Source organism: Apodemus sylvaticus, chromosome X, assembly GCF_947179515.1.
Source record: "Apodemus sylvaticus chromosome X, mApoSyl1.1, whole genome shotgun sequence".
Classification (NCBI taxonomy): Eukaryota; Metazoa; Chordata; class Mammalia; order Rodentia; family Muridae; genus Apodemus; species Apodemus sylvaticus.
The window spans coordinates 56384816-56456904 of NC_067495.1; the positions used below are offsets into that span (position 1 = coordinate 56384816).

At 37.6% G+C, this 72089-nt stretch overlaps 3 pseudogenes; all 3 read right to left on the reverse strand.

Moving 5' to 3' along the window:
* Positions 1–7854: 7854 nt before the first annotated feature.
* LOC127674491 (protein transport protein Sec61 subunit gamma-like) lies at positions 7855–8949 on the reverse strand (annotated as a pseudogene).
* An 8992-nt stretch (positions 8950–17941) lies between these two features.
* On the reverse strand, positions 17942–20469 carry LOC127674492 (adenylosuccinate lyase-like; annotated as a pseudogene).
* Positions 20470–24303: 3834 nt separating this feature from the next.
* Positions 24304–24631, reverse strand: LOC127674493 (barrier-to-autointegration factor-like; annotated as a pseudogene).
* Positions 24632–72089: the final 47458 nt, after the last annotated feature.

Genomic DNA, 72089 nt, shown 5'->3' on the forward strand with positions numbered 1-72089 from the left:
TTGCATTTCCCTAATGACTAATGATGCTGAGCATTTTTTAAGATGCTTCTCAGCCATTTGAAGTTCTTCAGGTGAAAAGTCTTTGCTTAGCTCTGTACCCCATTTTTAAATAGGGTTATTTGGTTTATAGGGTCTAACTTCTTGAGTTCTTTGTATATATTGGATATTAGCCCTCTATCTGATGTAGGGTTGGTGAACATCTTTTCCCAATTTGTTGGTTGCCGATTAGTCCTTTCGATGGTGTCCTTTGCCTTACAGAAACTTTGTAATTTTATGAGGTCCCATTTGTCAATTTTGATCTTAGAGCATACACTATTGGTGATCTGTTCAGGAACTTTCCCCCTGTACCGATGTCCTCAGGGGTCTTCCCAAGTTTCTTTTCTATTAGCTTCAGACTGTCTGGCTTTATGTGTAGGTCCTTGATCCATTTGGAGTTGAGCTTAGTACAAGGAGATAAGGATAGATCAATTTGCATTCTTCTGCATGCTGACCTCCATTTGAACCAGCACCATTTATTGAAAAGGTTATCTTTTTACCATTGGATGTTTTCAGCTCCTATGTCAAGGATCAAGTGGTCATACGTGTGTGGGTTCATTTCTGGATCTTCAATCCTGTTCCATTGATCCGCCTGCCTGTCCCTGTACCAATACCATGCAGTTTTTAACACTATTGCTCTGTAGTATTGCTTGAGGTCAGGGATACTGATTCCCCCAGAATTTCTTTTGTTGTTGAGAATAGTTTTAGCTATCCTGGGTTTTTTGTTCTTCCAGATGAATTTGAGAATTGCTCTTTCTAACTCTATGAAGAACTGAGTTGGGATTTTGATGAATATTGCGTTGAATCTGTATATTGCTTTTGGCAAAATGGCCATTTTAACTATATTAATCCTGCCAATCCAGGACCATGGGAGATTTCTCCTATTTTCTGAGGTCTTCTTACATTTCCTTCTTCAGAGACTTGAAGATCTTGTCATACAGATCTTTCACTTGTTTGGTCAGAATCACACCAAGGTACTTTAAATTGTTTGTGACTATTGTGAAGGGTGTCATTTCCCTAATTTCTTTATCACCCTGCTTATCCTTTGAGTATAGGAAGGCTACTGATTTGCTTGAGTTGATTTTATAACCTGTCACTTTGCTGAAGTTGTTTGTCAGCTGTAGGAGTTCTCTAGTGGAGTTTTTTGGGTCACTTAGGAAGACTATCATATCATCTGCAAATAGTGATAGTTTGACTTCTTCCTCTCCAATTTGTATCCCTTTGACCTCCTTATGTTGTCTAATTGCCCGAGCTAGTACCTCAAGTACAATATTGAAAAGATAAGGAGAAAGGGGGCAGCCCTGTCTAGTCCCTGATTTTAGTGGGATTGCTTCAAGTTTCTCTCCATTTAGTTTGATGCTGGTTACTCCTTTGCTGTATATTGCTTTTACTATGTTTACGTATGGGCTTTGAATTCCTGTTCTTTCCGAGACTTTAAGCATGAAAGGATGCTGAATTTTGTCAAATGCTTTTTCAGCATCCAATGAAATGACCATGTGGTTTTTTTTCCTTTGAGTTTGTTTATGTAGTGAATTGCATTGATGGATTTCCGTATATTGAATCATCCCTGCATCCCTGGGATAAAGCCTACTTGATCATTGTGGATGATTGTTTTTATGTGTTCTTGGATTCGGTTGGCAAAAATTTTATTGAGTATTTTTGCATCGATGTTCATAAGGGAAATTGGTCTGAAGTTCTCTTTCTTTGTTGGATCTTCGTGTGGTTTTGGCATCAGCATAATTGTGGCTTTGTAGAAGGAGTTGGGTAGTTTTCCTTCTGTTTCAATTTTGTGGAATAGTTTGAAGAGTATTGGTGTTAGGTCTTCTTTGAAGGTCTGATAGAATTCTGCACTGAAACCATTTCTGGTCCTGTGCTTTTTTTGGTTGGAAGACTTTCTATGACCCCTTCTATTACTTTAGGGGTTATGGGACTGTTTAGATGATCTATTTGGTCCTGATTTAATTTTGGTATTTGATATCTGTCAATGAAACTGTCCATTTCCTCCAGATTCTCCAGTTGTGTTGAGTATAGGCTTTTGTAGTAGGATCTAATGATTTTTTTGAATTTCCTCAGTTTCTGTTGTTATATCTCCCTTTTCATTTCTAATTTTGTTAATTTGGATACTATCTCTGTGCTCTTTGGTTAGTCTGGCTAAGGGTTTATCTATCTTGTTGATTTTCTCAAAGAACCAGCTTCTGGTTTTGTTGATTCTTTGTATGGTTCTCTTTGTTTCCACTTGTTTGATTTCAGCCCTGAGTTTGATGATTTCCTGCCTTCTTCTCCTCCTGGTTGTATTAGCTTCTTTTTGTTCCAGAGCTTTCACATGTGCCATTAAGCTGTTAGTGTATGCTCTCTCCCGTTTCTTTTTGGAGGCACTCAGGGCTATGAGTTTTCCTCTTAGCACTGCTTTCATTGTGTCCCATAGATTTTGGTATGATGTGTCTTTATTTTCATTAAATTCTAAAAAGTCTCTGATTTCTTTCTTTATTTCTTCTTTGGCCAAGGTATCATTGAGAAGAGTATTGTTCAGCCTCCATGTGTATGTAGGCTTTCTGTTGTTTTTGTTGCTATTGAAGACCACTCTTACTCCATAATGATCTGATAGGAGGCATGGGATTAGTTCGATCTTCTTATATTTGTTGAGGCCTGTCTTGTGACCAGTTATATGGTCGATTTTGGAGAAGGTTCCATGAGGTGCTGAGAAAAAGGTATATTCTTTTGTTTTAGGGTGAAATGTTCTATAAATATCAGTCAAGTCCAATTGGTCCAAAGCTTCAATTAGTTTTATTGTGTCCCTCTTTGGTTTCTGTTTTCCTGATCGGTCCAATGAGGAGAGTGGAGTGTGGAAGTCACCTACAATTATTGTGTTAGGTGCAATGTGTGCTTTGAGCTTTAGTAAAGTTTCTTTTATGAATGAGGGTGCCCTTGCATTTGGCGCATAGATGTTCAGAATTGAAAGTTCTTCTTGGTGGATTTTTCCTTTGACTAGCAAGAAGTGACCTTCTGTATCTCTTTTGATTACGTTAGGTTGAAAGTTAATTTTATCTGATATTAGAATGGCTACATTTCCTGAGAACATTGGCTTGTAAAATTGTCTTCCAGCCTTTTACTCTAAGGTAGTTTTTGTCTTTGACATTGAGGTGTGTTTCCTGTATGCAGCAAAATGTAAGGTCCTGTTTCCTTATCCAGTCTGTTAGTCTATGTCTATTTATTGGGGAGTTGAGTCCATTGACTTTAAGAGATATTAAGGAATAGTGATTATTACTTCCTGTCATTTTTCATGTTATTTTTATATTTGAGTGGTTATCTTCTTTCTGGTTTGATGAAAGAAGGTAACTATCTTGCTTTTTCCAGGGTATAGTTTCCCTCCTTGTATTGGGGTTTTCCTCCTATTATTGTTTGTAGAGCTGGGTTTGTAGAAAGATATTGTGTAAATTTGGTTTTGTCATGGAATGTCTTGGTTTCTCCATCTATTGTGATTGAGAGTTTTGCTGGGTATAGTAGTCTAGGCTGACATTTGTGTTCTCTTAGAGTCTGCATGAGATCTGCCCAGGATCTTCTAGCTTTCATGGTCTCTGGTGAGAAGTCTGGTGTGATTCTGATAGGTCTTCCTTTATATGTTACTTGGCCTTTTTCTCTTTCTGCCTTTAATATTCTTTCTTTGTTTAGTACATTTGGGGTTTAGTACATTTGAGGTATTTCTGCTCAGGTCCTGTCTGTTTGGAATTCTGTAGGCTTCTCCTATATTCATGGGCATCTCTCTCTTTTAAGTTGGGAAAGTTTTCTTCCATAATTTTGTTGAAGATATTTGCTGGTCCTTTCAGTTGTAAATCTTCACTCTCATCTATACCTATAATCCTTAGGTTTGGTCTTCTCATTGTGTCCTGGATTTCCTGGATGTTCTGGGATACAAGCTTTTTGCATTTTGCATTTTCTTTGACTGTTGGTCAATGGTTTCTATGGTATCTTCAGCATCTGAGATTCTTTCTTCCATCTCTTGTATTCTGTTGTTGATATTTGCATCTATGGCCTCTGATTTCTTCTCAAGGTTTTCTATCTCCAAAGTTGTCTCCCTTTGTGATTTCTTAGTTGTTTCTACTTTTGATTTTAGATCCTGGATTGTTTTGCTTAGCTCCTTCACTTGCTTGTTTGTATTTTCCTGTAATTCTTTAAGAAATTTTTTTGTGTTTCCTCTTTCATGACTTCTGCTTTTGACTCACTTTCTCCTGCATTTCTTTGAGGGTTTTTTTGTTGTTGTTGTTTTGTTTTGTTTTGTTTTGTTTTTGTTTTTGTTTTTGTTTTTGTTTTTGTTTTTGTTTTTGTTTTTTTTTGCATTTCTTCTTCACTGGCTTCTATCTCTTGAGCTTTATTCTCCTGAATTTCTTTAAGTGATTGTTGTGTTTCCATTTTACAGGTTCTAGCTTATTCATGTTCCCCTGTATTTCTTTAAGAGATTCATTTATGTCCTTTTTGTGTTCTTCTAGCAGCATCATGAATAGTGATTTTAAATCCAATTCTTGTTTTTCTGGTGTGTTTGTGTAATCAGGACTTGCTGATGTTCCAGAGTTTGGTTCAGACACTGCCATATTACCTAGATTTCTGTTAGTAGCGTTCCTGTGTTTGCCCTTTGCCATCTTGTTATTTCTGGCGTTAGTTGGTCTTGTCTCTGGCTGGTATTTGTGCCTCCAGTGAGGCTATAGGGCTATTTCTGTAACACTGGATGGCTGGGTTTCCCCTGTTACAGATTGCTAATGCACTGCCCTCCTCTAGGGTGCCCTTGCAGCACTAGTGTGCCTTGCCCCAGGTTGTCTGTGTGAACCAGTAGGTGCCCGTTTGCTCCTTCAATGAGTGCTGATGGTCTATGCTGCCGGACCTTTTCCGAGTGCTGGTCACTCTGCTGGGCAGCCTATCTCCCAACCAGGTTGGTGCACACAAGGCTAGCCTAGCTGCTGAGGCCCCGAGTCTAGGTAAAAGCCTGGCAGGCTAAGGCCTAAGCAAAGTTCCCCTTGGCTATGAGTGTTAATTGGTTCAGTCAGGTGGCCAGGATGGCGGAGTGCGTGCGCTCCCTGAAAGTGCCGGGAGAGTATGCTGGGCTAACAACTTCCTGGCTGGGTTGGCACACAGATGGCCCACCAAGCAGCCCAGGGCCTGGGGTCAGTCCAAAGCCTGTCCAGCTTAGGACCACCCCCCCCCATGTTAGCCTCGGGCTATGACTCTTAGCTGACTTTGCCTGCTAGAACTCTCTGGCATCCCGTAGTCAAAATGGCAGTGCGCGTCCTGGGATGGGCAAACAACCTCCTGGCCTGGTTTGCACACCGATAGCCCCCCGAACAGCCCTGGGCCTGGGTACAGGTCAATGCCCGTCGGGCTTAGACCCCCGCGATGTTGGCCTTGGGTTATATTTGCGTACCTCAGTCTGTCTGATTTCTCTGGCACCCGAGAGCCAAGATGGCGGAGAGTCTCTCGTTACTGACTGGAGGGAGGCAGATTTCTGATGTAGCTTCTGTGGGGTGAAAGGTGCTGTAAATCTGCCACCGCTTGCAGCCCGGCTGACCAGCGATGGTCAGTGGTAGCGGGCGCAAGGTCTGCCTGGACCCTCTCACCTTGGTTCTACTGCTGATAGCCCTTCTGCTGGACCAGCTGCCACTGCCGCTGCAGCCGCCGCCGCTGCTGCCCTTTATTTTATTTTTATTTTATTTTATTTTATTTTTATTTTATTGAGACAGGGTTTCTCTGTGTAGCCCTGGCTATCCTAGAACTCACTCTGTAGACCAGGCTGGCCTCGAACTCAGAAATCCACCAATGTTAAGAAGTTTTAAAAGTACTTGATATTAGAATGTTGTATAGATTTACTAGGTTGTAAAATATATAGGTAAATCCAATATATTTACAAATTAATATGTTTTTGTTTTAAGTTTTTGTTGTATTGCTATTTGATAAACATTCAGTTATAAGTGAGATAAAGTACTTATGTAACCAAATATTCTTTGGTCATAAATTCTATAGTAAACTGTTAAGCTCCTATGTTTTAGCTATGTACATCCTTTAAAACAAGAAAAGAGGAAACAACAGAAGAGGCAATAGTTTTTCTTAATTTTCTTAATTTCTTAATGTAGTCAAAAATTATTACAGAAGTACTCACACATATGCTCACAGACATATTTTCAGTGAGAAATGCTACAATAGTAATTATGGTGCACAAAGAATAAAAATGTTAAACTTAAAGTGGTCACAGGTTTTTGTTTTATCCCATGTTGGTTTGTATATAAAGTGATGCTTGGCAACAATAATTATGAATACATGTGCCCCAATTACATTAAATTACATTAAATCAGAGCGTGTAGTCTTAGTTAAAACGCAATGTGGAAAGTTTATATCTTTGAGATGTAAGAAAGCTAGCAAAAGAAAAAAGATCAAAAGCTAAAACTAGTTATCTACATTTAAGATAATATCCTTTCCAATTTTAAGAGCTAAATAGCAGTGGGGAGATACACTTAGAAATGAAATTTTTTTTTCCTCAATGTCATTCTAGGGCAACATTTTTACGTTTATATGTAAATTATAGAGACAGGCTAAACAATAGTTCTTTTGTTTGCTTATATATTTAAAAAAAGAAAAGAATTAAAAGAGTTAGAGTAGAGCCGGGCATGGTAGTGCACGCCTGTAATCCCAGCACTTGGGAGGCAGAGGCAGGCAGATTTCTGTGTTCGAGGCCAGCCTGGTCTACAGAGTGAGTTCCAGGACAGCCAGGGCTACACAAAGAAACCCTGTCTCAAAAAAAACAAACAAACAAAAAAAAGAGTTAGAGTATAGACTTTGAATAGTCATTGCAGTTTTCAGTTTCCAACATGGAAAAGGTAGACATCACTACATGCTACATGTTTTCTAGACTAAACATCAAATGGCTTGTCATGTATTTAAAGCTGAGATATTCTACCATTCATGTATAATCCATAGCCAATGCATGCACCTTATAATAAATACTGCTACAGCTCAAGAAAAAGTATGAACTTCCTTAAAACTTTATGAGATTAGCTGGACAGTGGTGGTGCAGGCCTTAAGTCCTAGCACTCAAGAGGCAGAGGCAGGTAGATCTCTATGAATCTGATAACAAATACCAAACCAACCAAACAAACAAAATGCCAAAAAAAGAAAGCCATTGTGAAATTTTAAAAAAAAAATACTGGGGGAGGTCTGGTAGGGAATCAAGAGATCAGGCACTATAGTGCTGTCTTCCACAGACATCTGACCCAGAATTGGTATATGGAAAAATCTATCAAGTAGACTACTTTTGGTGCCAATTAAGTGAGTCATAATTTTCAGGTAAGAAAACAAAAGTTTAGAGATATGAAAAAAGTATAAGGCAAAATTGTGAGACTGAGCATTTAATAAGGCAGTCAAGAAAATTACCAAGAATGCTTCTCAGGGTTTTTGAATGAATCACCCTAAAGATGTCAGAAGCAATATAGCAGAAGACGCAATTCAGCTGTGTTATCAGCAGCTTGAGAAATTCCCTATCCTTTAGGAATTGCCACTCAAGATTTTAAAGTGCAATTAATAAAAAGAGAGACAACTAGGGAAAGAGTAAAGCACATTTGAGAGCATCACTGAGGACTTTGTAAAGAAAATCAGACTTAAGTGTCTTCCCACATATGAGTTTTTGATAACTATCAAATTACAGGTCAAAACATTCTTGCTTTTTTTTTTTAATTTTGAAACTATTTTAATTTAGAAATAGAAAACCTCATAGGAAGGAGGAAAGAAACAATAACCACAAAGCATCCCGGCAACGTTTTACTTCATGAGCTCGTCACCCCCTCATGGGTTCATTCCTCCCAGGATGAGAAAGGACTCAGCACCCACAATAAATGTATTAATAGGGATGTGGATCAGTTCCATGAAGAAACCAATGAATCCTATGATAACACATCCTATCGCTGTGGCCATGGTGATCTTCTGGAATTCTTTTCTGTCGGGTTTGGTTCATCTTTTAACCAGCTGAATTGAGTCCTTCACAAACTGCCGACTTGGCTCGACCAACTGCAATATCCGATCCGTGTTTATGGGATGGCAGTTTGAGAGGAGAGAGACATATTCTTTCTTTTTGATGAGTAAGGTTATAGAGTAGACTCCAGAGATGCCTTGAGTGGGATTTGTGCTGGCCAATTTTATGCTAATTTGACACAAGTTGGATTTATTTTTGAAGAGGGAACCTCAGTTGAGAAAATGCTCTCAATAGATCAGCCTGTGAAGAAGCCTGTAGTGCATTTTCTTGATTAAGATTGATGTGTGTTGGACCACAGGCGGTGGTACTATCCATAAGAAGGTGATCTTGGATGATATAAGAAAACAGGCTGAGCAGCCATGAGGAACAAGTCAGTAAGATGCACTTCTTCATGGCCTCTACTATAGTTTCTTGGTTTCCTTCCCTGACTTCTTGACTACAAGTTGTTAAGATGAAATAAATCTTTTCTTCTCCAAATTGTTTTTAGCAATGGTATTTTATTTAAAAATAGACATTGTAACTAAAATAAGAATATAATCTTACAAGAAAAATTATGGGCCTCAAGAGTTTCACAAGAAACTGCACATGTCTTTTACTGTAAAGGGGGTTTTGGTACATTTCTAGAAATTTTCATTATTGCAGATAAGAAATGAAAATGGCTATATCCACTTAAGCTTTAAATACTGCAATTTTAACATTCCCACTTGACATATTTATTCCTTTTATAAAAGGAATTTTCCTTTTATAAAAAAATTATTCCTTTTATAAAAGGAATTTTTCTCTGTTGGCAACCTTTACAACAAATATTAATTATGTGTGAATTCTTGACATTTTGCTATGAGAGGCTTTACAATAGAGAGCTCTTATCCGTACCTTTGACACCATAATTGTCCCTGTCTTTCTATCATGCCTAAAGAACCAGGCTAGCAATGAAAGGAAGAAAGAAGAAAGGAAAAAATGAATACCCCTTTGCTCTTTCTGAAGCAATAAGTAAGTCACCTGCAGCCAATTTAATATATTTCTACACAGTGTATGTTCAGTTGTTAAATTATCATAAGTATGTAGTGAATGAAACAATGTTTAGAAATATGCTATCAATGAATTCTACCATATGTTGTAAGTACTGATTAATTTGAGGCCTTATAAATAGAAAAATCTTACCTCTATAAGGGACAATATTATCGTAATTGAAATGTGTAAGGAAGACGGTGTGCTAGAATAAATACAATTAAAATATAAGAAATTAATGAGAGAGAAGCCAATCTATGGTTGATTTATGTATGCTTTCATGGAATGAATCATAAGTACAAACCAGGATCTTTGAATGCACAGTTCTGCTCTATACTTGAACAGTGACCAAAAAAAAAAAAAAAAAAAAAAAGGCAGTAGAGAAGAAATAATAGCCCTGACTCTGAATTAGCATTAGCATTTGAAAAGCGGTGTGACTCCCTAGAATTCTAAGAGATTTCATGTTTTTTAATCTGCATTTGTAAAAGAAAAATGAGACAAAAGCCTTCAGTATACACAGTCAAAATATTTATTGTATGAATATTGTGCATTAAGAACCATCATTGGCAGTGAATCTCCCATAGTATATACAACAAACATAAAACTCTGCTTTCACAAAGCTTTGACTTAATGTCAGAAACCAAGCACTATGAAGACAACACATTACCATGGTGGTGCAGTATTGAGCAAATACAACTTGGAAGCAGAAATAAAAGTTTCTAAGAACTCCTCCACTGCTGGTGGGGTTGCAAATTGGTACAACCACTCTGGAAATCAGTCTGGCGGTTCCTCCGAAAACTGGGCACCTCACTTCCAGAAGATCCTGCTATACCACTCCTGGGCATATACCCAGAGGATTCCCCACCATGTAATAAGGATACATGCTCTACTATGTTCATAGCAGCCCTATTTATAATTGCCAGATGCTGGAAAGAACCCAGGTATCCCTCAACAGAAGAGTGGATGCAAAAAATGTGGTATATCTACACAATGGAGTACTATTCAGCCATTAGAAACAATGAATTCATGAAATTCTTAGGCAAATGGATGGAGCTAGAGAACATCATACTAAGTGAGGTAACCCAGACTCAAAAGGTGAATCATGGTATGCACTCACTAATAAGTGGATATTAACCTAGAAAACTGGAATACCCAAAACATAATCCACACATCAGATGAGGTACAAGAAGAAAGGAGGAGTGGCCCCTCGTTCTGAAAAGACTCAGTGAAGCAGTATTTGGCAAAACCAGAATGGGGAAGTGGGAGGGGGTGGGTGGGAGGACAGGGGAAGAGAAGGGGGCTTATGGGACTTTCGGGGAGTGGGGGGCTAGAAAAGGGGAAATCATTTGAAATGTAAATAAAAAATTATATCGAATAAAAAAGTTTCTAAGAACATTTATTAGAGAAAATCAACTTAGTTCAGAGAAGTAAGCAAATAGTAATAATAATAATCAGGGAAAGTCTTACTAAAAGAAGAGAAAAATAGAAAATTATAATAATGGGAGGAAAGGAGCAGGATACATTAAGGATTTACTAATACATTCAGCCAACAAACACTACTGGGAAATTATAATGTGATAGACACTCTCCTAGGTTTGAGAATATAGTACATTGCTAGTTTAATCCTAACTTTATTACTCTAGTACTGTCTTAGCCAGGGTTACTATTGCTGTGATGAAACACCATGACCAAAATGCAAGCTGGGGAGGAAAGGACTTTCTTACCTTCTGCTTCCATATCACTGTTTATCATTGAAGGAAGCCAAGGCAAGAACTCAAACAGGGCAAGAAGCTGGAGTCAGGAAATGATGCAGAGGACATAAAGGGGTGCTATTCATTGGCTTCCTACCCATGGCTTGCTCAGCTTGCTTTTTTAAAGAACCTAGGACCACCAACCCAAGACTGGCATCATTCACAATGGATTGAGCCGTCCTTCATCATTCACTAATTTAGAAATTCTCTGTATCTGGATCTTATAGAGGTATTTTCTCAATTGAGGCTTGATCCTCTCTAATGAGTCTAGCTTCTGTCAAGTTAACATAAAACTAGCCAGTGCAATGACATGAACACTGCTATTATGTTCAGGAAAAGAAAACTGAGCAACAGAAAAGCTAATCAGCACCCAAGTTTCACATAGCTATTCAATGGTAGAAAATGAATTTGAATTTAGAATCTGGCTCCAAAAGCCAGTGTGTTTTTAGCAACTATATTTTCTCACTGCTATATGATCACTAATCTCATGAAATTTATATTTTGGTAGAGGGAGTAGTCAGACAACAATCACAGAAAAGATTTTTTTTAAACCCACAAAAATATAGTAGTACCTCTGTGGCAGTAAGACATAAGAGCTGTCCCAAACTGTATACTAGAAATCTGTAACAACTGCACAGAGATGAGACCAACTGTGTTAGTTAGGATTTTATTGCTGTGAAGAGAGACCATGAACAAAGCAACCCTTATAAAGGAAAATATTTAATTGGGCCTGACTTAGAGTTCAGAGATTTAGTCCATTATTGTCAGGATAGGAAGCATGGTGGCATGCAAGCAGACATGGTGCAGGAGAGGTAGCTGAGAATGCTACATCTGAATCAGCGAGGAGCAGAGACAGTGAGCCACTAGGCCTGGCTTGAGCTTCTGAAACATCAAAGCCCACCCCCTCAGTGTCATACTTCCTCTGACAAGGCATACCTATTTCAATAAGGCCACACCTCCAATAATGCCACTCCCTATGAGTCTATGGTGGCCATTTCCATTTAGGCCACCACATTCTACTCCCTCAGCCCATAGGCTTGTTTGTATTCATATCATATTGCAAAATACATTCAGTCCAATTTCACAAGTCCCAATAGTCTATAACAGTCTCAACACTTTAAAAGTCCAAAGTTAGATGTCTCTTCTGAGATTCATGGACTCTCTTAAATGTAATCCCCTGTAAAATCAAACTGAAAAGTAAATCACATAAACATCCAACATATGATGGCACATGATATACATTACCATTCCAAACTGGAGGAAAGGGAGCACAATGAGGAAATACTAGACCAAAACAAGACTGAAAACCAGTTGGGCAAACTCCAAACTCTGCATCTCCATGTCTGATGCCAAAGTACTTTTCAGATCTCCAACTCCTTTCAGCTTTGTTGACTGCAACACGCTTTCTCTTGGGCTGGTTCTATTCTTTGTTAGGAGGTTTTGTTGGCAGGTATCCCACAGCTCTGGCATCTCCAACATCTTGGGGTCTCTAAGGCAATCCAGGCTTTGCCTTCACAGCTTCACACAATGGCCTCTCTCAGCCTCCATGCAGGGACACCCCTGAGACACACTTCGTCTCAGTAGCTTTCTATAACTCTGTATAATTAGACATAACTATCATATTAGCACTACTGAATTACATACAAATTACTATACACTCTCCTAGGTTTTTATGTATTTATTATATTTATAAATTTTGGGAAATGATTGTATTTATTAGGCATTTGGAATATGATCTTGGAAGGATTGCAGTGCAATCCCAGAGACCATCCCCAATGTTCCAACTTTTGTATTATTTCATTGTGCAGTAGCTTGACTCTATCAAAGTTCACAGCCTGGGGTTGGTTCACCATCATATTAATACTACCTTGGGGTTTGTTCATTAGCATATCAAGGCCTGTCCTAAACTAGGTTCCTATCTGAGCTGCCAGGGACTTGCTTCTGAGCTCTTAATCACAGCTAAATTTAGGAATTATATTATTTCAAGTCACATAAAATGACTTTTGAGTTACACAAAATGATTTTCTACTTTTAAATCTGAACTGTATCTCAAATTAGACATACTTATTACACTAGTTCTACTGAATTCTATACAAATATTTATTAAAACAGCTTTGCCATCTTATAATTCAGATTTGTTTTCTGGGAAATGATTTGAATGATTTGGTTTTCTTGTATGTAGAATAAATACAAGAAATTATGTCAGTTTACCTAATATTTGACATAAGTATGTTCCTTGTTTTGAATGCTATTCTGGAAGATAGAGACCTGGAGAAATAAGAACAGTTGCTCTTTTCATAATATTCATGGGCTAGTTGGAGTTGGGCCAGTAAATAAACAATGAAAATACAATGTGAGCTGTGTTACAATGGAGACATGACTAGCATGCTCTGGGATATATAGTAGCTCTACTTTTCAAGGGTTTTGTTCTGTGTACCCAGAAACCAAAGGAATGGCAACAGACATTTACAAAATTACATTTGAATGATGTTGACATGCAAGGAATTAATGGGTCAAATTTGCCTCCCAAATCAGTTGATTGTAGGTGAATGTAGGTTCATTTTCTAGAAGGTCATCCCAGTGTCTGTGGTCTCCACAGTGTGGTTTTCCAGGCAGAGGTACCAGGGCAGCATCAGTCTTTGGCCACTAGGCCCAGAAGATGAGAGTCCTTTTTTCTATGGAGGAGGAACATTGGGAACTGACCTTACTTTTTTTAGGCAAAGTAAAACAATCAACTCTCTAGTGTCCTGCTTGTCCACAGTTTCAGCTGGGTCCTCATGGCAGTAAAGGCTTTAGGGCAGTCAGAGTTTTCCAGTGGGTTAGTTTTACCACAATTCAGGTGGAATCATCTTCTTGCCCAAACCATCTTCTTGGAGACCTTGGGAGGTCACTGCTAGGATCTGGAGCCTCTTTCATACTAAGTGTTTTGTTTCAGACCTAGGACAAGGGACTAAGGTGCATATTTTACATATCAAAGCAGACCTGGCCTCCAGGTTCTCCCAGCATTCCTCAGTTCCTACTTGGCATACCCTGCCACTAACCCTGAATTTTCTGGCCCAGGATCCTAATCTGCATTTCATAAACCTTGTTTTGAGGACAGGACAGGAATTATCATACAAAACCCTGTCTTAATCCAAAGTATCTCTGAGATGTGTTGTTGTCTCTTTTGTTGTCCCACACCTTGTGGTTCCTTTTAATCAAGATGGCAGTGAAGTCACATGACACTCTTCTTTTTCAACCCTAACAAAGATGGCTGATATCCACCTGGTTGCCTATATCCCAAAATGGAATCATGCCACATGGTTCCTTTAAGATTACCTATGTATAGATTTGCAATCGTCAACTCTGTGTTATAAATTTTAACTCTTCTGTTACAGATTTTTAACCATATCCAATAAACTTACAAATCTTGAGATACAGAAAGTTCATATAATAGTCTTATGCAATTAAATGAAGCTAATAATCTCTTGAGCTGTTCTGCTTTGCTCTTTTTTTCCTGATATAGTCCCTCATCTGAACATATTAGGGAGAGTCATAATCCTATTCCAGAGCCAGCTTTTCAATAAAGTAGAACGGCATAGAACAACTTTAATATTATCCACACCCAAAAGACATTTGAGTCCCTCTAACATTAGATCCAGAGGCCAGAAAGCTTCAAGATACATTCTGAGCTCAAGCAGTTTATGACATGAGAAAGAGTAAACTTAGAAACAAGAAACAGAGAACATGGTAAGCTCACTCTTTCAAAGAAGACTCATTCAAAAAAGATCAGAACATGGGGGCTGGCCACCATACATTCATACATTCAACTGAGACTGACACAATTCTATCTTGGCTCCTTGTTTGCAACAAAACTTACAGACACATCAGAAAACACAGACCCATGCATACATACAAGACAGACAAAACTTTCCCTACATTCTTCAGGGTTATATTTGCGGTTTGGGGGGTCTTGGTAGCTGCAGTTGATGAATCCGATACCCAGCAGTCTACATCCTAGGAGAAAGGGAACCTTTTTGTGTCAGGAGGTTGTCCTGACATGGAAACTCCAGCCCCATGGTAGTACTGCAGTGGGACCAGCCAAAAAGGGTCACCAACAGCTTCTGCACTAAAACCCTAAGCTTCTGCACTAAGACCCCGGGCTTCTGCACAGGGGACTTGCTCCTGCTATGCACAGAATGGCTACCCACTACTACTGAATCCTATGATCCAAAAGTTTGGCTGTTTCAGAGTGACCTTTGGAGCTGTACTCCAGCTTATCTGTCTTGTGTATCCAGTATCCCTGAGTCAGAAAGACAGGCATAGGAACAAGATAAGACACAGAGCCAAAATGACAACAGAAAATATAAGATAATGACATCAACCAATAAAAGTCCTTTAGAGGTCTGACAGTCTGAACAAGAGAAATCCTCTTAACAAATAGAAAACTGCTTTAGTAAAAAAATTTTTTTTTACTCTTTTATTACATGTGTAAATATAGCCAGAACAGAACAAGACCTGTTATATTTCATAATCTACCATTATTTTTATTAGATATATTCTTTATTTACATTTCAAATGTTGTCCCCTTTCCTTGTTCCTCCTTCCAAAATCCCTAACCCATTCCCCCTCCCCAGGCTCACCAACCCACCCACTCCTGCTTCCCTGTCCTGGTATTCCCCTCTATTGGGGCATTCAGCCTTCTCAGGACCAAGGGCCTCTCCTCCCTTTGATGTCCAACAAGGCCATCCTCTGCTGCCTATGTAGCTGGAGCCATGGGTCCCTCCATGTGTACTCTTTGGTTGGTGGTTTAGTCCCTGGGAGCTCTGGGGGTACTGGTTCCTTCATACTGTTGTTCTTCCTACAGGGCTGCAAACCTCTTCAGATCCTTGGGTCCTTTCTTTAGAGCCTCCATTGGGGACCCTCTGCTCAGTCCAATGATTGGCTGCGAGTATCCACCTCTGTATTTGTCAGGCACTCGCAGAGCCTCTCAGGAGACAGCCGTATCAGGCTCCTGTCAGCAAGTACTTGTTGGCATCCACAATAGTGTCTGAGTTTTGTAACTGTATATGGGATGGATCCCCACGTGGGGCAGTCTCTGGATGGTCTTTTCTTTTCAATAGCCTCCCTGCAAACCCAAACATAGGGAACCAAACTCTTGGATTGGTCCCCAGTATCTTGAGATGACTGTATGACTCCTCAGCTCTGTTGTGTAGCCTAGGCATTGCAACCTAATAATGGATGCCAAGATGCTGGGCCTCTTCAAGTTTTTTTTTCTTCAGCTTCAAGTGTCACAGAGTGTCCTCAAGACCCTAAAGGAGGTCAGAAAAAATTGGTGGCTCTGGCTAAACCCCCAGTTTACCAGAAATAATCAGTAGGCCATCGGATGTCTCCTTTTGCCCTTGATGAAGGATTGGTGAGCCTTGTCAGGCCTCCCATATCACCAGATCAGGATCCCTCAGAGAATTATACTACAGAAACTTCTGTGAAAAAAAAAAAGAGAAAAAAAAATTAAAAAGTTTGCTGTTTTCCTTTCAAACACAGCTGTTTACTCCAGAAGATTGCATGGCATGTCCTGTGTGAACAAACTTGTTTAGGGGAGTGAAAACATGTGACTTGTTATTTCCTATGAACCACAGCACTCAATATTCCCAGAAGTTATCTGTGTTTGGGCAAGAGGGATTTACAGGTTAACTGGTTTTTATAACATGGCCTGGAATGGATGGCCTCTAAGTCATAGAGAACCAGGTCAGACTGAAAGGATCAACAAACTGGGGACTGGTACTGTCTAAGTTAAGGTTTCTATTGCTGTGGTGAAACACCATGACCAAAGCAAGTTGGGGTGGGAGGTTGGTATTTGAATTACATTTCCACAACATAGCCTATTGAAGGTAGTGAATATAGGAACTCAAACATGGCAGGAATCTGGGGGCAGGAGCTGATACAGAGGCCATAGAGGGAGTGCTGCTTGCTGGCTTGCTTTTTTATAGAATCCAGGACTATCACCCACAATGAACTGGGCACTGGCACATCAATCACCAATTTAAAAAATGCCCTACAGCAGTGGTTCTCAACCTGTAGGTCCAACCCCTTTGGGGTTGCATTTCAGATATTCTGCATACCAAGTATTTACATTAAGATTTATAACAACAGATTTATAATTATGAAATAGCAATGAAATAATTTTATGATTGGGGATTATCACAACATGAGAAACTACATTAAAGGGTCACAGCATTAGGAAGGTTGAGGACCACTGCCATATAGGCTTGCCTACAGCTATGTTTTATGGAGGCACTTTACTCAATTCTGACTTCCTCTGCTTTGTAACTCTGAATTATGTCAAGTAGACATAAAATTAGCCAGCACAGGTACTCTCCAATACCTCTTCTACTGGACACTCACAGTGGTGTTAAGTAAATGCTGAGGGAAAACTCAGGGCTCAGTAATACAGCTATATTTCTTTTATTGAATGTAATCTTCATTTACATTTCAAATACTAAAACCTTTCCCAGTTTTCCCCTCCCCCAAAATCCCCAACCCCTCCTCCCACCCCCTACCTCCAAGTATATGCCCCTCCACCCGACCCACTGCCACCTCCCCCCTCGATTTCCCCACGCTGGGGCATCTATTGAGCCTTCACCTGACCAAGGACCACTCCTCCCACTGATGCCTAACAAGGCCTTCCTCTGCCACATTTTTGGCTGGAACCATGTGTACTCCTTGGTTGATGGTTCAGTCCCTGGGAGTCTTGGGGCTTCTGGATGGCCGACAACATTGTTCTTCCCATGGGGCTGTAAACCCCTTCAGCTCCTTTAGACCATCCTCCCATCCTCCAACTCCTCCATTGGAGACCCCACACTCAGTCTCCAATCACCAATTTAAAAAATGCCCTACAGCAGTGGTTCTCAACCTGTAGGTCCAACCCCTCAGACTGCCTCTGTATGTGTAAGGCTCTGGCAAGGACCCTCCAAAGACAACCATAACAGGCTCCTTTCAGTGTGCATTTACTCCACAAGTGAAAGAAGAGGGGTCTGACAAATGCTCTGACTGAGTGAATGAAGTTGAAGAAGGCATCTGCCTAAATGTGCTCTGTGAGGCTCCGTACTGCTTAACCATAGTAGCTGTCTGCTGGGAAAGTACTCTTCTTATGACAGTCCAGTCAGCTGCCCTCAGCTTTGACCATAGCTGTGATATTGTTCTTTGTGGCCAAAAAGGCAGTTCTTGCTGATTGCACCTTTTACTTACTTTTTTGAAGTATATTGTTAATCCATCAGAAATATACTGTATGGTATTTAGTATAGCATCTTCAGTGAGAAATGCTTCCTCCAAACAGAACTGTGGGTTGTGCTATTACCCAGTGTGTGTTCAAACCATCACACAGAAGCTGTAGTGGGTCCAAGATAGGAGCCATCAGGTGAACAGTCAAGATGCAGAAAAGATCAGAGCACATGGGGTATGACATTGCAGTCCAGCAACTCTACTGTTTCACAAATGGCTTCTCTATCTCCTTCAGGTTCGCCAGGAGGCTTATGTCAATGCAAATCTTGTGTACTGATGCCACTAAGATAACCAGCACAGACAGCACTTCCATGTTCACTTTTATGTATAGATCTGTCCTATGATGATGAAAGCACTCTTACATCTTGCCTTTTCTGTCACCAATTTGTCCAGCTGCTCCACCTTCTGGTGATCTCCCTCAAATAACTACTAGACGTGGGTCTGAGTGCCAGTGGTGTCTTTCATTCCCCTGAAGTGCAGCTCATCACAGATACACCTCAAGTTCTGGAGATCCACACAGAGATCTTGAATCCAAAGGCAACATTGTTTCCTAATGGTGGTCAGCTGAGTAGGGTGAAAATATGTGAAACCTACGGTGGACAGATTAGTGCATTCCTTAACAAAGTATGCAAGCCTCAAGATCGCTCTTGCAAGCTGGCCAAATTCATTTCTCAGAATAATCAGACAGTATTGTCTCCGAAATAACAGAAAGTGGCACCAACTGAATAATGCCCACAGATTTTAGACAGCGGTGGCTGGTCGTGTCCACATGAGCCTTCACATAGTGTAACAGAAGTGTCTCTTCTTCAGCTGCCATCTACAAGTCAGTATTGTTCAGGTTTGATGTCATCTCCTAGATTAATTTATTTGTGATAGGTAAAACAGTGTCTCCTAGGCCTCCACCAGCCGCATCAATAGCTGCCACAACATCTGTAACTTGTACCTGTCATTGAACATGAAACACATCTTGAGGCTAGTGTAGCAGAGCCCATTGGGGAGTGGTAGCTTTCAGGACTGCAGCCATTTTGAACATGAACCCAGTCACAGCCTATGATTCTGTTTTGTAATGGTTCTTTCTGTTTTTGTTAAGACAAGCTAGCCTCCTCAAAAAACACAATCCTCATTCTTCACCCACCCCCCCAAATCTTGGATTACAGGACATAACATGACTTCTTATTAATCCTTTGCTTATTTATCAAGAGTGTGAATAGATAATCATGGCTAGTCCAGAATAGATTCTATATGATACAGTTACAGTGGAAATCACTATATGGATTTGTCAAGAAATCTAGAAATAGAAATACATTATAATCCAACCATAATACTCCTGGGTATATATTTAAAGGAATCTAAGTCAGCACACCACTGAGATGCTTGCTTATACATGTATATGAAATCAGTCCATATGTACATCAATATAATAGACTGAAAATAAGGTATATACACTCAATGGAGTTTTATTCAGCCATAAATAAGAATGAAATTATGTCATTTGACAGAAAATAGATCATCATGTTAAGTGAAATGGCCCAGAATCAGGAAGATAATATGTTTTACATATATACATATGTGTGTGTTCGTGTGTAATATTAAAGTAGAAGGAAAACTAAGTGGGAGTATAAAGAAGGTTAAAGAGAGAAAGGAACAAGAGGAATAACAGCTATGGACAGGAAAGATAAACTACATGCAGGTTTTCTCTCAGTTATGAATCTATATATGAATGTATGTATGTTTATATATGACATGAAAGTAGAAAGAGGACTATTTAGAGGATGGAAAGGTCATAATGAAACTCATTATTTTATATATCACACAAAGATATTAATAAAAATAAAATAAAATGGAAGACCTATCTGCTTGTGTCAAAGACTACCTAGCAGCCATATTTTCAGCAGCAACACCCAAGAAAGCCAACTATATGGAGTCTTCTCATTTTGCTGTTGCTAAAATAAGTCATAGAATAAGTCATAGTAGGGTCAGATGCAGTAACATTACCCACATGTTTAAAGTAGGGCTGTTTCAACTCTAACCATAAAAGCCACAATTATGGCAGAAAAGTAAAGCATTCTCAGAAATGCCTATCATTTTTGTTTACATTTAATGAGAAGAACTGGTCACATGGTCATCCCGAGCATCAGAGAGAGCAAAGACACTCAGCTAGATGTATTGCTGCCTTGAATAAAATCAAATACATGCTAATAAAAAAATAAGAGGACGGATTCTATGTTAGAAGCTAAAAATGTCTGCCACGTGTCATCTCAGGCTACCACATGTAACTTAGTATTTGTACAGTTGAATACAAGGCATTGAAAACCTATCCCTTTGAGGATGTGCCAGGTATAACTTCAAGAAGTATTAAAGGTTAGTAGGTAGACTAACCTGCTTTCTGTATTCACTTTGTGTAATCATATCCGATTGGATTTGGATTAGACTTAATGACATGCTTCTACAAATGTGGTGAAAGTAATAGGGAACCATAACTAAGATTAGGCTACCAAAGATCACAACTTCCTTTTTCAACTAGACTCTCTTAGATCACTTTCTAGTTCTCAGGCTTAGGTGAAATTTATTTCAATTTGGATTTATTTGGCAAAGAGCAGAGGACGCCCTTTGCTGAACAACATGCCGAGATCTAAGGCTGTCTATCCAAACAGTGTGTGAGTGCTTGAATCATGATAACAACAATATGGACTTGGAAGCAGAATTTTGCAAAAATTGAGCCCTAAAATGTGTGTAGCCCAACAAATACAAAAAGACAGGTAAATGTCTCTGCCTGGGAGAGTTACAGTAACAGAGGCCCTAAGCTGTATCGAGATTTCTGACCTAGATAAATTGTAAGATAACAAATACGAGCTGTTTTCAGTTGTGAGACTTCAAGGATAATTTGTTATACACTAAAAATAACATTCCTGGAGTAAATGATGGACATGCTTAAAAAAATCATGTAAACTTTCTGCAATTTGAACTGACAAGCTGTAATTTAGGTATTTTTGCTTCTATGCTCCATTCCTCCAACTCTAGAGGAAGAGTTTTCTAATATTCAGGTTAAAGCAGTCTAAAAATAGCCTCAATCCTTCACAGGTGAATGAGCTCCCCATCTCTGGAGGTATAAAAGCAGAAACAATGTAAACATCTGTTAGATAGTTTTTTGTGGTAAAGTTCAGACATCAAATGACCAGATTAAATGATCTTTGCTCTTCATTCATATGGAATAACACTTGTATAATAGAATGGAAGTAAATAACAAGGTTATTACAAAGCAAAATGACCAGTTTATATAGATTCTTCCCAACCATTCTTAGGCCACTGGTATCTATAATTCATCTTCGGCACAACAATGAGCATTGTTCCCATATTTAGAATGCTCAACGTGAAGTGGCTTAAGATTTTTTTCATACTTAGATTTCAGGAAGCAATGGTTTTGGCAGTATGCCTGCCAGAGCAGACATGTCAGCATACTCTAACACTGGTAAAATACAAACTCTATATTGTATTAGAAACTGAAATAATGTGGAAATTTTCTTTTTTATTAGATATTTGCTTTATTTACATTTCAAATGTTGTCCCCTTTCCTGGTTCCTCCTCCCAGAATCCCTAACCCATATACCCTCCCCCTGGTCACCAACCCACCCACTCCTACTTTCCTGTCCTGGCATTCCCCTATCCTGGGGCAGCAAGCCTTCACAGGACTTAGGGCCTCTCCTCCCTTTGATGTCTGAAAAGGCCATCCTCTGCTGCATATGTAGCTGGAGCCATGGGTACTCTTTGGTTGGTGGTTTAGATCCTGGGAGCTCTGGGGGTACTGGTTGGTTCATATTGTTGAGAACTGATTTTATAATAAAGAAATCACAGCTTTCAAGTTGAATAAAATTATAGAGTAAATCCTATAACTTCACCTCATAAAGATTCTCAATGTATCAAATTGTTTGTGATTTTAGTCTGTTTTTATACTTGATAAAATAATGAATAAACTTAAACAGCTTCTAATTGTGAATAATGGTTGTATACTGCCAACTTGTGATTATATGCTTGAGAATCTACTTTGTGGATAATTGTCAGCAAATTAAAACCTCCATATAGTTTCTCACTGTCACATGTGTCTGTTCTGCCTTCCCCTGCTATCAATTAATATGTTAGTGGGAATGATAATTCATTTTCATATTGTCCAAATGAAAAAAAATCCAAGAATTCAGTTCTTATATTCTAGAAAACACTAGAAATAGGACTCAGATTACCTATGGGTTTATCCCTTTTCATTAAGACAGGACTTATAAAATGAACCTGTATTTAATTGCATGATTTAAGAAAAAGGTGAATCACATGCACCTTTACAAAGAAGTTCAATTTACAAAGGGATTATATCTTATATATATATATATATATATATATATATATATATATATATATATATATATATATAAGATTACAGAACAGGTCAGGTCAGTTTGACTCATTTTAACAAGTTCTATATAGTATATACTAAATTCAAGTCATTTGAAAATGTTGAAATGCAGTAATTGATAAGATGCTGGCCTAATATACAGTTTGTTTTTACTTGGTAAGAAAAAGCAAAGCATAATAAAGGCATTGGCACAACTAGTCTTACATTTCAAACATCTTGAACTTCTGAATAAGATGGCAGACTATAACTGGTAAAGAATAACCAGTTCAAAAAATTATATACTATGTCCCAAAAGAGAGAAATAGCAAAATAGCTTCAGCTCTCCATGAAGGAAATGAAGAATTATTGCAAATAAGTAGGAAAAAAAGATGAAAGCTGCAGAGAAGTAAAGTGAACACAGGTGTAGCTGAACAGTTCACTGCCATAGGGAGGGGAAGCAGAAGGCCCTTCCAAGAGATAAGCCAGGAAAAAGATGGGCAGTCCTACATCGAGACAGGCACACAATCCTATCAATCCTCAAATTCAGCTGTGGGTTTTCATGGAGTAGTGATTCCTCCAGAATCCTCAGGTCACCATTGGTGAGGTGCATCATTCTGCCATATTATATGACTTCGAGGGCAGCAGCTGGGCATTGTCTGGAGAGAGAACCTACTGTTCAAAATCGAGGTAATTCGGGAAGCCTGAAATCAGGAAATATCCACAGTTGAAGAAGCCACAGCCCTTGGGTGACCAATGGTCCAGAGAGGAAGCCTCAATTGGGCATGCCACACTCTTCAGGGGAAGAATGTCTCAGAGATATAGCTGTGCATAGCAAAAGCAACAAATGCAGATTAGCCAAAGGGTATAGATGACTAGTTGTATTCACCTAAGAAGTCTTAGGCAGAGGTAGGCCAGCTTTTCGTTTATATGAACAGATCAATTGGAGTTTGATGGCTCTGAGCCTGAAGCCAACAAATGGATCAAACTCTAGAACTATCTATCTTCTTTCACTGCTATAGAGCTCAAAGACTCTGAAGCTCCAGAAATGTACATGGCACGCACAGCTGCATCCCTCTAAATGGATAATTTATACTCAGGATTTGTTAAAAGTATGAAGACAGGTTCTTTGCCTGTACCCATCTGATTGCTATGGTTCCTTACTTCATGTTCAATGTATGTAGACATCATTCAGCTAAAACAGGAGTACCATCTGTAGTCATGGAATTTGGAGGAAGAATTGCTCCAATAGGAAGAATTACTATACACATTGCAAATATTAACTGTGGCCAGTAGAGGCCCCTGGTACACTAAGGAAAACAACTACAGTGAAAACAATTGACAGATAGGAGATACGTGTCTAATGTAGACTGTAATGCAAGAGTTTATAAATTCAATTGATCCCACCCTCACAAACAGAATGGCCCATCATCATTGTTTTTATAATTGTTAAGTGTATGAGTGTTTTGCCTGCGTTTATATTTGTTCACCATGGGATAATAGAGTAACAATGACTGTAAGGAGGCATATGGGGGCTGAGAATTGGCCCTGAGTCTTTTGGAAAGCATGGCCTGTGCTCTTAACTGTCAAATCATCTCTCCAGGCCCCATCTTTAATTCTGAAGAAATTGTTCCAATACATTATCTGTTTAAAGTTCTTGTAATTCACCACTCCTTTACATGTTAAGCAGGATTTTTCCTGCTTTACAATGAAAATAAATTTCATTGTAATTTATTTCTTTTGACAGTCACTGACTTTATTAATCTAAAAGTATTTATAAGGACAGTGACTGCCCCACCCCCAAAATGGAGCCAAAGGGCATCCAACAGATCTTGAAATTAGGGGAAAGGGGGCCAAGAATCCATTCATGAAAGCTGATAACTATTGCCATGGAGCTGCAGGGGGCTGCAGAAGGAGTCCTCAGTGAACAAGAAGGCATCACACCATTCATAAAGGCATCTAAAGCAGTCCTGGGACTGCTTGGCATTGGCACCTCATGGGTCTTTTAGCCATTCTCAGTTGAAGTCTTTCATCTTTCTTAGCACCAGAAACTGACCAAGGACCACAGAAGTTGTTGAAGTTCCTTTCATCCAGCTTCTTGCCCAGGGATTCACCAGTCCCAGCTAGGTCCCCCACTGACTTTCTTCCCATCAGCTCTGCCATGAAGTCTTAGTGCTTTGGGGAGGCTGTCATCTTGGTAAGGCTTAACCAGCAGTTGTGGCTCTGGTTACACTTCCAGAGCTACTTGACTTCTCCTACTCATACCTCAAGCTACTAGAACAGTCTTCGACTTCCTTTCCTTTTTTTTCTGAAACAGATGCAGAGATAATGAGACAAACATTGGACAAAGCTTGGGGTCTCTTAGAGAAGAGTTGGGGGAATGATTTGGGGCCCTAAAGGGGATAGGAACTCCACAGGAAGACCAACAGAGTCAATTAACCTGGATCCTTAGAGGCTCTCAGAGACTGAACCGCCGCCCAAAGAGCATACATGGCTGGACTGAGGCTCTGAACGCATATGTAGAAGATGTACAGCTCATTCTCCATGCGGGTCCCAAACAACTGGGGCAATATCTGTCCCTAAGGCTGTTGCCTGTCTGTGGAATCAGTTCCCCAACTGGACTGCCTTGTCTGATCTCAGTGGGAGAGGATGCAGCTAATCCTGAAGAGACTTGATGCATCAGTGTAGGGGGGATACCTAGGGGTGACCCATCCTTTCAAAGGAGAAGAGGAGGGGGATGAAGGGAGGGATTCTGTTAGGGGAATACCAGGAGGGTGACAGTGATTGGGATGCAAAATGAATAAATATATAGTGGAGAAAATGTTATTTACTTATTATTACATAATTCTTTCATTATTGGGCAATATTTTTTTTTACAATTGGTTGGTTGTGTATTAGCCATTTTGTACTATTTGCAACCCTCTCTTTCCATTTTATCTTTTGACCCTAATGTCTCACTGTTTTCTCCTCTTTACTCTTACTTTTCCTTTTGTTTATTTAATTGTGTATATCCTCTATTCTTTCCCCTTTTCTCATCTCCTTCCATTATTATCACATTCATTTGCTATTTCTATACTCTAACTAATTTTAACTTTATACAGTACCTTGTCATTTTCAGTTTTATAATCACTAGAGAGGAAAAGGTAAAAAAAGAAACATAAAAAATAAAAAGGATAAACTAGGCATCAGCACTGATGAAAAGTATCAACACAAAAACTGAAGTGCTGAATTTAAAAATTAGGGAAAAGCTGTAATTGAAAACCTTGATGAATCAAATAAAAACCAGAGTAATAAATGTCAGTAGAAGAATAGAGCAAAGAGATGAAAGGATATCACTGATGGAGGATGAAACTGATGAAACATTACATTCTAATATAAATATGGGAGATATATGAGATGACCACAATGTTCATGAACTGTGGGAAATAATTAAGATATTAGAGATGTTGAAATAAAAGATTTAAACCTTTACCATTCCATGGTATTTGAATTCTTTTATCTACATATTGTCTGCATTTTATTCGAAGGAATCTATTTGCAACAATCCATGCACACATTCTAAATTTTATATTTAAGAATTTGAAGTAACAGAGAAAGCTCTGCATGAACCATATTATTTCTCATCATTTTCCTTCTGCTCCTGTGTCTTTTCCTACTTCTCTTCTACCTAGATTGCTCCTGTGATTAGAAGCATTATTCCTGTGAAATATGCAGGAGAATTTTGACTCTTCTGCCTTGTTTATTCCTAATGTCTCAAGGTATTTAGATAAGTATAGGTCTTACACTTTTTAATGTTTTTAATTAATTATTTTATTTATTTACATCCCGAATATTGCCCCCCTTCTGGTCTCTCCTTCCACAGTTCTTCACCCCTCCCCCTCCTCTTAAACTTTGAGAGGGTGCACCCAATGACCAGTCCAACTTAGGATCCATTCCATGAGTGCACACCAAACCCTGGCTACTATTACTAATGCTATGTTGTGCTTGCAGACAGGAGCCTGATATGGCTGTCTTCTGAGAGTGTCTACCAGAAGCCAACTGAGACAGATGCAGATACTTAGAACTAAACATTGGATTGAGTTCGGGGATCCCTATGGCAGGACTGAAGGAGCTGAGGTAGATTGCAACCCCACAAGAAGAACGCCATTGTCAACTAACCAGAACCCCTCAGAGCTCCCAGAGACTGAGCCATCAAGCAAGGATCATACATGGGCTGGTCCAAGGCCCCTGGCACATATGTAGCAGAGGACTGCTTTGTCTGGCCTCAGTGGGAGAGGATGTACTGTTTAATCCTGTAGAGACTTGATACCCCACGGAAGAGATATGTTGGTGAGGTAAGGAGGGGCTGGGTGGACATGTGAGGGAGCACCCTCTCTGAGGAGGGCCTGGGGATGTGGTGAAGAACTAGGGGAGGGAGGACTAGGAAGGGGTAGGCATTTGCAATGTAAATAAATAATTCAATTAAAAAATAAGCAAAGAAGAAAATTCCTGCTAGTTTCATTGTTTTTTAAAGCTAAAGAATTGAATTTGGTAGTGGGTTTGAAAGGAAGCTAATAAAGTCACACAATTACAGTGAAGAATGGTTAAGCTTTAGAATGATAGCTAAGGAAAATTTCTTGGCCAGGGACTTCCGAGGAAAATGTAAAAGGATTAGAAAGTGACACTGAAAAGGAAACTAAATATTTGGGGACATAGATTTGGATCCAAAGGTCAGAGTGAGTTTTCTCAGAAGAGTGGGGATAAAAACAATCAACAAATATGATGAACTATTACAAACACAAGGCTTAATTGATTGGGATTGCAGGAACTACCCCAGTTTTGGAGACCCTTCACCTCACCCATCAGAATTAAATCATGTACATAATTAGATTGACCCTGAATATCTGGTAAGATTTGCCTTTGATATTTTATCATTCTGGTCTTCTTCAAAAGCTCTGTTGAGCACCCATAACAAGAATCCTCATAGTCTTGATGTTTATCTTAGTCATTTTTCATCCACTCACCTCCATCTTGCTTCTTGGTTATATATCCTCATTTGGTCATGTCAGAATTGGGCCCATATCTCCGCCCTACTGTAATCTTCTACGGCAGTAGTCTTTCTTGAATAATTTCTCTTTTGTTGTTGCATTTTACCATTTTTAAATGAGTAGCATGATTTTTTTCTTTAAAACTATAATTATCCCTCAGATAGAGAATTTTTTTCCAAAATCTTTAATATGGCACACAGACATTGCACAATCTGTTTCAAATCTAGCTTGTCTGTACTCAACTCTATTACACAATTATTCTGTTCTGATCATAATATAGACAAAATATATCTAAGTCAAAACCTCTATTGCAGTTTTCCTGTATATGATGATGCTGTTTGTGGAAATTTAGGAGGTGTAGTCTTTATGGAGGAAGTATGTCACTGGAGGTGGGCATTGAGATATTAAAAGACTCTATGGCACTTACTCTTTCTCTTCTTCATGACTGTGGTCCAATATGTGACCTATCAGATTGCTCCTCCAGCATCAATGCCCAAAGTAAACCCCTCCCCCATAAATTGTCTTGGTTATGGTGTTTTATCACACCAATAGAAAAGTCATTAAAACACTCTTCTACTTTTCACCGTCCACATCCTTTAGTTTCACTTTCACAAACCTTTTAGTTTGCATGGAATTATCTGTATGGCAATCACCTAGTCATCTGTTACCATGTAAAATAATGTTACCTCTAACATAAATTTATGATTATGAAGAATTTCTTCTTAGTCTACTTTGTACATCTACTATGTCAACACGGGATTTGTATATGGAAAAGGGGTTATTGATTTGCAATTGTAAAGGTGAATAAAAGAGAAAGATGACTATTACTGCTTAGCTTTGTAGAATACCTAATTAATGGACATAATTAGACTTTATACTTAATTTCTACCTTTTAAATTGTGCATAAATATCTGCAGGTATTACAAACTCCCGGTCTCTAGCATATTTACTCTTAAAATGTGAATAAGTATCTTCAAAGTTTCTACAGAACCTCATATTAAGTTGTACCCATTCAGGAATATGTGTGGTATGATTCTGGAGATGTTTTACTATTCTTTTAGAAGAAGTCAATTAATTAAGCAAACATTTACTTCTAATCTCATCTTAAGCATCTTCTTAAATTTGTAGTGCCTTGAAAACCACCTATCCGAATGTACTTTTTTGTGTTTGTTCAGTAAATCAGTTTTCTTTACAAATTTGTTAGACACTTCTGTTTGTTGATGGGAATTACTTCTTTATTAATAATAGAGGCAGCTATATCATGTGACCAAAGGGATGCAATTTAGTGTTTAAACACCACTGAAAATACAGTTTCTTTAATATTTACTGGCTATCTGGTTGCAATAAGGTTTCATTTTAAATTTATAGTTCATTTGAAATTTATATTTTATTAACCCTTTTAGGGCTTTGCAAAGGTTTTACATGACATGGGTTTTTAAATAGTATCTAAAATGTATCTTTCATTAGATTATCATGCAGTAGAATGCATTCTGTAAATATGCACATATTATTTATACATTGTATCGTGTTCAGAATTAATTACATGCTTTTTTGTCTTAAAATTACATGTTACAGAAAAGTTGTCTGATTTTAATAAGATCAATAGCCAGCAGAAAAATGACATAAAATGTTTAATGTATAACCACTGTTTACACATCAGGTTTTAGTACTAATATTTTAACACTATGGAGTAGTTTGGGAAAGATCACTGGATGTTCGTTAGTTCCTGGGTTCACACAGATTTCTTTTCTAGATGAAAACAGAATATTTATGTAGGCATTTTATACACTTCAATCTGAGAAAGTGTAAAACCTATCTACAGCTAGGTAACTAAGGGTTGGAATTAGAATGAAATCAGACTACTCTTGGAGGACTTTATTAAGCTAGAATGTTCAACTAGAGAGCATGTACTTCGTCTTGGAATGTACACAGTGATGAGCCATTTAATATTTACTGGCTATCTGGCTGCCCTAAAGTTTCATTTGAAATTTATAGTTCATTTGAAATTTATATTTTAGTAACACTTTTAGGGCTCTGCAAAGGTTTTACATGGCATAGGTTTTTAAATAGTATCTAAAACACAAATAGATCCTTTTTATTGAGTGCTTACTCTGTGTCACAATAGGTTATGTATATTAAGTGCTTCAGGTACTTTCTCTCTTCATCCTTTTAAGTATTCAGAGTACCGCGTTTCTTCTTTATAGTCGAAGAAACAAATTTAGAGAGGTTAGAAAAAGAACAGAAATACAAATTTGGCTGTAATTCCATTCTCCTGATCAGAGGCAAGTGAGAGTTGGGAGTTTTATGAAGATTACTCTGATAAACTACAAGAAAAGACTGCAGGAAAACAAATCAAAAAGCATCCATAGTTCACATGCCTATCCAGTAGTGGATTTCATCCTAAGTCTCCAGGCCTCTCCATTTCAGAACATCTTGGACCTCTCCTCACGATTCTTTTACCCTGACGTTAGGGCCTGCCTAGGAAAAGGAATTTTGTTCACTTTTTCTAGGTCGCAAACCAAACTGGTCCGAGATCAGACCGCAGCTCCAGTGGTCCCAGGCGGGGGTGGGGCGCATGCGCGCGGTTGCTAAGAAACGGCGATCCAGGCGCCGCGGTGGTAACTGCGCCGGGGCTGTGTGTGTAGGCAGCAGCGCCAGAGGAAGAGGAGCACGAGGATGCAGCTGCTACCGTGGCCCCAAGAGGGAGCAGCCTCTGTTCTGTGGTCGTGGGGCCAAAGAAATTGGAATTAAGCCTGGGGGGTCCTGTTGCTGAGCTGACCGGGGCAGAGGGTCCTGCCAGAAGCTCGGGCCTAGTATCCGGGGAGAGTTCGGTCTGCTGAGCGAAGGCCTGCCGCCTTTGCTTCCTCCTGGCCCTCCAAGTCGATGGTGGTGAAGTTGGTGGCCGCCAGGGGCACAAGCACCAGGCTGGCTCTCTTGCACCCAGCATCTTTCTGGCCCTGCTTGAACAGCTGCGACGCCGCCTCCTCTCGTCCGCGGATCCCACCCTCAGCGGCGGGGGAGGGGGAAAGTTTTCCCCTCCGCAGGGGCTGCACGGTGCGAGGCGACAACAAGACCTTAGGAGAGTAGGGGTAAGTAGTGGCACCGCAGTCTCCTGGTGCTCAAGCTGTATTCTGGTCTCAGGGTTTCTGTGGCCCCAGCAGGCCAATGAAGCTCTGCGCTCTCATTCAGAAGCTTCTGACACCCTTCCTGCATCTGCTCGCGGGTAATTTCTTCCAGTTAGTTTTCCTTCTGAAAGCCATCACTTTGCGATCTCAGCCCTGGCTTCCAGAAGCATACTGTCAGTGTTTAAGGCCTGGGGTTGCTTCTTAGATGCTGAGGATTCTAAGTACAGTCATGCACCTTAGTCTCTGGTCTGGAAACAGATTCTCCTAGTGCCCTGTTCACATATTTCTCCTTGCTCTAACTGTGGCTCTGACTCTTGATCTCAGGAGACAGCCTAACCTGACCCTCAGGCTTGTCAAGAGCCCATCCTCCGCATTGCCGTTGCTTCATGATGGGAGAATTGACCAGACAGCTTGAGATGGGAGAACTGACCAGACAGCTTGAGTGGTGCCTTACTTTGCAGTATTGTTTATACTCATGTGCAGTAGGCTTCTGCAAACCATATGCCTAGCCCCTGATTCTTAGTATGTAAAACTAGGCAGATACTAGTTATGTTAAATAATAGTGATAACAAGACAAAACTAGTGACATGTTCTATTTGACAACCAAAGTACTACCAAACTTGAGAAGTGGACAAAGTAAAATATTGACAATAGGAGAAACATTTTACAAAGTATTCTTCATCAAGAATGATTCACGTCTTCATTTAAAAATTTGTTGTTGAAACTTAAGATGCTCTTAATAAAAATAAGGATAGTTGTGATCTATTTGTTCTTCTTAAAGTAGGGTATAGTTGAAAATAGTCAACTTCCCCCCCAAAAAAAAATTTGGCACAAGACACCCTAAGTGAGACTTTGGATACCATGATTAGATAAGGTTCTAAAGTTGCAAGGTGTTTTTTACAATTATTTTTGAGGTGTGAGACTGTTTCTTTAAAAGTAGATGACTGAGAGAATTTACAGTTCCAGGTTGACCCTTTTCAAAAGTGAACTCAATTTGAATTGATGTATAATTTTAATTGCAAGGCACTTCTGTGGGCTGACATCAAAAGATAGGTTCTTTCATTTCACTCTCTTCCTTCCTGACAGTTTTAAGCCATTTCAGGTCTCTTATCTAAAAAGAAGTGGAGAAAAAGAAGCACATTGGTGGGAAAGCTAAATTTAGTTTTCAGTAACCCCTTTTAAGCTAAAGAACTTTAAAAAGTATATAGATGCTGTGTGTGATTAGATAACTTTGGCTAGTGAATTTGTTAATACTGTCAGTTTCCTGGTAGTTTTAGGGGAAATGTTTTATTGATTGCTTTTGTGTATGAGATGTTCTTGTGTTTAAAGTACAATACCAAGGGAAAAATAGTTTTGTACCTCAGTGTGACTTATCTGTTGTGGATTGGCAAACAGGCATGCTTCAAGAGCCTAGATTTCAAACTTAGAGATGGTTTCTGTTTGGAAAAGGTTTTAATGAATTTTACTCTTAATTATTTGAAATACTATTAAATCTAAAGGAAAATAATTCAACAGTAATGAATATGGCCAAGTAGGTACCACATATCCCAGCATTCACACAGACTGTCATATCATATGGGGAAATAATATTTTGTTTTGCAAGTGCTGTTAAGGAACTTGATCATTAAATTCTAGGAAAAAATTTATTTTTGCTGGTTTTCTTATTTATTTATTTTCAGAGTTTTTTAAAATATGCTTTCATTTTCTAAATTTTACTCAGTGCACATCACTATGGTAGGCAAGGAGAATAGATTAGAAACAAGTTCCAGGGTCTGTTGGTGTTGCTCGAGGCAGTATAGCTAGCATGCTCTAGAAGCATGAGACACTGGATCTGATTGTATAGATTTCTATTAGAGTAACCAGTAATAGAAAAAATTTTAAAAAGCCAACTGAAACAGTTCTGGAGACTTCAATTAGGAGAGAAGCATACAGGTAGGCTGTATGGATCAGGACATCGAAAAGTACAGAATAAGAGCTAAAAAAAAATTAATATTATAGGGAGATTACTGAAGTCTAGGAATTCTCTGAGAAGGGTTCATAGAAAAGTCACACTTTTTCTTGATATTGTAGGCTTTGTTGGAAAGAGGAAAGGTTTATCATAAATCTATTAGATTAACTAAAGGAGAAAAGGATTTATTTATAGCAGTTAACTTTCTTGATGTGAGCAAACTTTTCTATGCTATATTATAATTTAAGAACAAATTAAATACTAATAACTTTATAATGTACATGGTATACAAGTTAGTTTTAAAATATCCTCCTGTCCTGGGGCACATAAGAATGTTTTCTAAGAAGATACAAATAATTAAGTTCCCATATTTTATAAATGTACATTTTTCACTGAATAGTAAACCACAGCTATAGTCAATGTGTTTTATATAAAACTGGTAAAATAAATACAACCTTATATTATTAATATTCTCCAAAAGTTATTTCCAGATACATTCTATGAGCAATGTGAATTTTGATTGTTAAGTTATATAACTTGGTTTATCATATACTACTGTGTACAAATACACATACATAAAGGGAAGGGCTACATTAGAGTCTTGAAATTAATAACAGTCAAAGTTCTAATGTGTTAATGTGTATATTAATATTAGCATTAGTATGTTTAAACTTCAATCATAAATCTTTGTAAAACTTATTTTAGCGCATTTCTAAATTTTTTTTGCTATGTTAAAAATTGGTTAACATGTTAATTGTCTCTAGGTTTTCGTCAGCCATTATAAATTAATATTTTCATGCAGAAAAATAACAAACCACACTACAATTAGAGAATATCACTGATGTACTATAATTTCTTTCACAAATTTTATTGCATTTGTAAAAATGCAATATGAATTTGGTAAAATCTGTATTTTCTTTATTAAAATACTATTTATTTTATTTTTTATGTTTTATTTCTTTATCAGACCACCACTATTACTACATCCTATCATAGTAGACCACACATAGTTAAAAGCAAGTAAAGGGTAAAGTTCCATCTTTTAATATTAAACAGCCATTTTAGGCAACACATACTGAGAGATGGAACCTGAAAAACATTTATCAGATGTGGTAGAAATCAGTTTGTATTATAAAACAGGTCAGATAGCAACTGCTATAGAAATGAGGTGAAATGGAATGTTTCAAGCTCTTTAAACCATTTTATTAAGGAGACTTTCTCCAATGGCAGATCTTGAGTAGGTTCCTGGTCAGTCATCTGGGAGCAATTCTTCACAAAATTGGTAAACTTGCTTCTACTTTGGAAAGAGAACCACCTTTTCCTATACATACTCACAGTAATCTTGCTTTAATGTTTACTGTAGAACTAAGTCCCTTTGGTAGTTTAAAAAGAATTTTCTCCTCCTTCCCCCTTTCCCCCTCTTCCACCTCTTCCTCCTTTTTTATCGTGCTGTTGACAGTTTTAAGTCTTCTCCATGCTGGTTTTAATTTTCTGCATTTTTTAATTGTCATATCTTTTGGGGGAGGTGTTTTGAGACAGAGTCTGTGCAACCCTGACTGTTCTGGAACTCACTCTGTAGACCAAGTTGGCCTGGAACTTACGAGATCCACATACCTCTCGAGTGCTGGGCTTAAAGGCTTGCACCTCCAATGACAAGCTAGTTGTAGAATCTTGTACAGATTTCTTCTCTGGGACTTTGACTTTCCTCCTTATACTAGTTTTGTCAACTTGGAACAATTTAGAGTAATTTTTAAAGAGGGAATCTCAATTGAGGAAAATGTCCCCAGCCCATTGTGGATGGTACTATCCCTGGACTGGTAGTTCTGCATGCTATAAGAAAGTAGGCTAAAGCAAGACATGGAAAGCAAGCCAGTAAGCAGCATTCCTCCATGACCTCTTTGTATCAGTTCCTGCCTATGGACCTTCCTCAACTTTGCTGCATGATAGACTACAAGCTATTAGATGAAAGACACCCTTCCCTCAAAACTTGGTTTTGGTCATTGTATTTTGTCACAGTACTAGAAATTCTAAGACACTCCTTATCATCATTGTCTCATTTATCATCAACTTTCTCCCACCCCACCCCTAGTGGAATCTTCCTACCACTGCCAGGAGCCAAGTCACTTTCCAGTTATACTTAAGAAATTTCCATACTCTTCATCTTCTGACTCTGCATCTTCTTCTACAGCTGTTATGTGTTGTGAACTAGTATGCACAGGCCCTGACCCATTCGTCAACCTGAAGAGCAAGTTAGTGTAATTTCAAAGTCCCTAAGGAAAACTGTAAATTTTAAAGACATTTTCAAAGTTGCCAGTGTTACTTTAATGTGACTGCCTTTATAATCACAGTTTTATATTCTCTAGCAATGCTGGACAGTTGCAGTAATCTGTAACTGTCAGTCATCTGTGTGATCATGAGAAAAAATATACTCTCCATTGTACCATGTTGCTACATTGTGATGATTTAATAGATTATGTGCATTCAGTTCAGTTTTTTATACATGAATTTTTAACATTTGAGATGTAACCACATCACAAGTTGAGTATCATCTGTATCATATTTTAAAAAAGTTTTATGTCCCCCACATAAACTCACATTTTAGAACTACAAAGAATATACACATTTACTCCAGAAGCAAAATACCCAAACTTTAAATTTTTAATGCCTCTATATCTTTCATCTGTTATCTTTTGCTGCCCACAGAAATATTTCTTGATAAACATGTTACCAACAAACAATAATTCATTGTTTCTAGGCTCAGCAAATAATTGCTGTTTCATAAAATTATCATTTCATTGTTATTGTTGGCTGAGGTTTGGATAGTGTTTCCAGTTTCTTGATCTCTTATACAAGACTTGAAATACACTGATTGCAAAGTAGCAGGGGATCTATTCAAAGCAAAGTCAGGCATGACAGCAGGCCATTTGAGTGAATGAAAGGGTACTCAAGAGTTCTGATTATGGTTTGATGTTTCCTTTTGTATGCAGATTTAAAACGATCCTATTCTAAAGCATGATCTGTATTATTTCAAGGGACTGGACATTTTCTACTGGAGCATATCTCTAAAGTTTTGTGATGGGAACTTATTGAAATCATGACTTTTATCCAAAAATTCTATTTGGATCAAATTGTTCTAGAACATAAATGTCTTCACTAAGCAAGATGATGGAAGCCATTTCAGTATGAGAAAAAAGAAGCAAAGAGTGGAATTCATTCTTCAAGTATTTTAGCAACTAATCAAACAAATACTTTCATGTATAAATGTAAATTGATCTTTATAAGGAACTGTTACACAGAGTTCTCCCTATCTTAATCTTGTATCTTATATTATGACTTATTAGTGATCTTTGAACTGTTGTCATCCAAAACATAATGATTCATACTAATTTCCTAGTTACAAGTGCATCACTGAAGTTAATTTTGTCTCTGTTTTATTCTGTGATAGAATTTTGTAACTTTGTAAAATGCCATAAATATTATTTGAAATCTAAAACTGAATTTCACAGATCAATAATGAGAAAAATAGACATTTTAATAATAATCTTTGTTAAAAATACTATATAGGAAGTGTTAGTGTCTCTATATCCTTTTATAACCCTGAATTATTGAAATAATAATTAAACTCTCTTAAATTACTGTAGATATTTGTATTCACTCTTCTGAGCTAAGCAAATTTTATTAAAATGCACACATATATACACAATATATACAATATAGACTATATTAGTTATTTGGAATAGGTTCCTAATAGTCTGAAAAGCTGTGTGAATATAAAAGAAACTACTTTTACAACTAAGTAACTTGACTGAAAGTTGTGTGGAGAAACATTATTAGCTATGCATGATTAAAAAATACTATGTCTAACTCAGGAGACTGAATCCCTAGGTTGTTTGTTTGTTTGTTTGTTTGTTTGTTTTCCAAGACAGGGTTTCTCCCTGGCTCTCTTGGAATTCACTCTATAGACCAGGCCAAACTTGAACTCACAGAAATTCACCTGCCTCTGCCTCCCAAATGCTGAGATAAAGGTATGTGCCACCAACAGCTAATTATTTCCTTGTTGAATAAAGAAAATAGTAGACAATTGAAACTTCTGTGATGACATATGGCTTCTTTCATCTACATCAATTCATAATTCATTATAAACTTCATATCTTCATATAGTTAGACTTCAGAGTTTTAAAACTTTTATAATAAAAAATACAGTTTTCTGTTCTTCCATTCTGCCTATTGTCACTATTTTATATTGTCTTCAGATTTTTTCCATTTTACAGTATTTCTTGACATCTACCTGAAACTACTTTAATAAATATTAAATATGTAAAGCTTTATATACACTAACATATAATAACAAATATTTTACACACACAGACACACACACACACACACACACACACACACACACACACACAGGAAAGCTTTTTAAAAATACTGGTCTCCACAAGGCTTTATCAAACAACCTTAGTGTTCTTTATCTCTTTGCCTACCCCTCTTCTGCCCTATATTCCAACCCCCTCCTCACTTTAACCCCCACTTTATTCCACTTTCTCAGACTGGAAACTAGTTCATGTATGAACTCTGATATAAGATGTTTAATTCCTCAGGCCATATATAATTACATATTTGAATTTTTGTTTCTTTTCTGTTTCTTTTTGTTTGAGATAAAGTCTTCTGTAGCCCAAGATACTAGATAAGGATGACCTTGAACTTTAGGCCCTTCCGCCTAGACTTTCCAAGGGCAGAGATAGGTGTGTACTATCACACCTGGCTGCATGTATTGTATATTAATATATTTAATGGTTGTTACTGAATTTATTAGACCAATGTCTGTGGTTATATACATTCAAGGCTAATATTATTGGATTATCTTATTTCAGTTTACGTGATTTTAAAGTATTGTGTTATTATTGCCACCAATTAGTCTTAGTATCTGTGATCCCATAGAAACATAAAAATTGAGGCATAAAAAACAGGCATTAGATTTTATACTTCAGTTTTTCTCTATATTCAATACTTTTTGGGAGAAAAAGTCTAAAATGGTTGAAAATTTGAATTTTTATGAACTGGTATGTTTTATGATTTCCTTATACTTGAAGCAATCAGAACTAGATAAATCTTTAGGGACATTATCTTAATAAATAGATAAGAATGATTTGTAGTTAATAAATCAGTGGATAATATATGAAGATTTCTAAAGCACTTAGAAACATCTTTCAGTAATTTAAATATCTCTACTCCTATCATGTTTATTGATTTATTTAAATATATCTTTAGGTAAAAAAATTTGCAAAGCTAATTTAATTTCAGTAATTTTCAGAATTATATATTTTAACATCAGTATGCTCCAAATTGCAAGACAAAATTTCATTAAATTGCACTCTACTAATAAAGAATTTGTTAAGGTTGGGTAGATGTAGCAGTCACACTATTTTTTTCTAGATTCTCTGTCCTATGTTAGTTATAGATTATGCTGGACAGAAAGAATAGCCATAGCCATATTAGAGGTTAGGAAATTTTGAAGTTCCTTCCTGGTACCAGAAACTTGATACTGAATTAAAGTAAGTGATAAGAATTAAAGTAGAGACACCTAGGTTCAATGTACTTTAAAACATTTTTTAAGCATTCTATCACAAATTAAGATACTTATATGCCTAGTACTGTGAAAGGAATCGAAACAGTAGTTAATAAAATTTGAGATCCCTTCTTAGAAATACTTGGAGCATAAGTGTTTCAGATTTTGAAGTTTTCCAGAAATTGGAATATTTGCATGCAACTATGAGTTGATTATTGCTAATCCAAAATTCAGAAATCAGATGTTATCATATTTCTAAGATCAATTATTATTGTCATAGTATGAAACTATTTGAATTTTGAAACATTTCAGATTTTGAACTTTCAAGTTAGTGTTAATCAGTGGTGTAAGAAAATTTAAGGCAATATTTTTTGGAAACTGTTTCAGATATAGAAAGTGCAGTAGAAATATAACTGAAATGTAAACTCTTATACTTTGTAAACATGTACATTTTCATTGCTACATCAGAAGGAGAAAATAAAATGTTCATTAAACATTGCAACCCATAATCTTACTATACTTATGATACTGTCAAACATCTGAAAATAACAAAACTCTGGGACTTTCTCAGTTCTAAAGTAACAAATTGAATGAATCAATCAAGTATCGTGGTGTATACTTGTAATCTTTATACTCAGAAAGTTGATGCAAGTAGAATCCTCTGAGTTCAAGGCAAGCTTGACCTATATAAATTATAGGCTAGTCTGGGCTACAAAGTAAGACCTTATCTCAAAAACTAAAAATGCAAATATTTGTAGCTATTTCTTTTACTTGTTATGATGCAATAAGACCTAAAACTCAACATTTCTAATATTCCTGAATTAAATACTTCTGTCAAGAAAGGTAACTTCTACTCCAGTGAACTTTGACAAGTTAAAGTTAACACGGCATAACCAGGTACACATGATAATAGTTGTCAGGGGATTATCATTATCACTGATACTTTTCCAAGAGGGGATAAGAGCTAGTTCTTTATTTTTCTGACTTCTACAGTAATACTTTGTTTTTACTATGTAACTCAGTGCTTATAATTTACAGGTTTTAGACCTTATGCCAAACAGCAGGGGACACAACAGCATGGGCTAATTTCTGTTAGAATAAAAATTAAGCTCATTTGTTTTTTAATAATTGTCATTCTTTCTTTGTCACTTCAGCTTTGCCATTCCTGTGACATGAAACTTTGCTGTAGGTTTAAAACTTGTGGAAGAGAGAGACTGAAAACGTTTTACAGTGCTAACAATCCAATTCACAGTAGAAAATCTATTTCTTAGTAGTCTTAATGAGCAGAGGGGAGTAGAGAATTAGAAAAAAATATTTGGAAGATAATTTTAAATTGAATATGGGGGCTGGAGAGATGGCTCAATGGTTAAATGCGCTGGGTACCCTTCCAGAGGACCCCTGTTCAACTCCCAGCACCCACCTGGTAGCCCTCGAACAAGTATAACTCTAGTTCCAGGGGATTTGATGCCCTCTTCTGACCTCTTCAGTTCCCAGGCACACATGTACTACCCAGGAAAAATATAAACACCCATACACTTAAAATAAAATGAAAGGACTTTTTAAAAATTGAGTATAAGTATACCTTTTCTCAGTAGACCTAGAGAATTAGTTAACTAAAGAATATGGAATTTCTTTTTATAAAATGTTGGAGCATTAAGTTGTGAACATTTTGTTTATCTATCTCTTGTAATTAAGATGTTTTATAAAGTCAGGTGTAGATGTATTTTGTAGTTACAGATACTCGAAAGACTGAGCAAGGAAACACTGCTTGGGTCTACAAACTTAAGACAAGCTTGGGTGAAATAGGTAGAACTCATTAAAAAAAACCTATTTTTGGTAATTAATGAAGATGTATTTAAACCAACTTAAAGTTAAATGATACATATGCATTATGTGATTTTTACTAAGAATATGAAAGATTCTCAAGGAAACAAAGGAAAAGTGTGGCTTAGGCATATGTGGAACTTAAACTAGGAAGAAAAATAATCTTTAAGGAAACTTGTTTGAGATCATATACACACAAGTAGCAGTATATGTACTGACCAGGTTATATTTATGAATATTCATATAGGTAATAACAAAGAAAAAGAGGCACCGAGTTTGAGGGAGAGCAAAGGAGTTGTATGGGAGGAATTGGAGAGAAGAAAGGGAAGGGGGAAATTATGTCTTTATATTATCATTTCAAAAATTAAAAAAGTATATACAAGAGACACATGTCTCTCTCAGTCTATCAGACTATTTATACAGTAGACCCCAAATAAATGGGAATTTCCTAAGGAATATCATGCTGAAAGAAAAGACCTCAGAGAAAGGGGAAATTTGTCTCCTGGAAAGAGATTTTCATAGAGTTCTAAAAACTGGTCAGAACAAGATGAAACTGAATCCCAGATAGTCATGTGTCAACACTGGGTAGATTAAGACTGTTTAGCTATTTATACCCTTGGCCCCCTAAATAAACTTTAATTCCATGTCCGGACCCTAAAGACTAACTTGGAGGTCTTCTGGGATCTCTTCATCCCTCTTCCCATTGTGGCTATATTGAATAAATCTCCTTTATCTGCTTCCCCTGTTCCTTTTGTTGGTTTATTGAGGATGAGTGGCTTGACTGAGTTGGCACATCAGTTGTGATCCCCTAAATTTGATCACATGTGCATAAAATTTATAAACAGTGAATACTGTATTGCTGTGCTTTCAATGAAAAATCACAGGAACTTAAAAAAATATAAAGAAGCAGCCATATTGATGATAAATGCTCGAGTGTAGCTTCTCTGACATTTCTAGATGATACTTCACAGCCAACTTCCTGTTTTCTGTTCCTCTGGTTCTTATAAATTTTCCACCTTCTTTCTTGTTATAATCCCTGAACGTTAAGCTATGAATTTGAAAGAGGGCAACAGGGTGGTGTATGGGAAAAGTTGGAGGGAAGAAAGGGAAGGAGGAAACAATGTAATTATTATTTTACTTTCAGAAAATTAAAGAAATGTAAGGAAGTCTTAAACTTCAAACAGCCTTTCTGTATTATCTTGTACATACATGCAATATCATCAAGTAAGATGTTGATCTTATATACATTTCCCATTTTATAAGCAGTTGTTTGTGGCTATACTCATTTTCCACATGTGTAGCTTTCTATGATTATACCATCACCGCATAGCCCTAATCTCAGACATTTATAAAGCTGTATCTACCTCTTCTTTGCCATTCTTAGACCTCTAACTTCTTTTTCTTTGAAGCTTATAATTAACCAATCAGATTTATGTATCAATAAAATCACAATTTACACGATACCAATACAATGATTTTAGAGCCAATTGACAACGATAAAAGCTTTATCCCAATTATGCTAACCTTATGATATCATAACTACCTGTGGCTGGCTGTGGCCACTCTGGTTCATGTCTGCCTCCATTTTGCCTTCTTTCCTCTCCCCCAAGATGCTCTCTTTCTCTTCCACTTTTAGCTCTGCCTGCCTTTTCCCTGTCTAATCACAGGCCTCCTGCTGCACTAATGTGTGGACAGAGAAAATCTTGCAACACTTAGGGAATTACATTTTCAAATAGACACAGATAGCCATTTAATTTAGTTGACTGTATATTTATGTTTCCCAGTGCAAGTCACTAGGCCTCCAGCCTTCACACTTAGTATATTAAATAGGTCATCCACAGCATATTATAGTGTGTACTGACTAGTTTTGTGTCAACTTGACACAGCTGGAGAGAAATCACAGAGAAAGGAGTTTCAGGTGAAGAAATGCCTCCATGAGATCTAAGTGTAAGGCATTTTCTCACTTAGTGATCAATGGGGAAAAGCCCCTTGTGGGTGGACCTCTAACTTCTAATCTTTTCTCTTCCTAGGTAATTTTTATATATTTTATATTATATTTTATATTTTATATATTTTATTATATTTTAATGTATTTTTACATTATGGATATTATGCAATATTATTTCTCTTTGGTAATTTACTTTTCTCTGATATTTATTTTATCTGATATCTCTAGCTCTCTATATATTTCTATATCTATATCTATATACCGTGCTTTAAGAAAACCTACATTTTAGCTTATTGGGAGAGCATGTGCTTGAAATCTCAGCACTTAAGAGACAAAAGCAGCAGGACAGAGGATTCCCAGCTATCCCAGCCTATTTGGCAAGACCCTGTCTCAAAACCCTTGCTATTTCAATGGCATTTCAACTTTTCCATTTATTTTCAGAACACCAATGTTTCTTTTTTAAAAGCAAATGTCCTGTACATAGCATATATTTAGCTCTGTTTTATTCTCTTTTAATCTAGTGGGATTGCTGAATCTTATAGTAGGTCTATTTTTAGCTTAATAAGGAAATAAAATACCTTTTTGTGGTGTATGCATTATTTTATAGTTCATACAATGGTGACTACAGGTCTAATTATTAATGTTGAGTGCATAATGAAATCCATTATTTTGTACTCCAATCTTAAAAGTCTTATTTTGAATTGAGTATAGAAAATGTGTCATGAGGTATATAAAAGTTGGTAGTTACTATGGTAAAATAAACTAGCATACCCATCATGTCAATTAATTACTCATATCCCCTGCGAATAAACAGCTATAAAGCTAGTTATTAGCAAAAAACACCATAAATATAATACACTATTATTAAGTGAATTTTTCACATTGTAAGAAATAGGAACAATATTTTCTGTTTGTTGTTTTGTTTTTTTTAAAAAAAAACAATGATCCTATTAAAACCATGAAATAATAACAGTTGAATTTCTCTGTTGACTAGTAGAGTTGGGATCTTTTCATATATCCATTAGCCATTTGTTCTTGGAAGTATTGTGTAAGTCATTTTTTCTGTACTATAGTGGGTTTGTTTTCTATTCAGTTCAATGAGTTTTTATTTTGCATACTACTCACTTATCTGAAATAGAGGTTTTACATTTTTTCTCCCAGTGTGTAGGTTGCCTCTTAACTATGTTGATAGATTTGCACCTCCCTCCTCCCTACCCCAAAGCAGGGTCTCTACATAGCCCTGGCTGTCCTGAAACTCACTCTTTAGAACAGGCTGGGCCTTGAGGTCAAAGAGATCCACTTGCCTCTGTTTCCCAAGTGCTGGAGTTAAGGCTGTGCACCACCACAGACATGTTGATAGATTTGCTCCATGGAAGCTTTTTAGTTGCATTGAATTCCATTTGTTTACTTTTTACTTTTCTTTCTTGAGCTTTTGGTGGAACAGCCAAAAAATTATTGCCAAGACAAATGTTGTAAAGCCTTGCTTCTGTATTTTATTTATAGGAGATTTTATAGTATCAGGTCTCAAAGTTGGTCTTTAATCTATTTAATCTATGTTAATAGATGTAGAGTTTAGTTTTATGTGTGGTGAGAGATGAAGATACAATTTAATTCTTTTGCATATATATCCATGTTTTTCAGAACCATCTGTTGAAGATACTATCTCTACTATTGAGCTTTGGCATTGTTATGAGAGAAAGTTTGACTATTTCTAGGTTCACTATTCTTTTCCAAATAACTGTGTAAGTCTGCCTTTATATGTCAGTTTCATATTGTTTTAGTTCTTTCTATTTGTAAAATATTCTGAGAGCAAGGAGTATGAGGTCTCCAGTTTCATTATACTTTTCTCAGCGTTGTTTCAGCAATTGGGTATTGATAGATGAGCTATATAAATTTTAGAATTCTTCTTTCTGTTTTTTTGGTAGAAAATGTCAATTTTCTAATGAAAATTTCACCAAATCTGTATATTTCTTTGGGTAACAGGGGCATTTTAACACTATTAAGTCTTTCAGCCTATTAGTACAGTATGTATTTTCATCAGTCTATTAGTACAGTATGTATTTTCATCAGCCTATAAGTACAGTCTGTATTTTCATCAGCCTATTAGTACAGTATGTATTTTCATCAGTCTATTAGTACAGTATGTATTTTCATAAGCCTATAAGTACAGTATGTATTTTCATCAGCCTATTAGTACAGTATGTATTTTCATCAGTCTATTAGTACAGTATGTATTTTCATAAGCCTATAAGTACAGTATGTATTTTCATCAGCCTATTAGCACAGTATGTATTTTCATCAGTCTATTAGTACAGTATGTATTTTCATCAGCCTATTAGTACAGTATGTATTTTCATCAGTCTATTAGTACAGTATGTATTTTCATAAGCCTATAAGTACAGTATGTATTTTCATCAGCCTATTAGCACAGTATGTATTTTCATCAGTCTATTAGTACAGTATGTATTTTCATCAGCCTATTAGTACAGTATGTATTTTCATCAGCCTATTAGCACAGTATGTATTTTCATCAGTCTATTAGTACAGTATGTATTTTCATAAGCCTATAAGTACAGTATGTATTTTCATCAGCCTATTAGTACAGTATGTATTTTCATCAGTCTATTAGTACAGTATGTATTTTCATCAGCCTATTAGTACAGTATGTATTTTCATCAGTCTATTAGTACAGTATGTATTTTCATCAGTCTATTAGTACAGTATGTATTTTCATCAGTCTATTAGTACAGTATGTATTTTCATAAGCCTATAAGTACAGTATGTATTTTCATCAGTCTATTAGTACAGTATGTATTTTCATAAGCCTATAAGTACAGTATGTATTTTCATCAGCCTATTAGTACAGTATGTATTTTCATCAGTCTATTAGTACAGTATGTATTTTCATCAGCCTATTAGTACAGTATGTATTTTCATCAGCCTATTAGTACAGTATGTATTTTCATCAGTCTATTAGTACAGTATGTATTTTCATCAGTCTATTAGTACAGTATGTATTTTCATAAGCCTATAAGTACAGTATGTATTTTCATCAGCCTATTAGTACAGTATGTATTTTCATCAGTCTATTAGTACAGTATGTATTTTCATCAGTCTATTAGTACAGTATGTATTTTCATCAGTCTATTAGTACAGTATGTATTTTCATCAGTCTATTAGTACAGTATGTATTTTCATCAGCCTATTAGCACAGTATGTATTTTCATCAGTCTATTAGTACAGTATGTATTTTCATCAGCCTATTAGCACAGTATGTATTTTCATCAGTCTATTAGTACAGTATGTATTTTCATAAGCCTATAAGTACAGTATGTATTTTCATCAGCCTATTAGTACAGTATGTATTTTCATCAGTCTATTAGTACAGTATGTATTTTCATCAGCCTATTAGTACAGTATGTATTTTCATCAGCCTATTAGCACAGTATGTATTTTCATCAGTCTATTAGTACAGTATGTATTTTCATCTGTATCTTCATTAATTTATCTCATCGTGCTTTCTTGTTTTCAGTGTACAAATCTTTCATCACTTTTGTTGCTGTTTCTACATATTCTAAAAATTTGAAACTATTGAATAGCAGTTATATTGATTTTCACTTTAGATTGCTTATTTCCTGTGTATAAAAACAGTGTGTTTACTAAGTACCTACTATTTTGCTAAACTCCCCATCCCACCTGATCTTCCCATTCCTCACCCACCCGAGGCCCTAATCCACCCATAAAATCTATTCTACATCCCCCTCTTAGGAAGATTCATGTGTTTTCCCTAGTCTGCTTCTCTATACTTAGCCTCTCTAGGTTTATGAGTTATAGCTTGGTTAATATGTATTTAATGGCCTAGATCCACATATAAGCTAATGCATACCATATTTATCTTTCTGGGTCTAGGTTATCTTACTCAGGATGATTTTTTTTCCTATCTACATCAATTTGCCTGAAAATTTCATTTATATATATATATATATATATATGTATATATATACACACACATGTGTTTATATACATATATACATATATATGTATATGTGTATATATATGTATATATGTATATATATATGTGTGTTTGTATATATGTATATATATATATATATATATATAAATAAAATGGTATGAGTCATATGTTTTTGTTCTATTTCGTACCTCCCTGTTTGAGAAAATATTCTCCTCTTTAAATTTTTACTGATTGGCTTTTTTTACTGGTTGGAAGAAAACTTTCACAAATTATCCAGAAGTTAGAGATTTTAGAGGCTTCTTGAGGGCCTCTCAGACTTTTGGATTGGGAGTGTGGAAGATTTGCTAATTTTTACCCAATTTTTACAATGTTTTGCTCCCTCTGGTGTCTTTCTGTGGTATTGCACCTTTGAAGCTGCTATAATTTTTAACAGTAAAATTTATTTTTTATTTATTTAATTTTTTTTTTTTACTTATTCACTTTACATCACACTCACTGCCCCATTATGGTCACCCTCTTCTACAGTTCTTCACCCATTCCCACTCCCCTTTTCCTCTAAGCAGTTGGGGGTTACCCTGGGTATCTTCCTACCCTGGTACTGCAGGTCTCTGTGAAGCTAGAGGCCTATCCTCTCCCACTGAGGCCAGACAAGGCAGCCCAGCTAGAAGACCATATCCCACAGACAGGCAACAGCTTTTCGGATAGCCCCTGCTCAAGTTTTTAGGGACTCATGAAGATCAAGCTGTACATCTGCTACATAGGAGCAGAAAGGCCTAGATACAGACAGGCCTAGGTCCAGCCCATGTTTTCTTTGGTTGTTGGTTCAGCCTCTGAGAACCCCAAGTATCCAGGTTAGTTAACTCTATTGGTCTTCCTGCAGAGTTCCTATTCCCTTCAGGGCCCTAAATCCTTCCTCCAACTCTTCCATAAGAGTTCTCAAGTTCCATCCACTGTTTTGTTGTGTTTGTCTGCATCTGTGTGAGTCAGCTGCTGGGTAGAGCCTCTCAGAGGAGAGTTATGCTAGACTCCTGTCTGCAAGCATAGAAGTGTATCTTAATAGTGTCAGGGATTGGTGCTTGCCCATGGGGTGAGTCTCAAGTTGGGCCAGTCACTGGTTGGCCATTCCCTCAGGCTCTGCTCCATCTTCCAGTCCCTGAATTTCTTGTGAATAGGACAAATTTTGGGTCAAAAATTTTGTGGGTGGGTTAGAGTCCCTATTGCTCCACTGGGGTTCCTGCCTGGCTACAGGAGGTGGTCTCTTCAGGTTCCATATTCCCAATGCTGTGAGAGTCATGGCTAAGGTCACCCACATTGACTTCCATTGACTTTTGTGTGCCTCTCTTACCCCGGTTCTCGGTCATGTCCTGGAGAAACTCCCTACCTCCCCACCCTCATCAAGTGCAGATTTCTATTCATTCTCATGGCCATTTGACTATCTCTCCTGCCCCTCACCAACACCTGATCCTGAACCCTCCATTCCCCTCCCTCTCCAACAAAGGTCCCTCCCTCCATTTGCTTCCTATGGCTATATTTATTCCCCCTTCTAAGTGAAATTCAAGCATCCTCACTTGGGCCTTCCATCTGGTTTTGCTTCTTTTGGTCTGTGGAGTATAGCATGGGTATCCTGTATATTATGGCTACTTATCAGTGAGTACATACCAGGCATGTCCTTTTGGGATAGGATTACCCCACTCAGGATGATATTTTCTAATTCCATCCATTTGCCTAAGATTTTCATGAATTCATTGTTTTTAATAACTGAGTAGTATTCCATTGTGAAAATATACCACATTTTCTGTATCCATTCCTCTGTTGAGGGACATCTGAGTTCTTTCCATCTTCTGGCTATTATAAATAGGGCTGCTATGAACATAGTGGAGCATGTGTCCTTATTACATGTAGGAGCACCTTCTGGGTATATGCCCAGGAGTGGTATAGCTGGGCCCGCAGGTAGTACTATGTCTAATTTTCTGAGGAATCGCCAAACTGATTTCCAGAGTGGTTGTACCAGCTTGCAGTCCCACCAGAAGTGGAGAAGTGTTCCTCTTTCTCCACATCCTCGCCAGCATCTGCTGTCACCTGAAATTTTTTATCTTAGCCATTCTGTCTGGTGTGAGGTGGAATCTCAGGGTTGTTTTGATTTGCATTTCCCTGATGACTAAGGATGTTGAACATTTCTTAAGGAGCTTTTCCACCATTCGATATTCCTCATTTGAAAATTCTTTGTTTAGCTCTGTACCCCATTTTTAATAGGGTTATTTGTTTCTCTGGAGTCTAACTACTTGAGTTCTTTGTATATATTGGATATTAGCCCTCTATCAGATGAGGATTGATAATGATTTTTTTCCCAATCTGTTGGTTGCTGTTTTGTCCTATTGACAGTGTCCTTTGCCTTATAGAAGCTTTGCAATTTTATGAGATCCCATTGGTCTATGGTTGATTTTAGAGCGTAAGCCATTGGTGTTCTGTTCAGGAAAATTTCCCCTGTGCCCATGTGTTTGAGAGTCTTCCCCATTTTCTCTTCTATTAGTTTCAATGTGTCTGGTTTTATATGGAGGTCCTTGATCCACTTGAACTTGAGCTTTGTGCAAGGATATAAGAATGAATCAATTTGCATTCTTGTACATGTTGACTGCCAGTAGAACCAGCACCATTTGTCAAAAAGGCTATCTTTTTTCCACTGGGTGGTATTAGCTCCTTTGTAAAAGATCAAGTGATTATAGGTGTGTGAGTTTATTTCTGGGTCTTCAATTCTATTCCATTGATCTTCATGCCTGTCTCTGTACCAATACCATATAGATTTTTTTATCACAATTGCTCTGTAATTCAGCTTGATATCAGGGATGATGATTCCCCCAGAAGTTCTTTTATTGTTGAGAATAGTTTTTGCTATCCTGGGTTTTTTGTTATTCTAAATGATATTCTGAAGTTCCATCCATTTGTCTGTAAAATTCATGATTCTGTGTTTATAATAGCTGAATAATATTCCATTGTGTAAGTGTACCACATTTTCTGTATCCATTCTTCATTGAGGGGTATCTAGGTGGTTTCCAGTTTCTGACTATTATGAACAAAGGTGCTATGATTCTCAGACTTTGGATTGAGTATGTGGACTCCTCATCCAACAATTTACTCATTTTTCTCCCTGATTTTTGTGTTTGCTCTCTCTGTGGTATTGCATTGTTAAAGCTGCTGTTTTTTTTCTATATTATTTGTTTACATTCCAAATGATTTTCCCTTTCCCAGTTCCCCCCTCCCCATAAGTCCCATAAGTCCTCTTCCTGCCGCCCATTCTCCTATCAACTGCCTCCTACTTCTCTGTCCTGGAACTCCCCTACAATGCTGGATCAAGCCTTTCCAAGACCAGGGACCTCTCCTTCTTCTTGGGGGTCATTTGATATGTGACTTGTGTCTTGGGTATTCAGAGCTTCTGAGCTAATATCCACTTATCAGTGACTGCATTCCATGTGTGTTCTTTTGTGGTTGGTTTAACTCACTTAGGATGATATTTTCCAGATCCAACCATTTGTCTAAGAATTTCATGAATTCATTATTTTTAATTGCTTGAGTAGTAGTCCATTGTGTAAATATGCCACATTTTCTGTATCCATTGCTCCATTGAGGGACATCTGGGTTCTTTCCAGCTTCTGGCTATTATAAATAAGGTTACTATGAACATAGTGGAGCATGTGTCCTTATTGCATGCTGGGGAATCCTCTGGGTATATGCCCAGGAGTGGTATAGCAGGGTCCTTCAGCGGTGTCATGCCCAGTTTTCTGAGGAACTGCCAGACTGATTACCAGAGTGGTTGTATCAACTTGCATTCCCACCAGCAGTGGAGGAGTGTTCCTCTTACTCCACATCCTCGCCAACACCTGCCAACACCTGCTGAGTTTTTAATCTTATCCATTCTGACTGGTGTGAAGTGAAATCTCAGGGTTGTTTTGATTTGTATTTCCCAAATGACTAATGATGCTGAACATTTCTTAAGGTGCTTCTCAGCCATTTGAAGTTCTTCAGGTGAAAATTCTTTGTTTAGCTTTGTACCCCATTTATTAATAGGGATATTTGGCTCTCTAGGGTCTAACTTCTTGAGTTCTTTGTATATATTGGATATTAGCCCTTTGTTGGATGTAGGGTTGGTGAAGATCTTTTCCCAATTTGTTGGTTGCCATTTTATCTGCTTGACAGTGCTCTTTGCCTTACAGAAACTTTGTAATTTTATGAGGTCCCATTTGTCAATTCTTGATCTTAGAGCAAAAGCTATTGGTGATCTGTTCAGGAACTTTTCCCCTGTGCCCATGTCCTCAAGGGTCTTCCCCAGTTTCTTTTCTATTAGTTTCAGTGTGTCTGGTTTTATGTGGAGGTCCTTGATCCACTTGGGGTTGAGCTTAGTACAAGGAGATAAGAATGGATCAATTCGCATACTTCTGCATGCTTACCTCCAGTTGAGCTGCTGCTGGGTTTTTTTTTTTTTTAATTTCTTATTCATTTTACATCCTGCTCCATGCCCCCTGCCGGTCACCCCCCTACCACAATCCTTCCCCCACCCCCATCCCCATCCCCTTCTCCTCTGTGGGAGTGGGGACCCTTGGGTATCTCCCAATCTTGCACTTCAAATCTCTCTGCAAGGCTTGGTGCTTCCTCTCCTATTGAAGCCAGACAAGGCAGCCCAGCTAGAAGAACATATCTAATGTACAGTGCTATACTTTTTTATCTCTAAATATATATATATAATATATATTATGTATTATATACATTATGTATATATGTATATACATATATATAAAAGAGAGAGGGTAGTCTGCTCTCTCTCTCATCATATATATATATATATATATATATATATATATATATATATATATATATATATATGAGGGAATGAGAGTGAGTGAGCAAGAGAGAGAGAGAGAGAGAGAGAGAGAGAGAGAGAGAGAGAGAGAGAGAGAATTATGCTACCTGAGTTGTCAGTGGTCAGTGTTCCCCACAAGAACCATAGACTAACAACAATAACAAATACTTTTAGTACTAGGCATGAGAATGCTCCTTTTGCATAGTTGGGCAGGGTAGACAATTGACTCCTAAAACAATGTAAACCAATGATATTAGTTGATATAATATAAATATATTTATAACCTATAAATTATATTTATAGCAATATAAATCATTGATTTCATTGATTCTTGATGTATTGTTAAACACACTGCATACTCAGGACATAGGGCTTGAATAATTTGGGCTGCTTCTAACCTGAAAGCTTCCTTCTTGTAGTGTAGCTTCCATGTTACCAGAAAATAATAAACAAACTGCCAATGGAGGGAAAAAATTAATAGTTGTATCCTGCTGCAATACCTGTGAATCACAACAATGACCAGCATGCCAAGATATCCATAACATAAGGCACACATGTTGGTGGTAACCAACAGCTGTCTAGTTGGATTCAAGGCTCATTCATGAGGAGGGTAACATACTTTGTATTGGAAATCTGTCTGTCTTCTCTGGGCTAGTGAGGTCATGGTCCTTAGAAAAGAATCTGCTACCACTGCTTTGCTAGACAGCATTCCTTAGTACATTATTAATTGTATCCTTATACCCACATATAAGTACAACCACCACCCCTATCAAAGAAGTTTTCTTTTCAGCAAATGGAAACCATCAAAGAAAATAACTGGTCACAATGAGGATTTCATGGGATTGTGGGCAGCCCAGCCTATTAGACCACCTATATCCTTGCTCCTGCATTTATGGCTCAGGAAAAATCAATGAAAATGGGCAGGAGAAACTCTAAGAACTAGAATATTTAGAAGAGAGCTATAAAACAGTCCTTTCTAGAAATGACTGCTTAAACAAGCAGAATAATGGCAATATTAGTAGACACGCTAATGTGAAAGGGGCAAGGTTTTAATGTTCTACCCTTAAACAAAGAACTATAGCCAAGATCCTTTCCCAGTCTGTTGGTTGACGTTTTGTCCTTTTGATGGTGTCCTTTGCCTTACAGAAACTTTGTAGTTTTATGAGGTCCCATTTGTCAATTCTTGATCTTAGAGCATAAGCTATTGGTGTTCTATTCAGGAAATTTTCCCCTGTGCCCATGTCCTCTAGGGTCTTCCCCAGTTTTTTTTTTCAATTAGTTTCAGTGTGTCAGGTTTTATGTGGAGGTCCTTGATCCATTTGGAGTTGAGCTTGGTTCAAGGAGATAATGGATCGATGCACATTCTTCTGCATGCTGACCTCCAATTGAACCAGCACCATTTGTTGAAAAGGCTATCTTTTTTCCCCTAGATAGTTTCAGATCCTTTGTCGAAGACCAAGTGACCATAGGTGTGTTGGTTCATTTCTGGGTCTTCAATCCTATTCCATTGATCCGCTTGCCTGATATTGTACCAATACCATGCAGTTTTTATCACTATTGCTCTGTAGTAGAGTTTGAAGTCTGGGATATTGAATCCCCCTGAAGTTCTTTTACTGTTGAGAATAGTTTTAGCTATCCTGGGTTTTTTGTTATTCCAGATGAATTTGAGAATTGCTCTTTCTAGCTCTATGAAGAACTGGGTTGGGATTTTTATGGGAATAGCATTAAATCTGTAGATTGCCTTTGGCAAGATGGCCATTTTAACTATATTAATCCTGCCAATCCACGAGCATGGAAGGTTTTTCCATTTTCTGAGATCTTCTTCGATGTCCTTCTTCAGAGATCTGAAGTTCTTGTCATATAGGTCTTTCACTTGTTTGGTTAGAGTCACCCCAAGATACTTTATGCTGTTTGTAGCTATTGTGAAGGGGGTCATTTCCCTAATTTCTTTCTCAGTCTGCTTGGGAAAGGATCTTCAACCCTAAATCTAACAGAGGGCTAATATCTAATATATACAAAGAACTCAAGAAAGTAGAACCCACAGAACCAAATAACCCCATTAAAAAGTGGGATACCGAGCTAAACAAAGAATTTTCACATGAAGAACTTCGGAGAGCTGAAAAACACCTTAAGAAATGTTCAACATCATTAATCATTAGGGAAATGCAAATCAAAACAACCCTGAGATTTCACCTCACACCAGTCAGAATGGCTAAGGTCAAAAACTCAGGAGACAGCAGGTGTTGGCGAGGATGTGGAGAAAAAGGAACTCTCCTCCACTGCTGGTGGGATTGCAAGATGGTGCAACCACTTTGGAAATCAGTATGGCGTTTCCTCAGAAAACTGGACATGTCACTTCCTGAGGACCCTGTTATACCTCTACTGGGCATATATCCAGAGGATTCTTTAGCATGCAATAAGGACACATGCTCCACTATGTTCATAGCAGCCCTATTTGTAGTAGCCAGAAGCTGGAAAGAACCTAGGTGTCCTTCAATGGAGGAATGGATACCAAAAATGTGGTATATTTACACAACGGAGTACTATTCAGCCATTAGAAACAATGAATTCATGAAATTCTTAGACAAATGGATGGAGCTGGAGAACATCATACTAAGTGAGGTGTAACCCAGTCTCAAAAGTGCATGGTATGCACTCACTGATAAGTGGATATTAGCCTAGAAACTTTGAATAGCCAGGACATAACCCACAAATTAAATGATGTCCAAAAAGAATGGAGGAGTGGCCCCTGGTTCTGGAAAGACTCAGTGCAAGAGTATAGGAGAATTCCAGAACAGGGAAGTGGGAAGGGGTGGAGGGAAGAACAGGGGGGCGGAAGAGGGCTTATGGGACTTGTGGGGAGTGGGGACCCGGAAAAGGGGAAATCATTTGAAATGTAAATAAAAATATATCAATAATAAAAAAAAAGAACTATAGCCAATTAGTAACTGCTGAGTGATGGAGAATTAGCTTCTCCCAGGGATGAGGCCCCTTATTGATTTTGTAATATAAAGTGGTCAGCCCAGAAACCATATACAAACAGAAAACAAAACTTAGCATGTTGTATTTATATATTTGTGCATATATATATATATATATATATGAATGTATTTAACAATAATAATCAAAGAAAAAAGACTATTATTTTGAGAGCAGGGGAGGTGTTAGAGGGAGAACACGTGGGAGGATCTGATGGGAGGAACAGGAAGAAGGAATGTGATATAATTCTATTTTAATTAAAAATGTGTTGAAACAGTGAGTTTACTGGTGAAACAGATATCATTTCTATGGGAAGCAGCTTTTTAAAAAAATAGAAATTTGAACACTCACCCTGCTCTGTTCTTCCCTTTCCCTTAAAATAGAAGTCACTAAGTTGTATTAAACTCTGTTCTACTACATTTCAAATGGAGCAGCAGCAAGGCATAGAAATCCATTTTATTCTCAGTTGCCTTTTAGACATGATAATTCTGGTTCTTAAGAGTGCTTTTAGAGTGTTCTTAAAGTGGTGGTATTTGAGACTCTACCTTGGGTAGCTCTCTGAAAAGACAGAATTTAGACATAAGTTCCAACTCTTTTCCTTCTCAAGGAGAATTTTAGAGTTGGAAATTTTTTCTCTGTTGTTCCACACTTTGTAGGGGTGGTGGGGTGGGGGTTTAGCCTAAATATTTGTGTTATTTTCAATGGCCCCTGCACCTGGCACCCTTTAATACCAGTGCTTCTCCTCAGCGTAGATATAACTTAGCTCCACATACACAGACACACCCCCACCCCTGTAAGTCCGTATGTTCAACATATGTTTAGTCTTTTATTTTTTCCCTCTCCAGGAAGAAACCAACAGTTGCGTTTTCTCCAATGATACTGTGCTGAGCCGGACAGAGAGATCATGGCGAGTAAGTACCACAGCCTTTCATCTGGACTTTAGTATGACTGGATTCATGCTTGCCTGAGATGCAGGAACCTATTAGCTAGTTTCTGGATTTCTCTTGGAGAAAATCAGTCTACCGGATTAATGTTGAATTTTGGTTCCCCACTGTAGAAAGGAAGGTCTCAGATTTTCTTCTCTACCAGCTTCTTCTCATAAGCAGACTCTATTTTATTGCTTTCTTTTCATTCCATTTTTTTCTTCTAGAGATCTAGATCTGTGACAATACAAATTTTTGATCATTTGCTATGCTCCACAGATGCCTAGGAGTCTGTGTTTCCCCTATTTTTTTCTCATTAAGACCAGATAAATTATACCTAAATTCTGCCTTCAACTTTGATAACTCTGTTGTTTTATCTGCACTCTACTATTCGAGTTCAGATAGCTATTTAAAAGACATTAGCTATTGTGATTTATTAGTCATACAATTTGCATTTAGGTTTTTAAATTGACTCATTTCTTTGCTGATATTTTCCAATATTTTTGCATTTGTTTCAAGATTACTTTTAATTGCTTGTTGAAGAATTTTATGTGGCTTTTTTCAATAAACAGATTTTTATTTTAATTAAAATATATTTATTTAACTTTCCCTATTCCCTTTCTCTCTTCAGTAACTCTCATATTCTCTCTCTTTAACTTCTTAAAGTTATCTTTGTATTTTTGTTCAGTTAATTATCTTTTCTCATTCAGCTTAGGACTTCCATAGCTCTTGATACAAAGAGTAATTTCTCATTCCCTCTTAGGCATTTTGGCTACTGTTTAGGAAACTCTTAATCCCATTTAAACTGTTGGTTTTATTAGGAAATCATTCTTTTAGTTAATAGTATAAACCATGAAATACTTCATTTTTTATTTGAATTTTCAGATGGTATGCTTTGATTATATGCTTTCCTCTCATCCAGCTCCTTCAAACTTTTGTTTCCACCAAACTTCATACTCCCTTCACCCTTTCTCAAAACAATAATAAAACAAAAATAAACCCCCAAATGAATTAAAAACAAACAAAATCCCAATAAGACAAAATAACAAAGCAAAACAAATAGCACACAGGAAAGTCATGGAGTTTGTCTTGTGATGGCCAAGTACTTAGGGGACTGGCCCTGGGGCATGACACTCCATAGAAGAAAACTGATTTTCCCTTTCCCAGTAGGTATCAGTTGCAAATAGTTTCCTGATTAGTGGTGAGATTGTCTGGCTTGAATTTGTTCAGATTTTTTTCTGTGTTATGTCACAGTCTCTGTGAGTTGTGTGTATCAGGATGATGTTGTTTCCTTAATGTCACCCAGCACCTCTGACACATAAAATATTTCCACCTCTTCTTCCACATAGATTCCTGAACCTTGAGGGAAGGGGTTTGATGAAGGCATCCCATTTAGGACTGACTGCTCCAAAGTTTCTTTCGCTTTACATATTGCCCAGCTGAGGCTCTCTTAGTTAAAACCCATTGACAGAAGGTTCTCTGATGAGGGTTGACTGAGGACCTGGTCTGTGGTATGTTGTAAGGATTCATTTTATTGCTATGGTCCTTTAGCAGAATAATAGTAACAAGTTTTCCCCAAGGCCTGTGACCTGTCTAGTCTGAGGTTCCTGGCTACTTTATCAGTGTGAGTTGTAGGTTTTGTCTCATGGAATGGGCCTTAAATCTACCTTTAAAAAGTAGCTGGTCCTGCCACAAGCTTTGTGCCAGTATTGCATTCATAAATTTTGTAGGCAGGTCTCTGTTGTAGATTCCAGGATTTGTAGCTAGGTGAAATTGATCCTTACTTTTCTCCTCTGATAATATGCCAAGTACCTTCCAGAACCATAAATGCTAGCAAGTAGGGGTGAAGCATCAAGTTGGAAACTAGTTTGGTTGTTTTTTCTTCTTCAATAATGTAAGTTGTGTGTCCAGCAGTATGGCCTTCTGACAGATGTCTTGATTTTTACATTAAGTTTTGAAATCTCATAATAGGTATCTTCCCTTCATTATAGATAAACTTCCTCACTATATTCTTTGAACTCTGACATCCAAATGATGCACTATAAATTCATTTTCACCTTGCAGGCCACTGATAGTCCATAAAAAGCTACAAGATCTGTCCTTCTCTGCTCTGGTCACCTTTATGACTTTGCTTTATGCCTTCTGAATTGTTTGACAAATTTAATGAGTTATTTTGATTTATCTAGTTTTGGCTGTTTGCCAAGAAAAAGATTTCTAGGGCAGCTGAAGATATGTGGGATGGATAATTATGAATATTTTCATATATATATACACACACACATGAAGGGTTATAAAAGACGATTAAGTGAAAAGTATGAGATGAACACATAATTAGTGAATTTTACTAATGTTTATAATCTAGAGTTACTAAAGGTGAAATAGATTCCATGAAAATGAGATTTGGGGGCCTGTGAGTTGGCTCAATCAGCAAAGGCAACACCAATAACTTACCAAGCATGATGGTGAGTTTGATCTCTGACAGCCTCATGGTAAAGGGAAGGAGAGAGGCACTCCCACAAGTTATCCTCTAACCTCCACAACATAGCATGCATGCACATACATATGCATGTAGTTAAAACAAATAAGTGCAAACTAATAAATGCATGCAATTTTAAAAGTCTTTGTGATGTAAATAAAAGTTTAACTATGGGACAGTGTTGCTGAGATAATGTGAAAGGAAAGATCATAAGTCAAGATGATCAGGGAAGGACAGAAAACTTCTATTTTTGTCAGCATAAAACCAGAAATGCTTTGGAAACAACAAGCAAAAAGTGGTCTTAGCTCAAGCATTTTAAAATATAAGTTGAAACTCATTGATTAAATTATGAAACCAAGCTCATGAGTTCTACTCAACAGTATTTCAAAAGTGAATGAGACATTAAAAATACCACAGTTCATTGGACACAGTGAAGATACATATTTATGAAATACTTTTGCACTTAGCAATGATGTAAAACATGCATACTATTATGAATCGTAGCCTTGTTTCCTTGGTTACCTCCTCGTCACTAGCTCTTACAGTCTTTCTGCCTCCTCTTCCACAGAATTCCTTGAGCCCTGAGGGGAGGGATTTGATGAAAACCTTCCATTTAGGACTGAGTGTTTCAAGGTCTTTCCTTTTCTGCACATTGCCCAGTTGTGGGTCTTTGTATTTGTCCCCATCTACTACAGGAGGCACCTTCTCTGAGGAAGGCTGAGCAAAATACTAATCTATGAGTATGGCAGAGCACCATTAGGAATCATTTTATTGCTATGTTCCTTTAGCAGGACCATAGTATTTAGTTTTACCCTGGGTCCATGGCCTAGCCAGTGGGTTCTTGGGCACCTGGGCATTATCAAGCATGGGTTCCATCTCATGGAGTGGGCCTTAAATCCGTAGTTGTTGATTACTCTCACACGCTTATGTCCATATTGCATTAGCATATCTTTTTTGTTTGTTTGTTTGTTTTCCGAGACAGGGTTTCTCTGTGTAGCCCTGGCTGTCCTAAAACTCACTCTATAGACCAGGCTGGCCTCGGACTCAGAAATCTGCCTGCTTCTGCCTCCCAAGTGCTGGGATTAAAGGCATGAGCCATCACTGCCCAGCCTTGTATCAGCGTATCTTGCAGGCAGGTCACCATTGTAGATTGAAGGGTTGTAGATGGGTTGGTATTTATCTTTCTGCTCTGTAATGGGCAGAGTACCATGAACACATCAGTATGGGTGAAGGCTCTAGGTAGGCACCAGCTTGCCTTTAACCTTACCATCAGTTTGTGGGAAACAATCAATAGCCTTGGGGTTTTCTGTGTGTGTGAATGTTTCCATGTAGCCCATTTGGTTAACAATAAAATTAGATATAACCTATTCCCAGCACTGGAAGTTTCATTTGGTAGTAAGAGGTATATCTAGTTGGGGCTTTGTTTCCCCTCTTTTATTTGATGTTCCCATTTAGGTTTCTTTCATATATGTGCATATTTTAAGAAGCCGAAAATAGAGAATTGGAGGGAAGAGGGAATACTGGGCACCTAAAGGACGGACAGCTAAAACTAAGGGCTATTTGAGTGGTCCATATGTATGGTTACTTTGTCAACTTGATATGATTTAGAATCACATGGAAAGAGAATCTCATCAGGGGATTGTTTAGATTAGGTTTGCCTATGGCCAGATCTGGGGGAAATGTCTTGATTACATGAATTGATGTGGAAAGACTTAGTCTAGTGTGGATGGCACTATTCCCTAAGTAAGGGTTCGGCCACTGTGGAATAATATTGAGAAAGGTGAACACAAGTAGGAATTCCTGTATTCTTTTCTCTACTCTTGAGTGTGAATGTGATATGACTAGCTGTTTTAAGTTACTGCTACCTTGACTCTCTACTATAATAGACCATATCTTGGAATTTGGGCTAAAGTACACTTTTCCTTCCAAGTTGTTTTTTTTTTTTCTTCAAAATACATTTTGATAGCAACCAAAATGAAACTAGACCAGGTTTGCTCCCCTTTTCTGTTTTCATTTGGAGTTTTAGGATGTATCATGGCATCAGATGCATGTTTTCAGTTTCACAAAGCAAATTATATAGAATTGCCTTTCTAATGAGGAAAAGGATAGTTAGCAAGTATTTTGGTTAGTCAAGCTGTGCCTAGGCAGTTAGTCCTCATGTAAAGTACAGTTCTAACATCAGCATGCAAAAACTGTGTAGATAGGCCTACCCTGCCCCCATGACTATTTAGTTTACCTCAAGAGTGATGTATAGTCCTTAGCTCTCATCTAGATTTTAGAACATTAAAAAAGTTACCTGTTCATCCGTCTTCTGCTCAGTTTCCATTGATGGGAGATTTATACTCAGAGCAGAAGATTCATAATGATGTAGTAAAAACTTCAAATGGTATAATTTGCAGCCCACATTCTTGGTCTGGTTTTGAATAATGATGCAGAATGTATACCTCTTCTACTTGATAATAATTTAGTAACTTAAGGATATTCTTTTTCACCTCCTGAATGTGTCATCCATTTCCTAATGTCCTATAAAGATACCATAGTGACTGTTAGGTGCTCCAGAGCCAGATTGCCTGTGTTTAAATTTGACCTCACAGTGTACTGAAATCTGTGATTATGAATGGGTTACTTAATTTGTTCCTTACTTCTTCTCCTGGAAAATATTGATAATTAACACATAATCTATTCATGATAGAGTTATAAGAAATAAATGAGTTAATATATGTAATCTATTTAGAGCAGTGTCTAGCACATCTGCTGTCAGGATCAGTGAGACATGCAGCCAGCCCTACAATGACAGCTAAAGCACCCTGAATAATTCTTTTTAGAAAACCTTATTCAGCCTAAATTCTTGATATACACTACAGAAAAAAATTCATACAATATTAGTTATATGTATATGATTTCAGAACTGACTGCTTGGTGTTAGATAACTAATTGTAGAACTTTTCCCTGGGGAAAACTATTTCTCTGGCTCTCAGCATTTGTTATTTGCTTGCAGTTCTTTGTCTAGTATTGGGGCTCAGTATGCCTTTCCTATTCCATATTATCATGTCAGTTGCTGTTACTCTTATGTAGGTATTGTTTAGGCAGCCTTACTGTTGCAGTATTATAGGTGTGGCTTCCTTCATATATCTAGAAGATGCAATCTCACCCAGGCATCCTGTTACAAGTAACATTAAGGGCTGAACAGATTATATTTACATGTGTAGGGATATGTACATATATATTCCTAGTGAATATGTGCAAATGTAACAACAATTAAAGAAAAAGACCAGAGGATGCCTTGTAGTTGAGATAGAGAACAAGTAGTGGGGATATAAGAATTGAAGGGAGGAAAGATAAAGGGGAAAGTATGTAATTATATTTTAATTTCAAAAATATGAGATAATTATATATACAAATTAAAAAGAATTTTGCAAGAGTCAGTATGGAGCAAAATTGGAGTAAAGAAAAGCTTTCAATAGGTACAAGCACTTAGAAAGGGAAAGAGTTGTGTATAATAGTGTCTGAGCAAGCAAGAGAGAGACTTAGATTTAAGTGTCTTTTTAAAATTAATGTATTTTATTTACATCAAACTCTGAACCCTCCAGGTTACTCCCTCACAGAGACCCTCCTCCATCACCACTCCCCTTCTCCTTTGAGATGCGTCCCCTCGTATTCCCACATGCTGGAAGTCTCTGCCAGGGTAGGCACATTCTCTCACTGAGGCCAGTCACGGCAGCCCTGTTGAGGAAGAGATACCACAGTCAGGCTACAGCTTTAGGGAGAGCCTCCACTGCAGTTGTTGGGGTGGGGCATATGGAGACTGAGCTGCATGTCTTCTATATATCTGCTGGGGGCCTCCTTCAAAGCTATGTGTGTTCTTTGGTTGGTGGCTTAGTCTCTGAGAGCTCCCAGGGGTCCTGGTTAATTGACTTTGTTGGTCTTCCTGTGGGTTTCCCATTCCCATCAGGGCCTTCAATCCTTCCCCAAACTCTTCCATAAGAGTCTCTGACCTCTGTCCAATGTTTGGTTTTGGATCTCTGCATTTCTTTCAGTCAGCTGCTGGGTAGAGCCTCTCAATGGACAGTTATACTAGGCTCCTGTCTGCAAACATATCATTAATAATGTCAGGGATTGGTGCTTGCCCATGGGATAAGTTTCAAGTTGGGCCAGTTATTGGATGGCCATTCCTTCAGTCTCTGCTCCATCTTTGTCCCTGAAATTCTTTTAGAGAGGACAGGTTTTTGGTCGAAAGTTTTGTGGGTGGGTTGGTGTCCTTATCCCTCCACTGGGGAATTACTGCCTGACTACAGGAGGTGGCCTCTTCAGGTTCCATGTCCTCACTGTTAGGCATCTTGGCCAAGGTCACCCGAATTGACTCCCCCATCTCAGGTCTCTGGGACTTCCTAAAGATTCCTCCTAAAAAAAAAAAACAAAAACAAACAAACAAACAAAAAAAAAACACCTTAAGAAATGTTCAACATCATTAATCATTAGGGAAATGCAAATCAAAACAACCCTGAGATTTCACCTCACACCAGTCAGAATGGCTAAGGTCAAAAACCCAGGAGACAGCAGGTGTTGGCGAGGATGTGGAGAAAGAGGAACACTCCTCCACTGCTGGTGGGATTGCAAGATGGTACAACCACTTTGGAAATCAATCTGGCGGTTCCTCAGAAATCTAGGCATGACACTTCCTGAGGACCCTGTTATACCTCTACTGGGCATATATCCAGAGGATTCTTCAGCATGTAATAAGGATACATGTTCCACTATGTTCATAGCAGTCCTATTTATAATAGCCAGAAGCTGGAACGAACCCAGGTGTCCCTCAACAGAGGAATGGATACAAAAAATGTGGTATATTTACACAATGGAGTACTATTCAGCCATTAGAAACAGTGAATTCATGAAATTCTTAGACAAATGGATGGAGCTGGAGAACATCATACTAAGTGAGGTAACCCAGACTCAAAAGATCAGTCATGGTATGCACTCACTAATAAATGGATATTAGCCTAGAAAACTGGAATACCCAAAATATAATCCACACATCAAATGAGGTACAAGAAGAATGGAGGAGTGGCCCCTGGTTCTGGAAAGACTCAGTGCAAGAGTATAGGGGAATTCCAGAACAGGGAAGTGGGAAGGGGTGGATGGAAGAACAGGGGGATGAAAGAGGGCTAATGGGACTTGTGGGGAGTGGGGACCCAGAAAAGGGGAAATCATTTGAAATGTAAATAAAAAATATATCAATAAAAAAAGCCGCTAACTCCTATCTCTCTCACACCTAATCCTGCCCCCTTCCCCCTCCCCTCTCCCAAGCACTTCCCTCCCTCTCTCTACCTTCTATGACTATTTTGTTCCCCCTTAAATGTGAGATTGAAGCATCCTCACTTGGGCCTCCCTTCTTGTTTAACTTCTTTGGGTCTGTGGGGTATATCATGAGTATTCTGTACTTTATAGGTAATATCTACTTATCAGTGAGTTTATATCATACATGTCCTTTTGGGACTGGGTTACCTCATGCAAGATGATATTTTCTAGTTCTATCCATTTGCCTGTAGCAAACTATATTTCTCTATCCATTCTTCAGTTGAGGGATGTCTGGGTTGTTTCCAGTTTCTAGCTATTACCAATAAAGCTGCTATGAACATAGTAGAGCACATATCCTTGTGGTATTGTGAAACATCTTTTGGGTATAGGCCCAGAAGTGGTATAGCTATGTCTTCAGGTAGAACTATTTCCCATTTTCTGAGAGTGGTTGTACTGGTTTGCAATCCCACCAGCAATGGAGGAGTGTTCCCCTTTCTGCACATCCTTGCCAGCATGCACTGCTGCTTGAGTTTTTTAGAGTCTTAGCCATTCTGATTGGGTTGTTTTGATTTGCATTTCCCTGATGACCAAGGGTGTTAAGCATTTTTTAAGTGCTTGTTGGCCATTTGAGATTCCTATGTTGAAAATTCTCTGTTTAGCTCTGTACCCCAACTTTAAATTGGGTCGAACTTATTGAGTTCTTTATATATTTTGAATATTAACCCTCTGTTGGATATAGGGTTAGTGATAATCTTTTCCCAATCTGTAGGCTGCCATTTTGTCCTATTGACAGTGTCCTTTGTCTTGCAGAAGCTTTTCAGTTTCATGAAGTCCCATTGATCAGTTGGTGATCTTAGAGCCTGATCCATTTCAGGAAGTTGTCTCCTGTAGCAATGCATTCAAGGCTCTTCCCCACTTTCTCTTCTTTGATATTTAGTGTGTCCAGTTTTATGTTTATGTCCTTAATCCACTTAGACTTGAGTTTTGTACAGGGTTAGAAATATGCTCTATTTGCATCCTTCTATATGCAGACATCCAGTTAGACGAGCACCATTTGTTGAAGATGTTTTTCCATTGTGTGGTTTGGGCTTTGTTATCAAAAATCAAGTGTTCATAGGTGTGTGGGTTTATTTCTGGGTCTTTGATTCAATTCCATTGATCAACATGTCTGTTTCAGTACCAATACCATGCAGTTCTTCTCACTATTGCTCTGCAGTACAGCTTGAGGTCAGTGATGGTGATTCCTCCAGAAGTTCTTTAAGGCTGATTTGGCTATCCTGGGTTATTTTATTTTTCCATATGAAGTTGAGACTTGCTCCTTAAAGGTCTATAAAGATTTTTGTTGGAATTTTGATGGGGATTGCATTGAATCTGTAGATTTCTTTTGGTAAGATGGCCGTTTTCACTGTTTTATCCATGAGCAATAGAAGTCTTTCCATTTTCTGATATCTTTTTCAGTTTCTTTCTTGTGGGGCTTGAAATTCTTGTCATACATGCCATTCAGTTGCTTGGTCAGAGTTACACCAAGATATTTTATATTATTTGTGACTATTGTGAAAGGTATTGTTTCCCTAATTTCTTTTTCTGCTCATTTATCATTTGTATAAAGGAAGGCTACTGATTTCTTCAAATTAATTTTGTATCCAGCCATTTTGCTGGAGGTGTTTATTAGCTATAGGAGTTCTCTGGCAGAAGTTTTGGGGTCGCTTATGATGATGCTATCATATCTGCAAAAAGTGATACTTTGACTTCTTCCTTTTTTGTATCCCCTGGATGATATCTTTTAGTTTCTTATTGCTCTAGCTAAAACCTCAAGTTACATATTGAATAGATTGGGAGAGAGTGGGCATCCTGGTCTTCTCCTTGATTTTAATGAGATTGCTTCAGTTTCTTTCCATTTAGTTTGATGTTAGCTACTGGTTTGCTGTATAATGCTTTTATTATGGTTAGGTATGTGCCTTGAATCCCTGATCTCTCCAAGACTTTTAACATGAAGGGGTATTGAATTCTGTCAGAGGCTTTTTCAGCAGCTAATGAGATGATCATTTGCTTTTTTTCTTTGAGTTTGTTTATATAGTGGACTATGTTGATACATTTTCATATATTGAACCACCCCTACATCCCTGGGATGAAGCCTACTTGATCATGTTGATCAAGTTTTTGATGTGTTCCTGGATTCAGTTTGTGAGAATTTTATTGAGTATTTTTGTGTTAATGTTCATAAGTGAAATTGGTCTGAAGTTCTCTTTCTTTGTTGAATCTTTGTGTGGCTTAAGTATCAGGGTGATTGTGGCCTCATTGAAGTAATTAGGTAGTGTTCCATATATTTCTAGTTTGTGGAATAGTTTGTGCTGTATTGATATTAGCTATTATTTTTCTTGTAGGACTCTGGGAGAATTTTAATGACTGCTTCTATTTCCTTAAGGGAACTGTTTATATAGTTTACCTGGTATTGATTTAACTTTGGTAAGTGGTATCAGTCTTGAAAATCATTAATTTCATTTAGATTTTCTAGTTTGTGGAGTATAGGCATTTGAAGTATGACCTAACTTTTTTTTAATTTCCTCAGTTTCTGTTGTTATGTCTCCTTTTTAATTTCTGATTTTGTTAATTTGGATACTGTCTCTGTGCCTTTTAGTGTCTTAATAATATATGATTTTGATGGTTGTTGAAGTTACATTGTTCAAAATGTTTTAAGGTTAAGTTAATGTTTGGAATTCCTTTCCCTACTCTCTGTCCATAATAGACTGATTAAAAGGTTTTAAATTTATCAAGTTTTCATCCCTAGAATCTATCAATATTATGTGATAACTGTAAAGAGGACTCTGAAAATGTGGAGCAATTATGACCCAGATGATGCATTGATTTTTTTTCCTAAGTGAAATTGATTTTTATCTTCTAACTTCCACAAAGTAAGAGAATGATTATTTAAAGCCACCAACTCTGTGCTAACTTATTTTAGAAGCCACAGGAAAATAATATGTAGCAGACTGTTACTGGAGTAAAGATCAGAACATGTACCTAACAAGTCAAAGATCTGTCCTTGATAGGCCAGTTAACAAAGCCAAATTAACAATGGGGAGAGGGGGAAAGGGAAGGTGTACTAGCTGATTTTGTGTGTCAACTTGAATGATGTTGGAGTTATCACAGAGAAAGGAGCCTCCCTTGATGAATCACCTCGTGAGATCTAGCTGTAAGGCACTTTCTCAATTAGTGATCAAGGGGGAGGGGAGGGTCCCTTGTGGGTGGTGCCATCCCTGGGCTGGTAGTATTGGATTCTATAAGAGAGCAGGCTGAGCAAGCCAGGGAAAGCAAGCCATGGCCTCTAAATCAGCTCCTGCTTCCTGACTTGCTTGAGTTCCAGTCCTGACTTCCTGTGGTGATGAACAGCAATATGGAAGCTGTATAAATCCTTTCCTCCCTAACTTGCTTCTTGGTCATAATGTTTGTGCAGGAATAGAAACCCTGTCTAAGACAGAAGGGGAGGAGGAAGGAGAAGGGGGAGGAGAGAGAGAGAGAGAGAGAGAAATTCTGTGGGCCATACTGAGAAAAGGGACAGAGGTCCATTGATTCTTACATGTCTGTCTTCAGGGTCCCAACATGAGTGTAAAGCTTAAAAAGAAGGCGAGATCAATGCATAACTAAATAGTCCCACCAAGGTGCGGAACTCGGAACCACTGTCTGAGCTCCAATTTCCTAATAGGAGATAAGTTCGTCCTCTGTTAGCCATTTTCTCTTCTTGTCATTAGAATCCTAAGGAAACTAATTTCTTAGGTCCATTGTTTCAATAATTTGATGGTCAAAGAGAGGGCCAGGAGTATTTCTTTAGAATATCCTCATTTCTGCCTGGCAGGCAGGAACATAATTATCTTTCATCTTGCTAACTTTAGCCATTATTATACCCTGTCAAACCTGTAGAGGAAAAAAAATGGAATAACATTGATTTAGGAAATGTAAAATGCAGTTGTGTCTTTGTTTACATTCTATTGCTGTGATAAAGACCATGACTGAAAATAACTTGGGTAGAAATGGCTCATTTTGCCTTACAATTTACATTTCATCATTTAGGGAAGTCAGGAGAGGAACTTGGAGACAGGAACTGACACAGAGGCCATGGAGGAATACTTCTTACTGGCTTGTTTTTCATGGATTGCCCAGCCTGCTTTTCCATAGAAGCCAGAGGTACCATCACCTACAATGGGTTGGGGCCTCCCATATCAGAGTCCTTAGTCAATAAAATGCCTCCCCCCAGACTTGCATGTAGACCAATCTAGTGGAGGCATTTTCTCAGTTCAAGTTTCCTCTTTCCAGATGGCCATGGCTTATGCCAAGGCAACAAAATCTTAACTAGTTACAAGTTGAGAGGCCACGTAAATCAGATTTCAGCCAGTAGAACCTTGAAGTGAGACTGCAGATCATAACCCTGAATGTGTATCAACTTTGGAAAAACTGTTCATTTTGCTATGTAATAGATTTATGAAGTATAGTTGATTTCTTCCCAGAAACTAACCGAAGTTTGAGCTTACACCTAATGTATGGAAAGTCACTGAGATGCTCCCATTTAACTGTTGCTAACAAGCAAAAGAAACTCGTCCTAAGTATTGCCATTTTGTTTTCCATTTAATCATAGGGGGAAAGAAACAAAGTTCAATGTCCCAATCCCTAGAGGAGCTGGGAACTTCCCAATAGCTGAACGTTGTCTGTTAATCATCTTCTGTTCCATAACATAATGACTGTTGCTAACCACAGCTCCTAGTATTCATCCTTTGTTCCCAAAACATAATGACTGTTCCGAACTACAAAAGAACAAATGGATTTGATTGGATGGACTGTAAAACCTACATTCTGTATCAACCACATTAGGAAAGCCCTTATCCCTAAATCCTGATTGGTGGGGAAATATAACTCTAACTTGGCACAGATGTTTGAGGTTTTCAAGCTTAAATATTCTGTAATACTCTGGCTCATGGTTCCAGTTCAGTTCCTGAGTCTGTTCTGCAGCCCTGATCTGTCAGTAGTGGCTTGGTTAAAATAAAATTTGTCATCCAAATTGACCTGGTGTTTGATTGGATCCAAATGGACTCCATAACATACCAATTTGGTTTCCATGTATTTGTGCTGTTTTGGAAGGTTGGGGAGAACTTTAGGAGGCATAACATTGCTAGAAGTGGGTCCCTGGGGTTGAAACTTGAGGTTTTATGGCCTGATCATTTATCTGCTTTCTGCTTCTGACTTCAGATGCAACGTGACCAAATGTCTCATAAACCTGCTGCCATATATTCACTGCCATGATGGACTGTATCCATTCAAACTGTAAGCAAAGACAAACTCTTTCTTACAAGATATTTTGTCACAGAGATGAGAAAAGTAAGAGTCCTCTTACCTCCCTCCTTCCCTCCCTCCTACCTTCCCTCTCTTCCTCCCTTTCTTTTTTCCTTCTTTCCTTCTAAGACTGACCTAAAATTTATGGTCTAGTTCAAGGTGATCTTAAACGTGACTCTGTGTGCTGGAATTACAGTCATATGAATGCTATTCATTGTGTGTGGCCCAGATGAGGAAGGCTTTCTAGTCTTTCTCTGGATCTGATCTTTTAAAATATATGTTCTTGGGGCTGGAGAGATAGCTCAGTGTTTAAGAGAAATAGTTGCTTTTCCAGAGGTTCTGAGTTCAATTCCCAGCAACCACATATGGTTTACAACCATCTGTAATAGGATCTGATGCCCTCTTCTCTCATGGAGGCATACATGCAAGTAGAGCACTCATATACATAAATAAGTAAATATAATAATAATAGTTATTACATGGTAGCTTATTTTTTTGTCAGTCTCAATCACAGTTTCTGAATATCAAATGATACAATTACCAACACCTTTGCCATTTAAAGCTACCATTTCCATTTTTGTATAACCTGAAAGCACATTTTCAGCAATAATTTTAACTGTGTTTGCCCACATTGCAATCTCATATGGCTTCAAATAAGTATGACTTTTCTTTTGCCTTCACTAGACTGAATTAATTCAAGGTCATCAGCATTGTTTTGTTTTGGTTTTCCATTTTTAAATACTGAGAACTAACATCTGAAATGTACCAGGTGATGTTACATACTTAGAGTATGTTTACCTTTTATAATACTTTTCAAATAATCCCATTTTATAGGTGAGAAACTGAGATTCAGAGTAGTTGAATTCTATAAGATCACATAATTGACATCCAAGTAGTCTCTAAATATAGGGTTTTTGCTGAAAATTGGAGTGGAGATGGAATTTAAGATGTACATTCTAAGAAATATAACTTTAGTCACTATTCTTGTTTGACTATTATGTAGCATACTTACACAAACCAAGCTGGTATGTATCAATTCAGCTAAGAAGCACAGCAAACATTAAGTGTGGGAAGCAGCTGTCGTTTTTTTTTTTTTTTTCTTTACTGTGTAGCTATCTTTTTTTTTAATTGGTTATTTTATTTATTTACATTTCAAATGCTATCCCCTTTGCAACTCCTCCATCCCATCCCCTCTCTTCTTTGTCTCTATGAGGGTGTTCCTTCACCCACCCACCCACCTACTCCTGCTTCACCACTCTAACATCCCCTTATGCCTGCATCAAGCCTTCACAGGACCAAGGGCCTCCCCTCCCATTGATGTCAGACAAGGCCATGCTCTGCTGCATATGCATCTAGAGCCATGGGTCCCACCATGTGTACATTTTGGTTGGTGGTTTAGTCCCTAGGAGCTCTGGAGGGGGGATCTAGTTAGTTAATACTGTTGGTCTTCCTGTGGGGTTGCAATCCCTTTCAGCTCCTTAATTCCTTTCCCCTAACTCTTCCATAGGGGTCCCCAGTTCAGTCGATGGGGAGCATCCCCATCTGTATTGGTCTGATGCTGGCAGAGCCTCTCAGGGGATAGCTATACCAGGCTCCTGTGAGCAAGCGTTGAAGCAGCTATCTGAATACAACACAGCATACTGCTTCATACTGATTGTTTAACAGAAGTAGAGAGAGTACACTCTAAAATAGCAAGTAATAATACAAGATTCAGTAATGTTTCTGTTTTCATTTTAAGCATTATATACTGTACAGAATTTTATATGCCATATTTTATAAGTTTTCCAGCACAGCAGTTGCATGGGTATCAATTAAAAAGTCAATTTTACTATAAAATGTCCATCAAGAAATTATTAAAATTATAATTTGATAAATCTTGAGCATGAATTTGATCATTTGGTACTCTTTGCAGCATAAAGAAATATGATGGTTGCTATATGTTTTAATTGTGAGCCAAACTAGCTATTTTCATGGAATATCACATTTATTAAAAAGGAACAATAAACAGAGCAGCTTTGGTTATTCAAAACATCAACATCTTACAGACCTCTTTTCTAAATAATTAATGAGATGAACCACTTATTTCATCACAAACAGTTGAGAATATGTGTGACCAATGATGAAATTGAAGCTTTCAGATTAAAATTAGAATTTTGGAAATTTTGTTCTTATTGCCATAACTACATAGCTTCTTGATGAAATCATTCAGTAATATTTAATGAAGGTTGTATTTTTAGGCTGTGCAATGGAATGGGGAGATCTGCATAACTCAGTGAGTTAATACATCAAAACATGATGTTGCAGAATTATGCATGTGTAAAATTGGTATTCAAAGTGGAAGACAGGACTTCAGGTTTCTGCCTTGGCATGTAATTAGCGTAGGATTCAAAATCCCATTCTAAACAATTAAGCAAACTTTAAAACAGCAATCTTTTTTAAATATAACAGAGAACTGACATGCTGTTGAAAATCACTGAGCCTTAAATTGAATTAATGGGACAAATATAGAGAATCACATCCTAGCAGGTAAGAGACTTTCAAGCAGAACATTTGTACAAACCCAGCCTTATAAGGAAAACCTGAACCCGTGTGTGTCTGTAATGAAGACCAGAAGTGGGCAAGATAAGAGCTTAAGCTTGAGAATATGTTAGTAGAAATTCCCAATAAAACAAAACAAAAATAAAAACAAGAAATCCCCAAACCTGAAAACTTTGTGATGTAGAAAGAAAATCCATAAACCATGGGGCAACTGAAAACATGTAACATATGCCTAGTGTGAGTATTAAGGGTGAAAATAAGGAATAAAAGGAATATTTGAAGCAAAAAAATGACTAAGAATTTATTCAAGTTAATATCAGATATCAAATCATAGATGTGGGGAGCTCACCTAATGTCCAAACAGATAATCCAGATGAACATCAGATGAAAACAAATCAAACCAAACAAAATTAAGGCTAGGTTTATCATACAAATCACAGAAAACCAAAGGTAAAGGAACAATATTCAAAGAAGTCAGAGGAATAATAGACCTTACTTAAAATATAAGACTTATATCTGCCTTCTCAGAAAGTATGAAAGTAAAAAGAAAGTACAGTATACTTTAGAATTTGAGAGGTATAAACCATATCAAACTAGAATCCTGAGTCGTAAAAGTTATTCTTTAAAGGTTAAGGAAAAACATTTTCTCAGACAAGCAGAAATTAAGGAAGTTTGTTACTAGTAGCCCTGCACTGCTAGAAATAATAGAAGTTTCCTTAGAGAACTGAACACTTAACAAATAACTAAATAACTAAATAAAGACAAGATAGCTATACCAAGAAACTTATACATGTCACAACTCTAGATGCCTAGACCTAAGTCCAAAATAATGAACAGCCAAAACAATATGCCTCCTGAGAAGCCAGGAAGCCTATTGCAATATGCCCTGAGGGAAGCAATTTCACTGAAGCACAAGTTGAAGACTTCAAAACAGCAACTATTAATATTTTCAAGGACTTTCAAGAGAATATAAATAAACGCCTCAATTAAGACCATGGAAAACAAACAAATGAAATAAGGAAAACAATTTAATATTTGAAAGTAGCATTCAAAAAGAAATAGAATTTAAGCTGGGAGGTGGTAGCATACCTTTAGTCCAGCACTTGGGAGGCAGAGGCAGGCAGATTTTTATGAATTTGAGCGCAGCCTGGTCTACAAAGTGAGTTCCAAGACAACCAAGGGTACACAGAGACACCATGTCTCAAACAAAACAAAACAACAATGAAAATAGCAATAGAAAATAAACAAAATAGAAATAGAATTCCTAAGAAAAGCCAAATTGAAATAAACTCAAAATGAAAAACTTGGGAAATCAAACAACAACAACAAAAAACTTAGGTAAGCCTCATCAACAGATTAAATGGCATAGAAGAGAGAATTTCAGGTCCTGAACATAATAAAATAGAAGAAATGTATAACTCAGTCAAAATATTGCATCTTAAAATTTTTAGGCACAGAATATTCAGGAAATCTGGGACATTATGAATATGCAAAAACAAACTAAACAAATCTACAAATAAAATGTATCAAAGAAGGAGGAGAAGAAGAAGAAATAAGTCAAAGGCACAGAACAAATATTTTATTATTTTTATTTTATTTTAGGAATTATAATATAATTGGTGCATTTCTCCCTTCCTTTTCCTCCTTCCCAACCATCCTATCAAACTAACCACCCACCAAGTAAAATCCTTAGTGCTAGCAAAGAGTTACATCTTGCTGAATTTTTGGCCAAAGGGTTTCTAGAGAAAGGGAAACACTCATCCATCATTGGTAAGAATGCAAACTTGTACAGCTACTATGCAAACCACAGTGGAGGATCCTCACTGAATGAAATAGACCTACCAAAAGA